Here is a 60,761-nt window from a genome sequence, read left to right on the forward strand (position 1 = left end):
TTTTTAGTTTTTTTTAATTAATATGCTTTACAAAAAAAAAATTATTTCCTTAACTTCACTTGCAACTACATTAAGGTAAGATTTTTCTTTTTTCATGATTTTTTTCACTATATTTGTTTTTTATTTTATTTTTAATTATTTTTGTTCTTAATAATTGTATAAATGTTGTTGGGAGATTTTTTTTCATATGAGATCAATTTTTAGTTGATTGATTTATAGGATTTTTAAATTTTTAGCAATTGCAACTTCATTTTTCTCATATGAATTTTTTTAGTTGAATTTATTTTTTCATTTTATTTATTTGTTGTGAATTTGTTTGGGTTGATTTTCTTATTCTTTTTTCCTAGCATTTTGAGTATATATTATAAAGTGTTGATTTATGTTAATTTAATTATTTTTTAATTTTTTAAAATGGATTTTTTAAAAATGTTTTTAAATAATTACCGATGGTATTTTTTGAGGGATAAACCAACAGAATGAAGCGGGTAATTTTGTTTTTACGCATTTGTTCCATCAGTAAATCCGTCAATAATAATATTTTTTTATTACCAATGGGTAAAAAATTACTGATGAAAGATTCATCGACGAAGCATTTTCGTCAGTGATTTTGTTGGTAAATTAATTACCGATGGAATATGTGTCTTAAGCTGACGAAAAAATTCTGTATGTAAAACTGTTAAATATTGTAATGAATCATCAAATCTCACTTCGCAATACACGTTTAAATTTGCATTCTTGCAAAGTACAAATCTTGACTTCATTTCAGAAATAAATCAAGTCACCACTTCTTAAATTAAAGAAAAAAAATCAAAGGATTGTTTACTTTTTTTTTTGTAAGAATATTTTAAATATGGATTATATGTGTGCTTGTGCTTGTAAAATTTTAGGTATTCAAAATTGTCTGCAACATACAGCAAAGTGGCTAGCTTGATCAGAATTCAGGAACAAAACCATCACTCTACAATTTGGGATTTCTTTTGTGAATGAAATGAAACACTGCGCCTTGAGTATTTTTTGGTACAAATATTGATGGAATTAATGGCTAAATCACTGCCCCTAAAAAAAATTAATTCAAGCTTATGTCATGTAATTAGATATTATACAATATTCAAACTTCATCTCCAGTCCAATTTCTTTTCATTTTGGGGCCTGTTGGTCCTTGTTCCCCGAGCACTTCATTTGGTAGACTCCTGATAAACTTGTCGAAAGCAGATTTTAGTTTTCCGGGCAATAGTTTATCTACCTTCTTGATCTCTTCCGAGATGTCGTACGTAACTTTTGGACCCCATTTCCTGAAATAGTTGAGCCATGGAGGTTCATTAATGTCTGTGCCCAGATACTCAGCTGCCACCACTAAGGAATTTGCTCCTGTATCCATGAATTTCTTGCTTTTAGCAGTATCATTCCTAATTCCTATGCCTCCACTCCCTTGTAAAACTAGACCTGGCTTGGCATACATGGCATGGCCGTGTAGGGATGAATAGGTCACAGCTTTGTTGCCATTTTGAAACTCAAGTTCTGAAGCCTTCACCCATGTTCCCCCACTGTGTTCCGAAAAATAGACACTCCATAACTCTCCATTAAAATTGCTGATCCTCAAGGTCACATGCTCCCAATCACCAACATGTTCTCCTATCTTTCCCAACGGAATATTTATAAATTCAACTTTAGCCTTTGAAGGACCATTGAAAGGGTAGAACACCCACACAGCTATATCAGTGAATGTGGCTCCGAGCATTGGCTTTATGTGTAAATAGACTTGGGAATCTTGTAGATTTCCTTTCTTTACCCTCTCTTTGGCCCCTTCGTCCAGAGGAAGATCCATCCAATAAGTATCATCGTCTGCACCACCTTGGGGAAGTTTCGAGCCATTGGATTCGATTGGCACAGGTTTGGATTCGTCCCCCTTTTTATATAGCAATGCCCCGTTTTTAAGATACCAATTCACTGAAGAAGGAAGGTATTGTTCATCAGGATGAAAATACATCCAAGGAGAATATGCCTGAAAGATCGTTTGAATTTGGTTTCGATTAGGCATACAAGATAGATTGGACACCACATTTTTCACACAAGCCAGAGAAACAGGAGCAGTGATAGTATTTTGGGCTACAAATGTCCCTACACAGACACCCATGGCTTGCGTTCCTCTATTACTAGGCAGCAGACTATAAACATTGAAACCATTTGGATCGCTCTCCTTACCAGGTCCCCATATCCACGAGTCAAACTCGCATTGGTCGGTGAGGTCAGACCTGACACAGTGGATTTTTCCAAGAGGAGGCTTCTGAGGGGAGTTGGTGACGACATGGCCTACAGCTTTGTAACCATCAGGCGGAGTAGGTAGCCAAATGTAGCCAACGCCGTCTTGCTTGATTCGCAAAGAATCGCTGCTCCAAACAAGAGTATAATCAATCGGTTGCTTCAATGCTGAGCCTGTGTCGTCTCTCCCTGCAAGAACCCATCCATGTAGCAACGTGTTGTTGGGTTGGCTGTAGGAACCAAGCATAGAGAAACCTTGTGGAAATTGTGAGGGTTCAAAGAAGGAAGCTCCGAGATTATCTGGCCCTCCTTCATGTGTGGCCCAAACTTTGTTGAAAGATGATAACAGGCACACTAGTAATCCATCTCCAAGATCAATAATTCCACTGCCAAAACCTTCACCTGTACGCATAAATAAAGGAATATATTCAACAGTACACCACAATAGGACTGCAATAGTTTACTACCAGAAAGAAGAAAGCAACCTGGTGGCCAAGATGGTAATGGAGCGGGAAGCTTGAAAGAGGCATCAATGGGCAATGTTTTCCGTTTCTTGGAGATAACATTAGGATTTACTGCAGATTGAGTGGAGGAAAGGCAGTTCCCCATAATTGCCGGCCGATCGAGTTATTCAAAGAAAGAAAGAGGTTGAGCTTGATAAGGAATACTTACGTACATTTACAAGAAGATCAAAGCCTAGACTAGAGCCATATTCTGTTTATAAGACAGCTTAAGGAACACAGATATGAATGATTGTGTTGAGGAAAACGGAAAAGACAGCAAATAAATAAAAGAAGAGAGAAGCTAAAGGCTGTAACGTGCAAGCAAGACAACGGGATATACATCCATATTTGTATGCTGTATGCTTTCAAACTTTGTTCAACTTCTCTTTCACACCAAGATTCATATATGGGTGACCCGCATTTACACAATTTCCCAAGTCTGGATGATGATTACAAGAAGATACGTAACATATGTAACATGGGCATAGCATGATTTTCTTTTTTAACTTCGTTTAGTCTTTCAAGTAAACAAATATCCCTGAGCACGCATGTATATGTGAGTCCATGCTTGGGCGGCATATCAACTTCATGCCCATCTACCGATGCGGGTAAGGACTAAAAGATCGAAAAACGGCATGCTTATTTATCTGTGTTATATAGTAGTTTTGTGAATAAAGCAGAGATATAAAGCTCAAAAGCCCCTGAATCCTAAATCTATAAAATTGCAATAACAAAAAAAGAAATATCCATAGAAGGAAACAAATACAAATATATACAGAAACGAACAAAGAAAAATCCCGACCTTCCAATTCGAATCTCTTGTTCTTGATATACAGATATATTTGTTTTTACTTCTGTTTTTGTATTTGTAATGGGATACAACCCTTCGCAACAAAAAAAACACAAGATAAAAAACAGTAAATTCATACTTTAGCTGTTATTAGTTTTGAGCCCACCATTAAAGCAAAATTAAAGCATTAGCAAAAACATTCACTTAATTTTGTGTAATACATTGAATAGTTGTAAAAGACTAGCCTAGCAAGTTGACCCAAGATTTGACTGTTTAGAGGACCAATTCAAGTGGAATAAAAAATAGAAGAAAAATATATGGTTGTCTTAGTAAAAAAGAAAAACCTAGTTGATTTGTTGACCTAATTAACCTGGCATGACCCATTCAAAACATCTCTCAATCCATTTTTATTTTGTAAAAAACAAATTAGTGAAAACATCTTTTTTGAAAAAAATAAAAATTAACTTGGGAGGATATTTTTAATTTGTGATCCGGTTAGTAACCTGAGTGCATTGAAACTAATTTTAATTAACATTTATATCTTTCCTTTTTAATTAACAAAAACTCAAAATCTCGTTCAGAAAATCATGTAACAATCATTATACATACAATCTAAATTTATTATTTATTGCTATAATACCATGACCTTTGTGCCCTTTCAAGAAAAAATTAAAGCATTATTAGGTGGGAGTAGTTGGTCTTACTTTTCGGTTGACTTATTAGTTATTAATGATTTGGCTAGAGATATATATGATTTTTTTTCTTTTTTGACTAATAAAATGACTTAATTATAATTCAGTTTAAATTTTTTTAAGCTATCAGTTGAGGGTATTTAAGTCTTTTTTATTTTTAAAATACAATGAAAGGACATCTTTGCCCTTGAAATAAAAAATTAAAATATAAGTTCAAAGGACTTTTGGTCTTTTTGCATAGGTTTTTTTTGTTATTTCCAGGCCATCATGGGTAATTTGATCTTTTTAAGTTAAATTAACTAATATTACATTTTCAGAAGTTGATAGTGTGTGGAAGGCCCATATGTCTTTTCAAGATTGTGTCAATCTTGCTTGTGGGTTTCTAGATCTTTATACTCATGGTGTTTATATTAGATGGTATTAGAATAAGATATAAAGATCCAGAAATCCTCAAACAAAATTAACACAATCTTGAAAAGCTAAAACTCAAGTTTATGATAGATAAATCTTGATCCAAAGATAACCTTATATCTAATAATTAAAGGTATTAGAAACTGAAATTGAACTTTTTGATTATAGAAAATCAAGAACCCAAAGTATACGAAAATGTTGCAAGGTCAATTAGACATTGATAATTCAAATTTGTTCTTTACCTTAGTAAAAAGAAAAACATTACTTCACGCAAAACACAATTTTATTCAAAACATCATTATTGTTAAATTTTGCAACAAAGAAAACAATATATATTCCTTCATCTAATAACCTTAATGGACCTCTTTTGACTACAAATTAAAAGACTCTAACTAAAACCTAAGATCTAAAACAAGTTCTAAACATTGATTTTAGGTTGTTATAAACTCAAACTAAAATAAATCCCTAAACTAAAATTTAAATCCCAAATCTTCCCATGGCCTTAATAGAAGATACCGTGGACATTTGGCAATGCCGGCCTTGTTTATTTCCCTACAAAAAATATTGCAGGGAAAAACTGAACTAAAGAGAAAATTTAAAGCAACGCAAGTAAGAGATACCTTATTCGAGTTCGTAAAGCTTGTAGGACTTCTTTAAAGAAGGTTTCTTGCAATGTGATCCAGTCAACGGTGAGATTGTGTTGTTCTTTTATGCTAAAATCATCCTTGTTGCCCTCATCCTGATGTTCGGTTATTGCCAGGTTAAGAGTATCAGTGCTTCATATTTGTTTTCAAGTTTGAACTACTGGAGTGTGAAAGGCAATCCGAAATGTTAATAAGAAAAATGAGTGGATTAGATCGTGGGAACTCAATGAGAAGAGCTGGCTAATTTCCCGTAAAAATAAAGCGATAAATAGCAAGTAGTGAATCTCATTGTTGAATCATCTGTGTAGAAGGTTTAATGTATCCTTATGTATTTGGTTCTGTGTTCAAAGGTGCTGTTTGGAAGGCATGACTAAGTGGGATTATTGATAATTGCAGCACATACAGGATCGTGGGCTGAAGCCTCTCCGGATTTCATGAATTGTGCAAACATGTTCTGGTGGCCGGCTGAAAGCCAGTGGGGTGGCAGGCTCGCATCAGAGCCGGGAACTGACACCTAAAGCCCTTGAATCCAAAGACCTAACAAATTCTCAAAAATGTGATTGGTGTTACAGCTACCTTATTTCCTGAGCCATTTGACCATGCTGGAGGCCTGGATGTTGGAGAGCAGACCCGGCAATGGGACTCTCAGTCAACTCCTTGACATATTTGTGAGCTCAACCTTCCCTTACATTGTGTCCCTCAATCGCACAGTGGTTTGCTGGGAAGACTTTTTATTGGATGACAACACCCTTCATTTTTTCCACCTGATAATACCATCCTACAATCATGGAACAGCGGTCCAAACAGCACAAAACTGGTTGTTTCTTCTGTTTACAGATCTATTGCGTCATCCTCAGAGTTTTATTACTTGGATTGAGGGCGTTGTGGTTTTGTTGGGAATGACAGCCAATATGATCCACCACCACCAAGCGGTGATAGTGGCAGTGGTGGATCATGGTGTGGACCTTTCAAAACATGGCAAACCATATATAACTATGACATAGCATATGGATTGACCCCGGAGGAGACCAAGTTGGTGCTCGGGGGTGAAGTGGCGTTATGGTCAGAGCAAGCACGCCCAACAGTTTTGGACACACGGAGTTTTATTACCGGTCGCACTTTCGGTTTTTCGTTCTTGTTCCTACTAGTGTATGGACCTTAAATAAGATCAAGGGGTGCTGCAGGCTTGAAATTCCAAGCCACTTTCATGGTGATTGTTAGCTTAATTTCAGAAGAGTTATGGGTAGTTCTGCTAACCATTTTGGCAATCATTATACAAAGTTACAGTAAAATCATTTTTGAAATTGTGTTATTTTTTCTTTCAAATGAATCATCCATGCTCTCTGTAACAAAGATTCGGCATTCCTTGTTTTCATGTTATAGATTGCATAATTCAATCAAGAGGGTTCAAGAATCAATAAACATAAAGGTATACATGCCCAGCTGGGGAGAAACTTATCCACATGTAAGTGCAGTATTTCAATTTTTTGACAGCATACATCTAAATTCTGACCTCACTGTGTTGTGTGTTAAGAGGAGCAGTTATATCCAATAATAACAATTGAATTGCAGTAACATTGATATACTTTTAGACAAAAGCTAGTGTCCTCTTAGCATAATTTCAATGAAATTGGAAGAGTCACAGATATAGACCTGCACTGATTCCCTTGGGGTATTTTTTGCAGGCACTGTTTCCCATCAAGAGAACATCACTATAATGTACACAAGCTGTTTTCTGTTTGCAATGTAAGTAGTCTAATCACACAAACCAATACAGAAACAAAATGGCTCATTTGACAGAAAAAGAGAGTGGTTAGTAATTTGCTTTGTAGAGATAAATCATCAATTATAATGCTTACTTGGTCCAAGACAACACTAGCTGCATCAATATTTGTTTTGGCAGTCTTTTTCCTAACCATCAACACTTGGATGAACCAAGGACCACAGACACCACCGCTTGTAGGAGAAGACATTTGTTGTTTCTTGTTCTTGTAATATAATAAATTTATAGTCTAAGGTGAACAATACAAGCAACAAAAAGCAAAGCAAATGCTCAACAGCCAAGCTACATAAACATAGACGACTGCCGAATGCACTTGCTTTACTCTCTCAGTTAATTTATTAGAAAAAAATTATAGATGGTTGAGATATCCATTCATGAGAAATGAGCGTCTTATTGTTTTTCTGCTCTATATTCTTTAACTGGGAAAAAACATATTTGATGGAACTTGCTCAAAAAAATGTTTCACTCGGGGTTTGGCATTACTTCTGTATTGAGTATTAGGTGCCGACCTGCCGATGTTATACTGCTCCAACGCATCACAAATGCAATTGGTGTCTATATCATCCTTTATTATAAGCTATAATAAGTTTTTAACTCAATATAGACTGTATTTATCGGATTGTATTAAAACATAATATAAATTATATTTTAATATCTTATTAGATAGCTTAAATTTTTAGATTGAGATGGTTTTTTACTATGGTATCGAAATTTTGATAATCACGAGTTTAAATTTTAATATTTTTATTTTTTTCTAATTAAAATTAATTAATTATATAAAATAGTATGAATCTATACAAGTTTCAAGTTTTAAATTAAATAAATATGTTAAAAAATAATATTAATTATATTTTAAAATTAACTATTAGGATTGGCCTCCGGTGGAAATTTGGTAGGAATTAGAGTAACTTGGGACAGGGGAGAAAACAGTTGAATGGTAAATCTTGCTTCAGGCAATTAGCGAAGTAGCATTCTTGCATAAGTTAAGATGGGCAGGTTCAATAGCTTGCTTGAGACTTTCTTCATGAATCCCACCTAACTTGACTTTTTTACCCTATCTTATAGGGATCATTTCCTCTTTTTAATTTCTTGCACTCATTGATAACTGAATCGTCTAAATCTTTAGAAGTTTCTAACCTTTCTTGCACTTGTGAGTATCCCTCCAGGTTCGCTATAAAACTGAAACTAGTTTCAAGGGAAGTGCTCAAGTTAGCCTTATCTCACCTACTCCTGTGCCATGAACTCTTCAAGTGTAGTGGTGGCAGCAATGGCTGCTCTAATGATGTTTCTTTTACTTGCCCCAACTTCTGATGCTGCGATTTCCTGCAGTGATGTGATCAAGGACCTGAGGCCTTGTGTGAACTACCTTTCGAGCGGCACTGGGAAACCACCTTCTGCATGCTGTGCAGGAGCCTCAGCTCTTCAATCTGCTGCATCAAGCACAGCTGATAAGAAGGCAGCTTGTGAGTGTATCAAATCAGCTTCGAAGTCATTAAATCCAAACCCCCAGTTAGCCCAGGCTCTTCCAGCTAACTGTGGAATCAACTTGCCTTACACTATTTCTCCCAGTGTTGATTGCTCCAAGTAACATATATATCAACTCTCTCACGCTTTCAACTTCCATCAATGCTTGCTTTTTTTCCTTTTACTGCAGTTTCCTGCTTTCTCTTTGATAACCAAAAGTTTTTCCTTCTGCAGGATTAGTTAGTTGAGATGGAGATGGAAATGGTCTGCTGAAGGCTTTTCGATCCGCGTGTTACTATTTTAAGTGAAATGGGAAGAGTTCTGCCTAATTTATGTATGTGTGTGTACGGGAAGCTTACCCTATTTTGTAATGTGTTGAAAGCATGCTAGTGCCTTTGCTTCTGCAAGTAAATAAAGACACCATAATTATGGTCAAGATTTGCACGCTAATCCACTCATCATCTATGCCCTTTTCTTAATATGCAAAGGAGACTTCTTCTCTTTTTTTTCTTTTCTATATTAAACTTCAATGCGATAACAATTAAGGACAGGGCCATCGTCTTCTGCATTTTCTGGGGCACGTAAAAATTACGACTACTGCAGTGGAGCTCACGTTGTTTGAATACCATATGATGTAAACAAAAACTAGCTGTGTGATTTCAATCTCAATGGGGTTTTGAGAGGGAAGATCTGAAGCTGGACACTCTGAAATGCAAGTAAGATCACGTTAAATCTATGGTTAATGGATGAATCTGATATGATAATCCTCCAAAATTTCTAATCGAGTTAATTTTATCTTTGAATGTATTTACTTCTCTAAGATTCTCAAACCAAACTACTATAATTAGTTATGTCTATTTTCTATTTTCAAAAACATGGTTGGACAAAATGATAAACAGGGACCTTGTTCTCAGGGAAATGTCCAATAGTTGTTTGGTGCTCGTCTGATTTCGGGCTTCAAAAATAAAATAAAACACTGATATAGATAGATTTCAGGCTTCCTGATTGTATCCTGGGCTAGACCCATGTGAGGCTCTTTGGGAAGGCTTCTTGAGTGATAGCATACAAAACAAGGAAATGAGACCAGATACTTGGGACGTGGCAGCAAGGGTTATCATTCATATGCTTGTTTTTTTTTTAATTCAAAACTGTTTTTTTTTCACATTATTTTTTTATTTTTTCATATTATTTTTATGTGCTGATTTTAAAAATAATTTTTTAAATATATATATATATATATATATATAATTTCAATGTATTTTCAAGATATATGTTAATTTGTATTGTGTGTATATTATATTTTTCATTCTCTTAATAAAAGAAATCAGAAAGGTATTTTTTTTCTATTGAAAACATATATCAAAGTTAGGTTTTAAAATCTTTAAACCCTTGATTTTTCTTTATTGTTGTCAACTTTTTCTTTTTAGAGTCTTTGAATCCTCAAGAAAAAAAATCAAATTATTCTCCCTTTGAAAGAGAAAGGTATTATGTTTGTGTGTGACTTTTTAGGAAAAATCAGAAAGATTCGCAATTTTCCAAGAACAAGAATTTGAAGATCCGTCTAGAGATTAGCAATAAACATAGATTTATTAGCTGTAGCTATAATTACTCTTGGTAAGGTTTTAAATATTCATGCATCTATTTATAATAGTGCATGGATAATTAATTTTGATGCTAAATTTGATTTTATATATATCTCACCTCTTAATTTATCCTCACAAAAATTTATATTTATTGTCAATGATACTTCAACCCCATAGTTCTTTTACCTTCTATTCTAATTGTTTCTAAAATCATAGGTCAAAAGAGATATTGATGTTATCATAAGTAAATATTTATCTAAATTTGATATTGGTTTTTTTATGAAAAAACCATGCTTTTTTTCTTTAAGTCTTAACTTCAAGGGGAGTATAGAAGAAAATTCAAACGCTATATTAAAATTTTGTTGATATAAATTTGAATTTCATGAATGATGATTCATAATCTAAACCAAATAATCAAAAAGAATATGAATTGAATTTGAGTGGTATGATTTTGGATTAAAATGATGATGATGAGTACCAGAAGATTTGACTTCAACTGCTTTTTTCGAGTTAGAATCTCTTGCAACTAATATACAAAACCAAGTGATTGTTGAAGATATTTCTAATTTAGTGTTCAAGTTAATCAGAAAATTATCAAATTATAATATTAGAGATATTTTTAAATCCATTTAACATTTATGAACCTAATTTATCTAGTATGGTTAAATTTCCTACAAGTGATTATATGTTTAACTATTATTTTTTAAAATTAAATTTATTACTTAACCTTAGCTAACTTGAGGTGAAAAGCAATTATGAACAAAAAAAAAAAATGAAATCTTTGTCAAAAAAAAAAAAGTGGGAACTCCTGATCCTCGATCAGGAAGGAAATCAATTGGATGTCAATGGATTTTTACACAGTAAAGTATCCTTTATTGAGGCGTTGAGATTTAGGTTTTTGATTTTCTATGTAATTAATTTTTATTTTCTATATGATTAATTTTGTAAGGTAGCTATTAATATTGTACATAAATTGTATCGAAAACACAATTGTCCAATCTAATTTATCTAGCTGAGATGGTCCCATCACATCTGCTTAGAAAACAAGTTCTAGCATCGGGCAGATTAGGAGCCATAAGCAGACCACATGCACATGTGCATCATCACTAACTTACATCAAAGCCTTAACTTCTGTCCCAGGAGTCAGGACAGCACAAGCACTCAGCTTACAGCCAGCGGTAAAGTACAGTACAGAGTCACAGTTTTTTCTAAGACTCGATCCCCGCAGCCTGGGGGCAAAATTCTGACAGCAGAAAGCAACCGAGTAAGATCAGAGCAGATGGCCTCGGTGGGTTCATTTTAAGTCTAATGGGGGTGATTCTCCATGCCCCCTAATAGCATAGCCTTGACGAGCAAGAATAATGATTGAACACCCCAAGTCTCGGCTATGAAAATGACGAGTTAATAAAGAAAGAAAAGTAAAAGCAAAAAAAAAAGCAGCAGCAGCAGCAGCATGGTTGGAAAGCTTTTTTTATATAGTATTTGAGGTCCCACAACATAGGACCTTTTCCCCATGTGAAATAGCCAAAATCCGGCACCGGCATGAATATCTTCTCCACCGGCCTTCCCCCCACAAAGACAAACCCCACAGCCCACAGGGGGCCCCTCGTGTTTGGTAAGCGTAAAGAGAGGGGATGCATGTATGGTTATGGTCCACCCGCCCATGATTTGAATTGTAGAAAAACATAGGTGTCTTTCTGTGACTGGATTCTTGAAATCAGCTTTCCTGTTCTTTCTTTACAAATGAATGAGAATCACCAAACTGTCCCCTTCTTCCTTCCAAGACGTTGACTTTGACAGAATGCTTGACATATTCCATTATCCGGCTGAATGCATATATGTATATGTGTGTGTGCGTGCAATATGAGGTCACTAAACTTCACAAGCACTTAAACGTCACTAAAGCTGTTTACAACAGACTTAATCGAACAATGCTGCTAAACTAGAACTACAAGATGACCCCTATCCCGAAACAATCAAGGTTGCGCTCATGCAATGAAACAGTACCGTGACTTTGTCCACCATCGCAACATAATGTATCTGCGGGATGATGGGAATCAAATTCTGCTTGTAGCTACTACGTATGGCTTAAGCAATTAATGAAGAGATTGTGGGGGCTTCTCTAGTGGCGCCAGGTCAGCATCCTACGTATGATGAGCAAAAAAGGTTGGCAATGGAGTGGGGGCGGGAGGTGAGGGGTGGCTGGCTGGCTGGCTGGCTGGCTGCTTCCTTTTGCTTTTGAGTTGCCACACCCTGCACTCCCTCTGCTTTTTGAATTCCTTTTCAACATTCTTTTATACTTTCAACTTCTTTAATCCAACACCCAGTGGCTCTATGACCACCCTTGATTAAAAAGACATTCCCATTCTCCTACCTAGCTAGCTACTACATTTCTTCTTCTTTTCTCTCTTTCTCTCAAAACCATTACATTTTTTCCATCTGCTTCTTTACGTCATTCCGATTCTGAAAAACATTTGATGATCGTATAAACAAGCTTTTCAATATGGTAAGCTTCCCGATCATGGGTTTTTTGTTGGTTCATTTTCCACTCTTTGATTTACTAGCAAAGTATTTGAAATGATTGATATTATGTTCTCTGTCTTGGATGATGTATCCAGGGAACCCCGGTAAACATCATAGTTGGATCGCATGTTTGGATTGAGGATCCTGAGGAAGCATGGTTGGATGGTGAAGTTACAGAAATCAAGGGCAGAGATGCCACCATTACTACCTCAAGTGGAAAAACTGTGAGGCTTCCTGTTTAACTATATCATCCAATCTCTTCCATACTAGTTCAGATCATGTAAATATGGTACTCAGAGTTTGAAACCATCTATTCTATTGAAAGGGTTTTGTACTGATATAGTAGAAAAACTAAATACCTTTGAAATCCAGGATCCAAAGGACGGCAAAAGATCCATTAGTGAGTGCATGAATGCTAACTACACCTAGTGAATATCTTGCAAGAATCTGACTCTGCTAGCGATCCAGTACATCGTGAAACTTGATTGTTTATATCATAGTAGCTAGGCATACTTAGGGGAAATGTATATTGTGGACAAACAAAAATCAATTACAAGATGGATAAATATATACTCTGTAACTTCTGCTTTGTATATTCAGGACATTGGCTGACGTTTAAATTTAAATTGCAATTTTCTTCTGAAACAATTTAGGCAACTGTTATAACACTTGCTAGCTGTTACAAATAAGAAGAAGAGGCAAAAGCTTACCTCACTCAAACAAAATACCGCTCTATCACTCATTGAATTTTCTTGACTCCATAATCGGTCAAGATTTATGCTACATTATTATGTTTGAGGTTTGTTCTTAGAGACCAGCCACCAACATATGAACTAGATAGATGAAGTTCGAAGTATTGATTGGTATTGACAAGAATTCCTTATTGATTCTTACCTCAACTCCAGATAGTTGCAGATATTTCAAGTATATATCCAAGAGACACAGAGGCGCCACCAGCAGGAGTCGATGACATGACCAAATTAGCATACCTCCATGAACCAGGAGTCTTGCATAACCTTGCTTGCCGGTTTGCACTCAATGAGATATATGTGAGTCAACATTAATTGATGCATCTGACACCACCGTAAAATAAGTGAATATAATTTAGGAATTAGTCTTGAGACTATAGAACAGATATTTATGTACAAACCAGTATACTGATGATCAGTACTGAAATAAGCAGACTTACACTGGGAACATTCTAATAGCGGTAAATCCTTTCCGAAGACTACCACATCTGTATGACGTCCACATGATGGAGCAGTACAAGGGAGCTGCATTTGGAGAGCTAAGTCCACACCTTTTTGCTGTGGCAGACACTTGTTACAGGTAATATCAACAGATCAAAAACTAAGTTTAATTAACATGCATGAGCTGAATTCAACATATCTTGTAACTAATATATTTTTAATACATACATATATATACATATATCAAGCTAATATGATAACTTCAAACATCAGAGCAATGATAAATGAACAGGGCAGCCAGTCCATCTTGGTAAGTGGAGAGAGTGGAGCTGGTAAAACAGAGACTACAAAGATGCTCATGAGATACCTCGCCTTCATGGGGGGGAGATCTGCAGGTAGTGAAGGAAGAACAGTAGAACAACAAGTTTTGGAGGTAAGTTAAAAACTATATTTGACAAAATATTGCCTTTTAGGTGATTCAACTACTGAACTAATTGAATGAAGACTTGTATTAATTTCCACTTCAGTCCAATCCAGTATTGGAAGCATTTGGGAACGCAAAAACTGTCAAAAACAACAATTCGAGGTGAAATTTAGATGCTCTATCTACGTTCTATTTCTTCTAAAACTTGCTGTTTAACTTACAAAAATTGGGTGGTCAATCAGTCGATTTGGAAAGTTTGTTGAGATACAATTTGACAAGCATGGGAAAATATCTGGAGCTGCAGTTCGTACTTATCTTCTCGAAAGATCACGTGTTTGCCAAGTCTCTGACCCAGAGAGAAACTACCATTGTTTTTACATGCTCTGTGCAGCACCACCAGAGGTGATTTCCTGACAACAGCAAGAATTCGTGGCCATTCAGGAAAAGCTATCTAACTGATGTTACCTTTCAGGATGTCAAGAAATACAAGTTAGGGGACCCGAGAACTTTCCACTATTTAAATCAAACAAACTGTTACGAAGTTGCAAATGTAGATGATGCAAGGGAGTATTTGGAGACCAGAAATGCAATGGATATTGTCGGGATCAGCCAGGATGAACAGGTTCTTACTCTTCCCATCCCTACAGGAATGGATTACTTAGCATAGAGATACATGTTCCAGATTAACAAAGGGGAGTTTTCTCTTCTGTAGGATGCTATATTCAGCATAGTAGCTGCAATCCTCCATATTGGAAACATTGACTTTGTGAAAGGGAAGGAAGCGGATTCTTCTAAACTTAAGGATGATAAATCACTCTACCATCTTCGAACAGCAGCAGAGCTACTGATGTTAGCACTCTGACTTATTTTGACCACCAAAATAAAAGATGCTGTTATAATATCTAGTGATGCCATGTCACTATCTCACAAAATGCTTTGATTTAGGTGTGATGAGAAGGCACTGGAAGACTCACTTTGTAAGCGGGTTATAGTGACTCCAGATGGTAACATTACAAAACCTCTGGACCCAGATTTAGCTGTCCTAAGTCGTGATGCCTTGGCCAAGACCGTATACTCAAAGCTGTTTGACTGGTAAGAAAATCAAACTCATTCATCTAGACCAGAAATTTATTCTAGACACTACATGCAAACAGTAGCAAAAGAACATCAATTTTATCATTTGTTCAGGATGTTTTGCAACAATGTACTTCGGCCAAATTTTGAACTTACATAATGTTTCCTTGGTGATATCAAATATGGATTCTGCTAATAGATCGGCAGGACAAAGCCGATATAATAGTTCTCTAACATCACTTCAGTTTCTCAATTGTTCATTTGGAATCATCTTGATCGATCCCAGTAAATAAGGAATTAACAAGAGAAGAGTCAATTGACTGTTGCAGGATTGTAGACAAGATCAATAGTTCAATCGGTCAAGATCCTAACGCAGCAAGCTTAATTGGAGTCCTTGATATTTATGGCTTTGAAAGCTTCAAGATCAACAGGTACATGAAACTATATATGAAGTTATCTTCGAATAAATATTTCAACAGGAATATCTCACCATGTGATGAATACTGTAGTTTTGAGCAGCTCTGTATCAACTTGACAAATGAGAAGTTACAACAGCATTTTAACCAGGTAGGGTTGAGATTCCTATGCATAGTTTTGAGTTTCAATCATCTTCATAAGTGCTTTTTTTTATGCACACATGAATCTCTATCCACAGCATGTATTCAAGATGGAGCAAGAAGAGTATACACGGGAGGAGATAAACTGGAGCTATGTAGAATTCGTAGACAACCAGGATGTTTTGGATCTAATTGAGAAGGTAAGAGTACTTCATGTCAAAGTAACATATTCTATTCATGAAATATTGACACACGGTTATTATGCCCGTGCCTGCAGAAACCGGGAGGTATTATAGCCCTTCTTGATGAAGCCTGGTATGTGATTCCCTTCTATATTGAAAAAGTTATAAATTAATCTAGCTGTGAAATTATTTACCTTCTACATGAATATTCATACCTAACACATAAAGGTGTGCATGATAGCTCAGGGAATTAAATGTCAGTTAAGTAATATTAATGGAAAGTGGAGTGGGGGAACTACATGATCGTAAGAGATTTAATAAAACTTAAAGCAAAAGGCTACAGAAATGCAAGTGAATGTTATGAAAGCAAGCAAAACATTTCTTCTGAAACTTGTTTTTCATAATAGGAGGTAATCGAAGTTACCAAAGCTAGCACCACAAAACGTCTGAATACTTATTCTAAAGAAAAAAAAGTCCAACTCCTTAAATTCTCTAGACCCGACTATACTTATCGTGAGGCAGCTGAAAGAATATAATAAAAGAAATCAAAATGGGAAAAGGAAAATAAATAAATGTTGAAATCATGGGACGTAAGAATGAGTACCTTCCTAATGCAGCATGTTTCCCAAGTCGACCCATGAGACATTTGCACAAAAGATGTACCAGACATATAAAGCTCACAAACGCTTCAGCAAGCCGAAACTTGCTCGAACAGCCTTCACAATCAATCATTATGCGGGAGATGTAAGTGATGTTTTGAATCTTATTCCTGAACACCAGCTAAAGGAACCACATATGTGGATTTCTAATCATTGAGCCATTCTGTGAGCAGGTTACATACCAAGCAGATCATTTTCTTGACAAAAATAAAGATTATGTTGTAGCAGAACATCAAGCTCTATTAGATGCTTCCAAGTGTCCTTTTGTTGCTAACCTTTTCCCTCCACTACCTGAAGAGACATCTAAGCAATCCAAGTTCCCTTCAATTGGTACCCGCTTCAAGGTAAGCTTTATCCACATAGAAGCAGCATCCTGTATGATACAGAAAATAATTCAGACCATGACTAATTCTTGGCTCAAAATTAACATCCAGCAACAATTACAAGCTTTGATGGAGACATTGAACACAACAGAACCACATTACATCAGATGTGTAAAGCCGAATACAGTACTAAAGCCTGGAATCTTTGAGAACTTCAATGTCTTGAACCAACTAAGATGTGGGGTAAGATAAATTCACTTGCTTCCTTGTCAAGGACATATATCGCTTTGATTTTCACTTTTCAGATCAGGCAAAACATGTCTGTTTCCAAACTATTTATCAAGCTGCTCTGATTTATAATGATTATTCTAATGGATTTTACAACAGGGAGTACTAGAGGCGATTAGGATAAGTTGTGCTGGTTATCCTACCAAAAGAACATTTGATGAGTTCCTTGATCGTTTTGGAATGCTGGCTCCTGATGTTCTAGATGGGTATGAATTCTTGTGCAGTTACTTTTCATTTCGCATTATGCAATTGTGGCATGGAGGTCTCAAAGTCAGGGCTAGAATGAGAGCATTGACCTGTTATTTTGAGCAGAAATTTTATCTTATCTAACAGGAGCTGACCGAAGTTTGTGATAGCTGAGTTGGAACATCTACTCAGCTGTTCCTCACTACCTATTCTCCAACACCTAAATCATCTTGAACTTCATATTGGTCCAACCATAACGTTCACTGTTTCTTCTGGGCAGATCTGACGAAAAATCAGCATGCGTTTCCATCTTGGACAGGATGGGTTTGAAGGGCTATCAGGTATGTTTAATCATGACAATAATAAAAAGGAGCCATGTTTATAAAATATGTTAACATTTTCCCCTAAATGCCTGGTTTAGATTGGGAAAACAAAGGTGTTCCTCAGAGCTGGGCAGATGGCTGAGTTAGATGCACGAAGAGCTGAAATTTTGGCTAATGCTGTCAGGCGAATCCAGAGACAAATCCGAACATATCTGGCCAGAAAAGAGTTCATCACCCTAAGAAGAGCTACAATTCATTTGCAGAAACTCTGGAGAGGTTAGCTTTCTTTTCCCAAGTAATTGCATCTTGCACTGTAAAGCATGACGGCAAACAGACCAACCGAGTGAAGTAACTTGCACTGATGAAGAGTGATTGAATAGTTTTGCATGCCATATTTGGTTAACAGAATCCTGCCATTCTAAAATAGTTGTGTGTGAGTTAGGCATCGACAACTCCATTGACCAGGAACAAGTACTTTGTTAATTTTGGAATTGCCATGATTGTTAATGAAATGTTTTCAATATCAAGATGTAATATGGTTATGGTTGTTTGGTCGAATTTCTTTATGATTTTCTACAGAAAAATCAGGTTTTATGGCCATGACTTGATCCAAACTGAAAACGAGCCAGACCACCATTTGAAGTCATGGCCTAGAAAACATAGAAGTCTGAGATGACAATACTTCTTTTGTCTTGCCTCTTGTGCAGCACAACTTGCCCGTAAGATATATGAACATATGAGGAAGGAAGCAGCTTCTATCCGTATACAAAAGAATGTCCGTGCTCATAGAGCAAGAACATTTTACACTAACTTGCAAGCATCAGCAAAAGCTATCCAAACTGGAATGCGAGCAATGGCAGCACGTAATGAATACAGATACAGAAGAAGAACCAAGGCTGCAACTGTAATTCAGGTGATGTACTATCTGGCTGGGCTACTTACATAAGTTTTAAATCATAGGGAATCAAGGAGAATGTAATTAGAAATAGATTGGAATGAAAATGATTTCTAGGAAGAGCTGGGAATTAAGAAAATATAATGTCAACATAAGAGCAAACATGAGATCGGATAAAACATAGCAAGGATGGCATTTGTTCAGGTTCAAATGAATAGAATTTTTTTTTTTTTTTGTACCACTTCATGCAAAAGAACAAGCAATTCCAGAGTGCTCAGATGAACGATTTCTGACTAATAATTTTTCCTGTCTTATCAAATCTTTAATTTTATAGACTCGATGGAGAAGATACCATTCTCTTTCTGCGTATAAGCAGCATAAGATCGCAACTCTAGCATTGCAATGTCTTTGGAGAGCAAGGACAGCTAGGAAGGAGCTTAGAAAGCTCAAGATGGTGAGTGTAACTACCTATAAGCAGTTTTAACTGCAGTTCTCTACCAATTCTTGACATTCAACAATTCTATTGCACTATAATTACAGTTGGTATTTGCACAATAGAGCTGACAAATATACTGATGCAGGCTGCAAGAGAAACTGGGGCACTAAAGGAAGCTAAGGACAAGCTAGAGAAGCGAGTTGAAGAGCTAACATGGCGACTAGAATTTGAAAAGCACTTGAGGGTATATTTTATATCAAAGTTCCAAAAAAAGTATAACTAGTAGCGCAGTAATAGTTTGATCATGCAACAAGAAAGAAATGAATTTGTTTTTTGTTTAACAAAGCACAATTAAATTTAGAAATGGACACTATTCATCAACAAATTTAAATGGCATTTCACTTACAGTGCAGGAAAATTATCACCTACATATTGAACACATCCTATATGCTTCCTTGTACATGCTGATTTGATAATCAGTTATTTAGACAGTCAGTTACTTCCCCAAAATGCCCAAGAATCTAAAGTTGTAAAGAAACTTGCTAACAATGTCCAATCTTGTTGCTAAGCTCCTCTTCGATTGGCCAAACTATGCCCATGACATTTGTGTGTGTGTGTGTGTGTGTAGCTTGATCTTGAAGAAGCTAAAGGGCAAGAAATTGCAAAACTGCAAGGTTCATTAAATGAGATGCAAGGTCAACTAGATGAAGCCCATGCCGCAATAATCCATGAAAAAGAAGCGGCAAAGTTAGCTATAGAACAAGCTCCACCGGTTATCAAAGAGGTACCAGTTGTGGATAACACCAAGCTGGAGTTACTCAAGAACCAGAATGATGAATTGGAGGTATGACACTGTTCAACCACCTAACATCCTACAGCAGCATCAGTATATTACATTATGCTACATTAATTGACAATTTTGACACAAGTTATAGCTTTATGTGAAATTGTAAATAATTAACTTGAGTCAAAATTGGTGGACCAAAAATAAAAACTCTGGAAAAGAGTGAATTGTCAAGCCTGACAACAACTTCATGCATACCAAGCACACACGAGTGCACACATAAGTCTACTGTTGCCTAGATGGATGATATAATTTATATTATGAATACATAGAATGAGCTAAGTGAGCTGAAGAAGAAGATGGAGGAATTCGAGAATAAGTGTTCTGAACTTGAGAAAGAGAGCAAAGCAAGAGCTATAGAGGCTGAAGAATCACACCTGAAAACAATGAAACTTCAAGACACCATTGAAAGGTAATTTCCATGGCTTTATTACACAGGCATTCTGTGATCTTTAGCTGGGGTTTACTAACTCTTTATGATTTTTAGATTGGAATTAAATTTGTCCAACCTCGAATCAGAGAATCAAGTTTTACGACAGCAGGCTTTGGATGCATCAACAAATGAGGATCTCTCTGAAGAATTAAAAATGTAAGACTCAGTCACATAATTAAACCTGAAAAATTGATCTATTTCACCTTCTCTACATTGTTCCCATAAAAATTAGCTAACGGAGAAAATCCATGATGAGATGCAACAGAGTACGGCTGACAGTGCCATTGATGAGTGACAAAAGAGATGTTTGCATGTGTGTGTGTGTAATGGAGGACCTGCTTCTACATGGCAGAAAATTTCTATAACACAACATCAGACAATTAAACAAATCGTGGAAAAATGGAATGTTGTAGATTATTTAGCAGAGATACCTGTAAATCTAATTTGGTACTTGAAATTGATTCGGTTTTGTATGGCCAAGTTGAACTGGGTAAGCAACATGCCAATTTACCATGAAGTTTCTAAAAAATCCTGAAGCCCAAAGATTAAACTACTCATTCTCATACAAATCTGAAAGCTTTGTACCTTTTATCCAGACTCAAGAGTAAGATTGCAGAGCTGGAGTCAGAGAATGAATTGCTTCGCAAACAACCAGCAATTGTGGAACAGGTAGCGAATCCTGAAAGGATTCTGCCTCAAGTCAAGGTGTGCTTCTCTAAAACTGTCGTTTTCCTTGGATAAAATCATCTTACAATTTTTCATTAACCTTGTTTAATGATTCAGAGTTTTGAGAATGGACATCAAACAGAAGAAGAGCCTCAAATGACAAAGGTACAGCCACCTTCCTTAAACACACATTTCCAGAAGCAAATAGATACTGCCATAAATTAACCCTAGACCTAATGATAAATTTTGTATCCAGGAATCCGGACCTCCCATCTCCCTCTTAACTACACAAAGACCCCTAACAGACAGGCAGCAGGTACCCAGCTGGATGCTGAATTCTTGCCAAACCCAGAAAATATTTCAAGAGTGTCTGTGCTTCAATTGTGTAATTGCTGAAAAGGAAATTCTATTATTTCTATTCTATGGACAGGAAAACCATGATGTACTTATCAAGTGTCTTACAGAAGATAAGCGGTTTGATGAGACCAGACCTGTTGCCGCCTGTGTTGTGTATAAATCACTTCTTCAGTGGAGATCCTTCGAAGCAGAGAAGACAACTATATTTGATAGGATTATTCACACAATTCGATCATCAATAGAGGTGGAATCCTTAACCAATGGAACTACATTATCCAGATATAAGGAAATTAAAATACTATCAGTTTTGCATCATATACTTCGTAATGTTGTGATACTGATTTTCTATATTGTGCTATTGTAGAGTCAAGACAACATCACTGATCTAGCATATTGGCTATCAACAACTTCTACCCTTTTGTATCTGCTTCAAAATACTCTTAAAGCAAGCAATACAACCAAAATATCTTCACAGCGCAACCGAACATCCCCTGCTACCTTATTTGGTAGAATGGCACTGGTAAGTGCTATCAAGTTAATTCTTTAGTAAATCTAATTCCATGACAAAATCATAATACTCGAGCATCCAATATCAGGGATTCCGTTCATCTTCAGTTGGCATGGGAATGTCAAGTGGGTACAGTGGAATGGTGGGAAAAGGAAATGATCAATCAAAAGTGGAAGCTAAGTACCCAGCACTGCTGTTTAAGCAACATCTGACTGCATACGTTGAGAAAATATATGGGCTGATCAGAGACAGTGTTAAGAAAGAGATTGGTCCATTTTTGAATTTGTGCATCCAAGTAAGCATATTGGATAAGAGTGAATTCACACAAAGTAAGAGTTGAGTCATTTAATGGCAATTTCATGTTTACTTAAATGAACAGGCTCCAAGATCCATAAGAGCTAGATCAATAAGAGGGTCATCCAAAAATATCCATTTGAGTATTGTTGCCAAACAGCAATCGTCAAATATACACTGGCAAAGCATTGTCAATAAGCTAGATCAGACCTTGGGCATAATGACAGAGAACCATGTAAGAATGAATCTTCTCTCTACTAGGTTTTCCAGACTTGAAGTATCAGTACAGAGACTGGGAAGGAAAGTATTTATCACCTAACCTTTTGAAATTTTCAGGTCCCTCCTGTGTTCACAAGGAAAATCTTTAGTCAGGTTTTCTCATTCATAAATGTACAGCTCTTTAATAGGTAAGAAGATTTTTCATTTCTATTTTTTTTTATTTCATGTGTTTAACAATGCATTCTCATATCTATGTTGATACTCAATCCAAATGGTTGATCTGGCAGCTTACTGCTTCGTCGTGAGTGCTGCTCATTTAGCAATGGAGAGTATGTAAAGGCTGGTTTGCAGGAATTGGAACAGTGGTGTCTCAAAGCATCAGATCAGGTAAGCACAAAAGGCAATCAATGTATGATTAGCAATGCAGAAAAGAAAGAAAATTACTCTAATATCTTGTTATTTATTTCACAGTTCGCAGGATCGTCATGGGATGAACTCCGACACATAAGACAAGCTGTTGGGTTTCTGGTAAACCTTTTAGAAAACCGAAAAGGCCTTTCTTTGTTTCTTGGACTTAGTTCCAGAATGGTGAATTTGATTTGAACTAATCAATGGATTGTTTTGATAATATATGCATGTAGGTTTCGCATCAAAAGGCTCAAAAATCTTCGGATGAGATCACAAATGAACTCTGCCCAGTAAGTAATTTAGTGTGTGCATAGTAAATAAAAAGAACTAAAACTATGGTATAATAAAATTTGCTAATTTAATTTTTGATAGATGTTAAGCATTCCACAAATATATCGCATTGGGACTATGTTCTTGGATGACAAATATGGAACTCAGGGATTATCTTCAGATGTAAGCAAAGCACTCTCTTTTATTTGTTTAGTAGTTAGTCGGAAGTGGGCTTGGTTAAGAAAAATTAAAAATCCTTTTTGCAGGTGATTGGCAGAATGAGAGCCCTAATGGCAGAAGATTCAATAAGCATGCCTAATAATACATTCTTACTTGATGTTGATTCAAGGTATGATAAGCACTAAGACTAGCAATGTTTCCTTTTCTTATCACTACTAATTTTCCACCAGCACTGCAAGAACAAGAAAGAAAGAAAATTAATAATGTAAATAACAATCATTTGGTTTGGTTTCAGCATACCTTTTTCAATGGAAGAGATATTTGGATCCTTGAGTGCAATCCACTTATCCAACATGGATCCTCCACCGCTACTCCGTCAAAGATCTGATTTCCATTTTTTATTGCAGGAAACACAGACAGAAACAGCCTAAGCGTGCCTTTGAGTTCATTTTTCATTTATTAATTTATTTGTTTATATACAGTTTGTTTTGCTTTGAAGGGGTGAGTGAGGTGACTGGGTGATTTCTTCTGCAGAATGTTGTTATTCTTTTGTTTGTTTACCACACTCTCATCAATTTTTGGCAAGTTAGTGTACATGGTTTTTTGTAATCACAATTGTTCCTGGACAAGGAAGAATTCTTGGCATCAAAGAAAAAGAAGATAGTGATTATTTAGTTTTCAATGTTTCTATATCTTCTTTGTTTCAGCTTGTAAGACAAAAACACCAGAAAATAATCAGCAGCCAACAAGAATCAAAGTTGCATGAATCAATTGTGACCATGTTAACATGTGACAGAGACAGTGCAAATGTCTTCTGTTGTGATTTTCTTTGCATATTCTGCTTGAAGAGTTCACAAATGAATTGGATAACCAGATTGACCACCACATTAAAAAATCAAAGCTCATTCGTCTTTAGTATCTTCTTCTTGATTGGTTTCCTCTGCTTCCAATTCATTAGCATCAATACATAATTCATCACTTAAGGTGAACTTGGTTGCATCATAATTCATCAACATCGACCCATGATGAATTGATTGCAGGAAATTGAAATAAGCATACTTGATGTCGAACTGCATATCATACCCTGCCACACATATCTGTGCGTTAGCGTTCGACAATCATGTGAATATTTTAAAAAAAAAACACAAGTACTAGATTCTTACAATAGTTTATGGCAATGGTGCATCCGTTGTCATCTGGACTCTGTCGAACATGATGAAACCACATACTTGGCCTGCATCAACTTCACAAAATTAGCCTCGATATTATAATTTGTTTATTATTCAGCAGAATAGTCCAGCCTTGCTGCATGTCCCTCTAAAACTCACCAAAAACATTCACTTGTATGAGCTGTATTTCAAAGTTAAATGCTTTTGAGCAGTGCTATGCATGCAAAATTTACATACATAGTAATGTGTGTGAAGCAAATCGAACAAGTAAATGAAAATCTTTCTTACAAGTAGAGAATCTCTCCAGCCTTGACAGTACAATGAAAGGGCTTCGGACCATTGAAATACAAAGGAAATTTGGACATCTCATTCTCCTTAGTCTCTGGAGGCGGGTAAGGATTCACGCTGCACCAAGGCACATATCTCTGTGGCTTCTCCAACTCCAATCTGAACTCTCCAGAGCCACTGGTATAAGAATATTGAGCAGCTGGATACTCTTGAATGTACATGCGATGCACGTCCGTAGGAGGAAGTAGCAAGAATTGCTTCTCCCCTGAAACAACAGCATACAGATTCTCGTAATGGTCCTTGTGGAATGAAGTCTCAGATGAATGGTTTCCGATCCACAGATTCACTGCCTCCGGAAGGCAGCCTCCCAGTGCCTCAGTAGCCCATGGGATGTGTGCATCACAGTCAGAAGCCAACACCGAATATTCCTCCCGAAAACAGTCATTCTGCTGCTGCAAGTATCCCACCACATTATTTCTTTCAGAATTCAGAACAAGATCTAGAGCGCAAGCGAAAGGAACATGCTCCACGTGAGCAGAGGCAAAGCATGTTTCTCCTTTTTTAGGGGTTTCTAGGGGAACAAGGGAATCAGCGCGGCCATCTGGGGTGAGGTGAAGGGAGACAGTGGAATCAGAAAGGGAGGAAGAAAGGTAAGAAAGGTTAGGCCAGAGGCTAAGAGCAGGCCAGTGGGAGATGGCATTGGAGACGATGCAAGGTTTGTTAGGTGATACATAGTCTCTTAGGAATTGGAGTGGGGTTGGAGCCGAGTCTAGCCGTTGTATTCTGTTTCCTAGGCTTAGCTCCCTCACATCCCCCCACAGCCCTTCTAGTACTCTTACTTGCTCCTCCATCATTCCACTTTTCTTGAGCTTCTGTATTTCTTATTATGTTCTGCCTTTCAACGGTCTTTATTATGCATGTCACTCCCACATGACAGTTACTGTCACACCCAAAAATAGTGCAAGTTTCTGGCACATAGAACAAGGTGTACGTAAAGATCACATTGGCTGCACTAAGCCTTAAACCTGGACAGATACAAAGAATTGTCCAAATAAACTCCTTGTTCACACTAACAAAATGAACATCTAAACAATTCCTTATTACAGAAACTAAAGAGTAAGACTTCATAAACAAAAGGTCTCACAACGAGGAAATGCCGGGCGTACCAGTTAGGAATATGTACAGCTGCTGCTACTAAGTAAGAAGACTTGTTCTGCTACCAAACACTATTGACCTGATAAGAGATATTGCAGAAAGGAATGGGTTTCCATGACTTGGTGAATAGCAAATACAATGTTTCGGATCACAGAAGCAACTTGCTCCAAATCACGTCACAGTCACATATAATCAAATCCATGGGTTCTTTTCATAACCTCCAGGATTTCACTAACACATTAATTAAGTTAATCGATCTTTAAACCTCACGTAATCTCCAAACCGGATAATGAATATGTTAAGGCAAACTGAAGAGCGTAGACTTGCACTCAATTTTTCCCAACAAAATTAACTCATGGAATAACCACAGCTTCTTTTTTGCCGAAATTTCATTAAATTTCCATGCAAAACAAAACAAAACTTGATGTCAAGCTATCCTCCAAAACACAAATTTATACCATGACTTGACAAGCCCATCCATCTTAAAATTAGAACAGAAGAAAAAAAATACACCTACAGTTATTATTAGCTTAAAACAAACTCTTATTAGCTTAACTAATGATAAAGGAAAGAATTAGAAGTAGCATGGCTGTAGCATGAGCCAGAAGCAGCTGAACTAAGGGAAAGAAAGCTTGCCTTTGCGTTATTGTACTGGGTTTTTGTTTCAGAAGCCAGACAAATAAAGAAAAGCTCTTTCCTAATTAAGTCGGGGTTTTTGAGAAACAGGGAGGTGCAGACTTCGCAGTATAGGAGAAACTAGAGAGAAAGACCTGCTTCTCTTCTGCTTCCTAAAACAACGTAATACTAGAGAAGAAAGACACACGTCGCTGCTGTTAAAGCGCCAAGGGCTTTTAAGTTTTAACAATGGGCTCGGCCCTTACATTGTCAAAGAAAATATTATATAATTTATATATCTAGTTGACAGCCTAATTAACAAATTGATCACCTTCCCTGCCCTGCTCTGCTCCTCTACTCTCCTCTCTTAACAAGCAGCAGCACTAGGCAGCAAAAAATCTAGTCTTGGACATGCCAGGCACCATACATTTTCATAACACACAAATCCAGGTCTGCATGTAGCTGCAAATTCTCAAGTCTGAATGAATGATTCATGTGTTGGGGGAAACATAGAAAGAACAAAAAACATTGAAGAACAATATCAAGAGAAGCAGATTCACTGCTCTCCAATACCAAATACGCTCCCCCACCCACCCACCACCACCACCACCCCCACCACCCCCGTATCTCTGTTTAACAAGATTGAAGTTTTTCTCAGAATTCATTTTACATGGTCGACTGTTAGAAAAGGCTAAAAACACGTCAGGGGTGTTGTTTTTAGGCATCAAAAGGAACCAAAAACCAGTCAACAATGTTTCTCTGTTTATATTTGACTAACAACAACTCTAAGCTAGTGTTACTAGTTCATGCCATACATTGACTTGATCATATGATCATTTTCTGTGAGAGTGAGAGAACCAGGTTCAAAACCCAGGATCCCCCACCCCCAAATCCTAAAGATATTTTTTAAAAGAATCTCTCAATGATGATACTCCACAACACAATAGTTAGTCTCAAATGTTTTCTTCAAGTCGCCGGAGCTTCCTCGACCAGAGAATGTTTTTCAAGGATTGCCAGAGTCTCTTCCTTAGCGCTGAAAATACAAGAAAAAAGTAGCATAGTTACTACAGCATCACAAAAAAAATAAAGGAAGATGAAAGTAAAAGGACCATCTGCATCCACATTACAAGGCTTCATGATCGAAGGGGACAAACAAAGTTTGACAGGAGAATTTCTTTTTCAGATAATTCTAGTTTGGCGTCTGCAGTCACTGCCAACATGCACACCCAAAAAGGTATGAAAGAAATTTTCTATGAGCAACATTTCAACATGGATTCAATTAAATCTTCATAAATCCAAATCTAGCTCAGACAATGGTCTATGATCAACTCGGTTGTCATATAAAAATCCACAAATCAAAACTGATAAATGCAAATTGCTGGTTTCATGTTTCTTTACAGCAAAAAATGAGCCATCTATGGGACTGAAATATATGCCAATATTGAAATTGTAAGTCCAGGGCAAATGTCTTAAGGGTTCATCTGATTTTATAAATCATCTCAATTCAAAGGCTTAGTGTACCTTCACAGCATTGCAACTATCAACTACGCACATAATGGCAATTTTCTTTGAAATTTTGACCTGAACAGCTTATAACAATCTATGATTTCTCTTCAATTTTTTATTCATTTACACAATGAAAGCTAATTGAAATTTACCTTCCAGGTCTAAGAATCTTGTACTTTCCTGGCCTGGTGAGGTCCACAATTGTTGATCCTGCACGATTGGATGGAAGAACACCACCGTCATAAACATATGCACAACGGTTCCAGAGGTTCTCAAAATCCTTGATGCAAAGGCTACTGGGCTGCCCACTAAGGTTTGCACTTGTAAGGGCAACTGCTTTTCCCAAACCACGAGCAACTACCCTGATGAAGTTACAATCTGGTACACGGACTCCCACACTATCCAATCCTGGGTTCAAGGATTTCTCAAGTGCGCTCGACTCCCCTGGAAAATACCCAGTCATATACTTTTAAAGCATGAAGACTTGAGACACTAAAAGTTAACATACCAAGAAATTATAACATAGATACAAGGAAGATCATCAGTTTGCATGATTATTTAGTTAGTTATGAAACAAAACCTAATCCTAAAATACAACAATTTTTTTTCCTGTTCCACATGTAAGAAGACATGACTACAGACCTCGCCTCAATATAACAGTCACAGGCCCTGGAAGTAGAGAATCAAGTAAGCCATGAGGCAGATATTCAGTGACCGCAAAGTGTTGTATTTGTGACACATCCCCAACACAGATTGCAAGAGGACTTGTATGCTTACGTCCTTTCATTTCATAAATTCTATTGACTGCTTCCAAAGAACTGCCATAAGAGAAAACAGCAAATTATCAAATATGAAATGGTGATTGCAGGGGAAAAAAATTAAGACTTGCCCAAATATTGTGAAACGTGCAAAGTGAAGGAGACCATGAAAAATATACATAGATATCCTTACATGTAAGCATCATCACTCCCTTTAAAACTGGGAAAGAAGTGTACTCAAAAGTAACAGAAAGAAAAACTGCAATAGATGCCTTGCTTAACAGTGATCTAGAATATGATACCAAGCTCCATCAGAGTTCAATAAGAGGCGTCTATTGACAGGAAAATCTAGGTTCAGTCATTGCTGACAGCTCGACCATTTTATCTTATTAAACAATCAAACATGACACTGGGCACAACCATGAGAGCAATAAAGGGAAGGCAAGCTTAGACAGGTCCGATTTAAAAAATCTGCAGAAGCAATTAGCTACAAACCCATCAACTATTTCTTAGCAAATCCTCCTTCCTTCTCAAAATCTTGTTTACTTTCTAGATTATGTGTTTGTTTTTTTTAGAATAGCATGCCCAGATTCCCTTCTTTCATGCTGTCATATTTTTTGAAGTTCAATTCTTCGGGTCCCGTGCACAATGAAACAGGAAAAAGAAAATAACACTTAATTTTTCTTGGACATTTCAGTATCAAGAAATCATAATTTAGAGGAATTAAACACAAATAGTAAAACGAAATGAATCAAAATTGTCATACCAAGCATCACAAGCAAATCCATACAGTGTATCTGTGGGTACTGCAATCACCTTCCCAGCTTTGAGAGCTTCAATTGCTTCTTGCGCATAAACTTCCGTGGCAGGCCGAACCACCTCCAACTTATTTTGAACATCAACATGACAATTCTCCATGCTCGAACTCATTTTCTTTGAAAACCCCAGCCCCAGCCCCAGCCCTAAATGCCTTTTATGTGTTAAAAATGGCACAAACCCCAACTTTGGGACACCTGGATATAAAGAGAAAATCAGTAGAAAAGGGAGTTTCTTAAGTGAAATTGATAGATAAATGGCTCAGATAGATGAGCGATGCTTCTGAACGTGGCGTGGCGTAAACAAAAAGCAATAGTTCAACCTTTACTTATGCTTCATTTTCTTAGCAACTAATAAAACAGTTATATAATAACTTACAGATCCTTTATAGACAAAAGAAAAGAAGAAGCATCCATGTGTGTGTGTGTGTGTGTGTGTGTGTGTCGAGAAAAGGAAGGAGGGGGACTGACGATTGTGATTATAGAGCACCTCGGAGGAGGGGAAGACCAGCTGTGGCAATCTGACTGCAATTCTTTCAGGAATGTTCATGCCAATCCACTTTTTCAAATAAAGTCTGCAAGTTCCCTTCTCTTAACACTCACTAGCTTTCCTAAAGCCAATACACATAGTTGTCTACTCTAGACCTCAAAAGCAACGAGAGGACAGCAAGATTTCAATTTAGCACAAAAAATATTTGGGATTACTAGAATATCACAACCCAAAATCATTAAAATGGTAAGATAATAGTAATAAAAGAAACATATTTTACAAGAGGAAAAAAAATGTGAAGGGGGAAAAAAATGTCCACGGCCACAGGTGGGCAACGAGGGACATATAGATTGTTTGTTTATGCCTATGCAGCTTTTTAAACCGTGATTGAAATGAAGATTATAAAAAAGAAAAAAAAATTGTTTTTTTATTCTAATTAAAGTTTTAACTACAACATCACCACCTTAAAATTACCAGTATTCAATAAAATCCATGTGAGTGATGCTAAAGAAACATGGAGCACAGACACTGTTCATGAATCCAAAATATAAACTCCATCCCTCCCCCTCAAGTTATTCATTCAAGAAAATCTAGAAATTAAAATAAAAAAGGCTAAACTGGGATTCTTACAAAACACCATTAGCCAACAACCCTCCTACCCAAGTTATTCATTCAAGCAAACAGTCATGCAAGCCAATATTTTCACATACATGAAATGATAATAATAAATTTTACCTGCCTTTAGACCACCGACTGGAACGATAAGGGCTTGAGATGCAAGATCAACTCGATCCCTCCCTCCAACTTCCCAAGACTAAACCCTATTACTCAAAAGTCAAAAGTCAAAACCCCTTCAAGACTCTGTCTTTCTCTCCCGAAGTATACGGCGCAGGTTGGGTCGGGTTTTCTTTTCCCACCAGTTTAGAAAGCCCAGGAAACAATATGAGCCCATTGTTCCTAAAGATCGACTAGCATTGCTGGTCTGTGGATCCTTTTAAAATGCAAGACAAGGAAGATCTGGTTTCAGTGAGTTTCCATGGGAGAGGAGATGAGGTGCTTTAGTTTTTCAAAGAGGAGGAAGGCAAGGCAACTGTATCCTTTCTTGATCCTGATGACAAACCCGCTTCTGGGTTTGGTGTGTCTGGAGATCATAGCCCCAGATCCTCTGAACTTTATGGTATTGTAGCCTCCATTACAGCCGTTGCTGCTACTTTCATTTTCTTGGATTCAACATTTTCGGCCTCATTTTTAATTGCAACCAGTGGCCCTATGGCATTGCTTTAGCTGCTCCTCTTTTGCATTGAGAAAATCAGAAGATGAGTAAGCCTAGTTGTAAGTTGGATTCTGCTTTTTACTGGGGGGATTGGTTGTGCCAACCTATGCCATGGAGTACTTACTTGACAGTAGTGTTAGCTCTGCTATTTTACGTTGGTCTCAACTCCATGTCCTCTCCTCCCTCAACTTCCTTAGAATACAATTTTTGGTAAGCCAAAAATGTTATATGGTGTTGTACTCTGTATGTTCTTTCTCCAGATGAATTCAGTAGGGAACCTTCAACTTGCATTCCTTCGAGGGAGGGATATGAGCTGCCCATTGAACCCATATTTGATATTGGCATCAATAAAATCAATGACTTCATTATTATTATTATATTTACTGATGGAGAATGACAGATACACCTATAGAAATGGCTCTTCTGCCAAATTTGCAGCTTGGAAGGAATTTGTTATGAAGCTTAAAAGTTGCTGCTAACATGTGCATCTTCATGTCTTTGGATTTGAACATAAAATTATAATTTCTTACTCCTGTCTTGAAATGACCTTGACTAGCAAGAACAAGGACACTCGATGTTGAAACTCAAAGGCAATGGACTTCCTTCCACTCGTGCAGATATTTGAACTTCAATCTTGACGGCTTTCAAAACCTCACAAATTAAAGTCTCTTCAAAGCTGGTTCTGGTCGCGGATAACATAAGTGAGCCGTTGAACATAATCATATCGAAGAGTCGCGTTCACTTGCGTCCGAGGATAGGAATGTTGAATATTTGATATACACACCTCTACCTCCCCCGGGTTCCTTCTGGGCAATTTCTAGGTAACGTATTAGGCGAGTTAACTGAATTAATCTGATTTTTTTATTTTATAAAAAAGTAAAATGACGTTATTTTAAAATAAAATAATGGGTTTGAGTTGTCAAACCATTTTTTAGATGATGTCAAATCACTCCCTCTTTTATTTATTGAAACATTAAATCTTAATATCTTGGATTAAGAAAGTATTTGGTATTGTAATAATAATTATTTTTAAAAATATTTTTTTGTTTTGAAATATTTTAAATAATATTTTTATTTTTAAAATTTATTTTGACATTAAAATATCAAAATATACAAAAACACTTCTAAAAATTACAAAAACACCCAAATCACATGGGTGTGCATCGTCTTAAATTCTAAATCTTAAACTAAATATTGTTTATGTATTCTTAAGTATATAGATAAATTATGTATATGATAATTCATGCTTGAGTATTGTATTTAAATTTTAAATTTTACAATATGAATAATTTGTTAATTATTAAAGTGATTAGATCCTTAAAACAAATGAGTTTCAAGTTATATATCTTCTTAATCACCAATAAATTTAAATACTTATAAATATAAAAATAGTTGTTTATTTATGGGTAAATAAAAATTCATTGTTATAAAACATTTTAGAATATTAGTTATTTTCAAGAACATGTTTTCAGAGCTTCGTTGCAGCTATGCCTTATTTCATGGAGAGAGGACTCCATCATCTTGAATTTTAATTTGAAAAAATTAAATGGATTGTTAAAAACAAGAAATTAAGGTGGTTCAGCTTGGTGGCCTACTCCATCAACATAAAAGCTACAAAACGATATTATATCTCAATTGTATTTTCTGATAATTATAAAAATCCATATTTATCTATGTAGAAAACTCATTATAAATGAAAATTTTCATGTTGTTCAAACTATAACTAGTAACATATCAATAAATTTAAAAAACCAATCATGTTGATAAATTAAATAAAAACAATTACTTTCTTACCAATCACTTTCCTGAACAATCAAATTTAATATAATTATAATAGTGAAGGATGTAACTCAACTAATCAAATTCTGGATTTGCTCCTTAATAGTAACTAGTTCGAGTCTCATAAATCTCGGGATCACTGAAGGCTTGCATGGTTGTTAACTTCAGGGTCCGTGAGTTTAGTCGAGGTATACACAAGATGATCCGAACATTTACTTTCATCTAAAAAAATTTAATATAATTATGATGAGTTGTCTTTTTAAGTCCTTAATTTGTAACTTTATTGGGGCACGTTACTGTATTTATTTAATGGTCAATGTATTATTAATAAGAGAGTATTAAAATAAACCTTTTGAGCTATAAAAATAATGGACTAAAAATAGATTTTGAGTTTGATTATAAAGTTTTTGTCCATGACTTTAAAGTGATTTAATTATCTCTTCATATCAAATTTATTTTATTTTATATTACTGAATTGCATAAACAGAAATTCTCTGCAATTAAGTAAACTAATTAAGATGATCAGTACCCTATTATTAAGTGTACGAAAACACTTAATCCTTGCCAAAATAATAATTACATTAATTTGATTTTTTTAAATAACTGTTTTCATTAATTTTCGTATTAATATATAGTTGTTCAAGATATAGAATTAGACATAGTTGATGTTTTTTTTTTAACGTAAAGACATGGAACGATGATATGAAATATTAATTAATTAATGATCTAGGGTATAACTTATACGTGCCTCTAATTGCAGCTCAAGCATCGTAAAATTTCTTTATTTATAATGGGTGATTCATGTGAACAGGGAAATATATCGATTAGGTTTATTATAAATTAAATTATTTAATTCTTTGAATTCCTCTAACAAATCCGAAGATTAAGTATTTTTTATTTATAAAAGTATTAAAATAATATTTTTTTTATTTTTTAAAGATTAATTTTAAAATATCAAAAAATATTAATTTTTAAAAAATTAAAAATATTTTTAAATATAAAAATAAACAGAGTTTAAATGAAAAATTAACATAACAAAACTATTAATGGATAAATGAGAAAGAGGGTGACGGATATTCGTACACTTACGTGATTGTTTTTATGTTTTAGACATGAATTCTAAGATCTTTGGTTAAAAAAAAAATCAATTATATAGAATATTTTAACATTTCATCCACGAGTAGAAAATTTGTTTTCTTTCTCAAGTAATATTTTATCGACTACATATTAATTCATGCTCGATTGATTGATTTGAGGTTATCTAAAAACAGTATTTGACATGTACCGACACAAGGAGATATTGACTTTTCTTACGAGAACCTGCACTTTCTAGTCCAGCCTCCGTAAAACTGGACTGATTTTTCGGCTGATTTTTGTTTAATTGTTGTTTATTTTTATGTTTTAAAAATATTTAAAAAAAATTAAAATTTTTTATTTAAAATTAATTTTTTTTAATATTTTTAGATCATTTTGATATGTTATATTTAAAATAATTTTTAAAAAATAAAAAAATATTATTCTGATATATTTTTAAATGAAAATATTTTAAAAAACAACCATAATAACATTTTCAAACAGGCTTTAAGAATGCAGCAAGCTCTAAAAGCCATTATTATAGTCTTCGGCTAATCCTGAATAAATAGTAATTATTATTTTTTTAAATATTTTTTAATTAGAAAAGTATTAAAAAATATATATTTTTTTATTTTTTAAAATTTATTTTTAATATCAGCATATCAAAAGAATTCAAAACACTAAAAAAAAACTAATTTAAAACAAAAAAAATTAAATTTTAATTAAAAAAACATGTTGAAACACACTCTAGCACGATGTCTTCGAATCCTCACATGTCAAACCACCCCATTCATACCTTCATAGCGTGCAGTAAAAATCTTTTTGGTGTTGTGATAACATTTATTTTTTAAATTGTTTTTTATTTAAAAATTTGAAAGAAAAAAAATTAATTTATTTTTAATGTAAATATATAAAAACAATCTAAAATCATCAAAATAACTTAATTTGAAGCTGGAAACAAATTTAAATTTAAATTTTTTTAAAAATACTTTTGGAATGTAAAATAATCTCTAAGTTTTGTGCATAGCCTGCACTGCAATACCACTGTGACGCCCTCACAACCCGCCCCTCTCGAGCCAACAGTGCATTTTTGGTTTAACCCCTGGTCAATTGTGCCTCGAATTTCCTCGGGTCAAAAGCACCCCGTTTTGATCCCTGGCCTAGGGTGTGCGGCAAGTCTGGAATCATGAATTTTTTATCCATGAAGAAACATAAAGGCAATCACATGGAAATTTCGTACGGGGAATAAATAAAATTAAAAGACTAACCCATGACTCTGGTTGATTTACTTACCATCAAAGGAAAATTCAAAAACTGTGCCAGGAAGCGTTAATATCATGTTTGTTAAAATTTTAATATTAATTTTGAAAAGTATTGTTTATTTATTTTAAATTAATATATTTTATGTTTTGGATTATTTTGATTGGTAAATATAAAAATATTTTTTTAAAAAAATATTTTTTTAATAAATTTTTAATTAAAAAATATTTTAAAATAAAAAATAATCAGCGATACCAAACACCGCTGTAAGTTTCTCGCATAATTATACCAGTTGCGGCACGCCACGTTTGGAAAAGTGACCCAACAATACATCTACATATCGGGAACTTTAATAGGCCCGTCAACTTCGCTTTTGAGACGTGGCAGTATTCAATTGGATGGCCACATAGTGGGATCTGGTTGCTTCCGAACCTAATAAAACACAAATAGTAACTATTCTTTTAGTCCTTCTATTCTTGATTAGGTTATAACTTAGTTCTTCGTACGTTCAGACATACGATTTTTCGCTGAATAATTTCTTTTCGAGAAAATTAAAATATTGTTTTATTTATAAATATATTAAAATAATATAAAAATATCAAAAAATTTTAATTTTTTATAAAAAAAAATTTAAAATACCAAAACAAGCAACTTTTAAGAATTTAAAATCAGGAATATGACTGAACTTTTACTTCATTCTAATTCTATTGAGTTTGGAAATGGTGAAGTAATATTTTTTTTATTAAATTAAATTTAGAGTGGGTTTAGTGATTCCCTTAAAAACTAAGAGGCTATTTAAAAATAAAATAATACTTAATTTTTATATAAAACCAGAGCAAAAATTAAAATTAAAATTAAAACATCATATTTAAATGTATGGTTTCTGCATTAAAAAAATAATGAAGAAACTAGTTTTTCATAAGAATATATTTTAGAAGTTCTCCACTATTTTTCTTAATAAGTTTTTTGCTATCTTTCAAATAAAATAAAAATGATGTGAATAATAAAATCTCTTCTATATATAAGTACTTTTTTTAGCAAGGTAAAATTTTATTTTTTTATATTTTTTTATAATTTCCAATATCATAAATTTAATTATCATTGTCAATCTAATATAAAGACTTTTCTTGAGTTAATAATATAAAATATTTATTATAATTTTTAAATACTAAGATGGTTATTATAAATTTTAATTTTAATTTTTTATGAAAACAATTTTCATCTTGAAGTATTTATTTTATTTATTTATTAGTAGAAAAATTTATCTTTGTTCTCAACAAATAAACATATTTTTTATTTTTTTAGTAGAAATAAAAAGGAAAAAAGATTTTTTCTATTAATGAACATACCCAACATTTTTTTTTACCTTGCAATATAATAGTTAATATGCTATGGAAAAATAAATACAAAATACATGTAAACATTAAATTTCATCATGACTGTAATACATAGTTGAATATGAAAATTGAAAGGAAAACTTGACAATAGATTTATTTTAAAAAATCAAAACTTCAAAAAATGTACTTGATGAGAAATCAAACACGGCACGTTTGGTTCAGCTTACTTACAAAACGAGGAAATGGAAATAAGACAATGGTCAACAGGGATTAAATTATAGTGTTTCAAATGAAAATGACTAAGATATAATTAACTTTAAAATATAGGGATTAAAAATAAATTTAATAATACACAAAAGATAGTCAGATAGGTTATTAAAAGAGAAGAAAAGGAGTGGGGGGGAGAGAGAGAGAGAGGTCTAAGCAATTGAATCGCTCTCTTCTTTACATGCTCACAGTCGCAGATCTAAATATTCAGTAGTAATTCTGATTTTGTAACCCTAAATAAATACCACGAATACAACTAGAGATTCAGAGACATATCAGTACTGGTAGCGGCCGCCGAGTCTCTCTTCCCGGTAAGTGTCCGACCACCTTTCTCAATTCTAGTTTAAGATCATCATTGAAATGATTTTCATCTTCTGTTTTTTAAAATTATTTGATTTTGGATCCGTTATTTTCTTTTTTTTTTGTTTTAGCTTTGGCGAAGTTAGCTAAAAAGAAATGGAAATGTTTGTATCCGTCAGTTTTAATTTCACTTACCTATTTCTTATACTACTTTGATTTTCTGTTCTTGTTCTCTCAATTTTCCTAGTGATTGATTGTCAATTTCAGGTCGAAGGGCGGGACGGATTGAATTTCACTAAGATTTAGTTTGTAATTGATCTTTCTCGATGGGTAAAGGAGGGGAGGACTATGGGGAAAGGGATCAAAATGGTATCGAGTCGCAAAACCAGGGTGATATTTTCCCTGCATGGGCTAAGGAGGTTAAGGAATGTGAGGAGAAGTATGGAGTCAACCGTGAATTTGGGTTATCGAGTGCGGATGTTGAGGAGAGGCTAAAGATCTATGGTTACAATGAATTAGAGAAACATGAGGGTGTTTCGATTTTTAAACTGATATTGGATCAGTTCAATGACACGCTAGTTAGGATTTTGTTAGCTGCTGCTATTGTATCCTTTGTCTTGGCTTGGTATGATGGTGAGGAAGGAGGGGAGATGGAGATTACTGCCTTCGTGGAGCCGTTGGTGATTTTCTTGATCTTGATTGTCAATGGCATTGTTGGGATTTGGCAGGAAAGTAATGCAGAGAAAGCATTGGAGGCTTTAAAGGAAATCCAATCAGAGCATGCCACTGTTATAAGAGACCGAAAGAAGTTCTCCAGCTTGCCTGCAAAGGAGCTAGTTCCAGGGGATATTGTGGAGCTGCGAGTGGGTGATAAGGTGCCTGCAGATATGCGGGTTTTGAATTTGATTAGCTCCACACTTAGGGTTGAGCAAGGGTCTTTGACAGGAGAGAGCGAGGCAGTGAGTAAAACTGCTAAGCCTGTTGCAGAAAGTACGGATATTCAAGGGAAAAAATGTATGGTTTTTGCAGGAACAACAGTAGTGAATGGTAACTGTATATGCTTAGTTACAGAGACAGGAATGAATACTGAGATTGGGAAGGTGCATTCCCAGATTCATGAAGCCGCGCAGAATGAGGAAGATACCCCATTGAAGAAGAAATTGAACGAGTTCGGAGAAGTTCTAACAATGTTAATTGGAATTATTTGTGTGTTGGTTTGGCTTATTAATGTGAAGTACTTCCTCACTTGGGAATATGTTGATGGCTGGCCAAAGAATTTTAAATTCTCATTTGAGAAGTGCACGTATTACTTTGAGATTGCTGTTGCGTTGGCGGTGGCTGCTATACCAGAAGGGTTGCCAGCAGTAATCACTACATGTTTGGCACTTGGAACTCGAAAGATGGCTCAAAAGAATGCACTTGTTAGAAAGTTGCCTAGTGTTGAGACTCTTGGTTGCACAACAGTCATTTGTTCTGATAAAACTGGTACTCTAACTACCAATCAGATGGCTGTATCTAAGCTTGTTGCTATGGGTTCTAGGGCTGGCACTCTCCGATCCTTCAATGTGGAAGGGACAACCTATAGTCCTTTTGATGGAAAAATAGAAGATTGGCCCGTGGGTCGAATGGATTCTAACCTTCAGATGATTGCTAAGATTGCTGCTGTTTGCAATGATGCTGGTGTAGAGCAATCTGGGAATCATTATGTTGCTGGTGGAATGCCTACAGAGGCTGCATTAAAGGTAAAATGACCATCAAAAACTGGATTTTTTTTGTCAATTATTATAGCATTGTGAACATAGTTTACATAAGGTAGTGCCAACAAGGCACGAACAGCACCAATTTGTGATTGAGTTTTGATGCTGTCCCTGTAGTCTCTCTCTCTCTCTCTCTAATTGTGTGTGCGTTCATGCTTTTGTATGCATTATTTGTCAAGTGTATTTTCTTGCTACTGTATATGTGGATTATTAGTATGATTTGAGGCTGAGGCTTGTTTGTCTGGGAAAGATATGGGGTTGCCTTGTGATTATATGGCACAAGGACTCAGATAGTATGCAAGGTTTATGGGATACAGATTTCTTACTGGCTTTTTTTTGCTCTTTCCCATGCTAGGTTATGGTTGAAAAAATGGGATTTCCTGGAGGGCTTAACAAGGAATCATCTTCAGTTCATGAGGATGTTCTAGGTATAATACAGTATCTTGTTCTATTTCTCTTCTCTATTTTTTTAGTAGCTCTAACATTTATTTTTTGGTCTATTTTGGTCCTATATTCTTGTGCCATGTAAGCTTGCTGCCGATTATGGAATACGATGGAGCAGCGGATTGCAACCCTTGAGTTTGATCGTGATAGAAAATCCATGGGGGTTATTGTGAATTCTAGCTCTGGCAAAAAATCACTGCTAGTGAAGGTTCATTCTTCCCTCTTGCTGTCTTGTAGGTTCAGCTTTTTTGCAGTTAAATTGTCTGTTCTTTTACAGCTAATATCAACTGTGGCTGGTATTGTGTATCATGCACTGGAAAAAAAGAAGATGATCACCAGTCATGCCTAGCCCATGAATATGCATAAAAAGTTGGTATTGAGTCTGAATATCATAGAGATTATTTAAAGCAGATTCATGATTTGTTTCTCCTTCTAAAAGACAGGCTAAAATGCAAGTCACCCTGCATACACCCTACGTAGGACACTAATGTATATGGTTCATCAAACAGTCACATCAAGTTGTATCATCCATTAGCATGAACCTAATTTCTAATCCTTATCTTAATAGAGTGCAGGAAAATTTATTTTGTTACAAAAATCAACATGTGGTCTGGTCTTTTACCTTTTGTTTTGGTCAGATTATACAAAATAGTCACAGGGATTTTGGTGTGTTTGCACCTTGTTTCTCCTATTTTCAAAATGACACGTATCTTGTGACACTAAGCATCCAGTGAAACTGTTAGTCAAAGGGTGAACAACCACATTATCATATAGATAAAGTTTACCCTACAAAACCGTATTACTCTCTCACAGACATATGGCAGTCATCATTCTCAACTACACCTGTTTGGCTCACCAACTGATTTCCATGCAGCATTCTCTCTTTTCCAAAGAATTTCCTTAAGCCTTGAAATTTAGGTCATGAAGTTTGTTCCATAACAATTTGTTTTAGACAATCATGTCATTGATGGACTTGATTCAAACAGGCACCTAGAATACCTTATGTTATGGTTTAATAAGTAGATTGGAAAAAAAATGGTAATATATATATCCAAAAGGTGGTGAGACTTCTAACATGCTCCCCCCCTCCCCAGTCTCCTTCTTCTCCTGCAGGCCATACTCATCGATAACGTCTTCAACCTGTTTTTCTATTTTTACTTCCATCTATGCTTCTCAATTTTATTTTTAAGTTCACTTTAATTTATTGTTCTTTTCTTTATGGGATTCTTTTCTCTCGGTAGTGATTGACGCTTTTCAATGGAGGTTGAAACCCTTCAATCAATCTTGCAGATCTAAAATTTTAATTTATTTTGCTTTTTAGTTGACCATGTTATAATCCATGAATGAACCTAGGTTAAATGGACCTTAAAAATAATTACAATACAAATGTACTTGTGAGAGTGAAAATAAGTAATTAGAAATTGGGTTTTTTATTACTTGGGTAAGATGTTCTGCAAAATTTGCCAATTGGATGCTTTGAAAGACGAGGAACAAACATGATCAACGGGTACTTGTGGAACTTTTTGTCCTTTAATTGAAAATTGCTCATTAGAAGTGTGTTGTTGGACATCTACTGTAAGAACCAAAAGTAAACTATATTTTCTTTTAATCTTTTTTCATTGTTCTTTTTTCTCAGTGTAACATTCTAAGTGAATAAATAATTGAATTTATCTAGCTATCTGCGTAGTTTTATTTGTTGTTTTCTTTCCCACTGGAAAATCATTACCCACAACATTTGGTCTGGGGTGAATATCTTGGGTTCGTAAAATTTTCTAGAAGGCTATGTCCTGCTGCTTTTGGACTTTCTGGTTGAGGTTTGACTTGGATGACTGCAAGTTTTTTTAAGCTTCTGTGTCTTCTTTTTTCATTTCAGTTTGTCATGTATAGGTCTTGAGGTTAATGCTCTGCTCAAATGTTGCAGGGTGCGGTAGAAAACTTATTGGATAGAAGCACATCTATTCAGTTGCTTGATGGCTCTGTTGTAGCATTGGATCAGTGTTCGAAGGATCTTATCTTACAAAACCTTCGTGAAATGTCAACAAGTGCATTACGTTGTCTAGGTTTTGCATACAAAGAGGACCTTTCAGAGTTTAGAACCTACAGTGGCGATGAAGATCACCCAGCTCATCAGCTTTTACTTGATCTGCATAATTACTCTTCAATTGAGAGCAATCTCACTTTTGTTGGCTTAGCTGGGCTCAGGGTGAGTTTCTCCAGCAATCTTCTGTTTTCTGGTCTGTTTTCTTGCTTTCTCAACCATAATTAAAATTCATTATTTGATCCCAAATTGTGAAAGGATCCTCCTCGGAAAGAAGTTCGTCAAGCCATTGAGGACTGCAAAGCAGCTGGAATCCGTGTCATGGTCATTACAGGAGACAACAAGAATACAGCTGAAGCAATTTGTCATGAAATAGGTGTCTTTGGACCTTATGATGATATCAGTTCTAAAAGCTTGACTGGCAGAGAGTTTATGGGCCTTCGTGATAAAAAAACTCATTTAAGACAAAGTGGAGGGTTGTTGTTCTCCAGGGCTGAACCAAGGCATAAGCAAGAAATCGTGAGGTTGCTTAAGGAGGATGGTGAAGTTGTTGCTATGACTGGAGATGGAGTAAATGATGCACCTGCCTTAAAGTTGGCTGATATTGGCATAGCAATGGGCATTGCTGGGACAGAGGTCAGTTTATGGTAATTTGGTGGATATAAATTATGTGGACTTTATGCAGTTAATGGACATCTCTGTGGATCTAATTGTATGCGAAAGTGTATTGGCCAGTTTCTTATGCTTTAAATAGATCTCATGGTTTGTTCTCTTTGTTGTTTGCTTTGCAAGTGTATAATTATATATCATGTAGCTAGGGCATTTTAGTCAACTTAACTAGTCCATGCCGCTCTGAACTGCATTTTGTTTACTTACATTTTCTGCACCATTTTTTTATTAAAAATTTTCATACCAAATACTCATTTTCAGGTTGCCAAGGAAGCCTCTGACATGGTGTTAGCAGATGATAATTTTAGCACTATTGTTGTTGCTGTTGGTGAAGGCAGGTCCATTTACAACAACATGAAGGCTTTTATCAGGTTCGATATATTCTGTTTAGTCAATTTTACATCCAGTGTGGTCTATAAGATAATTTCATATATTGGTGGACTGGAGCACAATTGACACAGGACAGTTCAAGGGCTGTTCTGGTACTGCTTTTATGGGCCGAGAATGGTTTTTTGAGGGGTTTTAGGTTAAGTTTTGATGGTTAAATATCGGGTTTTGTTTGCTGGAAATTATCGATAGACGTAACCGGATTTCTAGGAGACTTTGAAGGATGAAAACCTAATCCCTTGTACCTGGGGTGCATATGCGTCTCACCCAAGTGAGATTTTATCAAACTATCGCAAAGCATATATCTGGAAAATTTTAAACATAAACTCATTCCTTATTGAAAGATTCCAGACCTTTTGTGTAGAGTTCCTAATACTCCAAATTCATATATAAGAAGCACTACTATTTCTATGTAAACCCACTAAATTAAGGACTAGTAAGACACTGAAACATAAAATTAAGAAGGGTATCCCATCAATTTGATCTGACAAAATAACAAGTGATTGTTGATATTCGCTCAGGAACGTACACTTCAAAATTTATAGAGAGGGTTTCATGAATTCTGTTTGTCTTCACCCGGTTAGTCCTAACAAATAGTTAGCTTCTGGCAAACAAACCAGTAGTATGTCTGTGATCAGTAGAAATAATTGATCCTGGTGGATCTAACATTGGTTGTTATGCATGTGATGGAGCTTTGACTCCTCACACTTGAAATGAGATTCATTAGCATGCTAGAATTTCAAGTGTTAAGGGATGAAGTGTTAAGGCCTAAGGGTGCAAAAAAAAAAATAATGGTTGAAGGGTGAAGTGTTAAGGATGTTTGGTAGGTATGTTAAAAATGATGTGTTATAGTGGGGATAAATTTCCAATCAAAGTTTAAATTAATAATATGATTAATAATAATAATAAATAATGTGTGTTAATGGGACCCAATGGACATAAAGGACATGCCAGAGAAAAAGAGACATCAATCATGATTTTGAAAAAATAAATTGGCACACCCCCCCAACCCCTTAGTGGGTTAACACTTGCCCCTTCTTGGGGTTAGATGTTAACTAATACCTCAACAACACCCCCCCCCCCCCCCCTAAAAGTACCAAAAATATTGCATAGCTCCTTATGTTGTCTTTGGAGATGTGTGGGATAAATGGGAATGCAGTAATCTTGACCCTGACGAGTCAAGTGCAACTGTAGAAAAATTGTCCCTGTGCTTCTTAGGTTCTGTGCACTCTTGCTGCTGACTAGTTTTGTCAATTCCTGAATAGGACACCTTTTTATACAAAAACTGCTTACTGTCGTTTTCATCAAGTACTGAACCATCTTTCTTGCTCTTGGTTCATCTTGAGAATTTTGGGTTTTAACTGTAGTGATGCTTGAGCTCTCAGATTGATATGCACCAGATGGGATCTTTGTTAAGCAGTGTTTTTGTTTCTTCGGCTGGCAATCCACCTAATAGGATACAGCTTTTTTGTGTATATGCTGTTAGAGTAATCGACAAAATGATAATTTGTAGAGAACTTTTATATTGTATTCTTTTGTGCATTTAGAAACTAAAAACCATGTTGCATAATATCTTTTGTTGCATGAAGAATTTGTGTTTTAACTGTACTAATGCTTGAGTTATCGAATTGATATGCCCTGACAACATGGGAACTTGGTTCAACCAGTGCCCATGTTGCCTGTATTGGTGATCCGCCAAATAGGATACAGATTTTATGTGCATGTGCTGGGAGTCATGTGCGCAGATTATGATGTGTGCCTGTGCTATGTGCATACATGTCAAATAAACATCTTTTTGTATGAATTGATAATCTGAGATTTGTGTATTCATTATGTCAAAAGTTTGCATCATTATTAACTTGTACCTGTCATACAACCTTAAAATCTCTTGCAATGAAAATACTAGATAAACTTGATCTTCATTAACGGTCTTCCTCCTATTTTGAGATTGCATGTTTATTCAGTTCGAAACAACTTTCTTTTTTAACTACCTCAAAGTAACCTTTTTTTTCCTTTCCCATTTTCTCCCTTGAATCATATTTATTACAGGTACATGATCTCCTCAAATATTGGTGAGGTTGCCTCTATATTTTTGACTGCTGCTTTGGGTATTCCAGAAGGAATGATCCCTGTTCAGCTTCTCTGGGTTAATCTGGTCACTGATGGACCCCCAGCAACGGCGTTAGGATTCAACCCGCCAGACGGAGATGTAATGAAAAAGCCTCCTAGAAAGAGTGACGACTCCTTAATTAGTGCTTGGATTTTATTCCGCTACCTGGTAGGGGGAAACGGTTTTTACCTCAAATCAGATAACTTGTTTTTTCTCCCCAATCAGAAAACTTTCCTTGTTAACCTTAATGTGTCCTTGATGTAGGTGATTGGATTCTATGTTGGGATTGCAACAGTTGGTGTATTTATCATATGGTACACACGTCACACATTCATGGGTATTGACCTCAGTGGAGATGGCCATAGTCTTGTCACCTACTCTCAGCTCGCTAACTGGGGTCACTGTGAATCTTGGAAGAATTTTTCTGCATCACCATTCACAGCTGGGTCTCAAGTGTTCAACTTCAATGCGAATCCATGTGAATACTTGCGATCTGGAAAAATCAAGGCTTCAACGCTCTCCCTTACCGTATTGGTTGCCATTGAGATGTTCAATTCCCTCAATGCCCTATCTGAGGACTGCAGCCTCGTGAGAATGCCTCCATGGGTCAATCCATGGCTCCTTCTAGCCATGTCTCTTTCATTTGGCCTGCACTTTCTGATCCTCTATGTACCTTTCCTAGCACAGGTATTTGGGATTGTTCCGCTCAGCCTGAATGAATGGCTCTTGGTACTGGCCGTGGCCCTCCCGGTTATTCTAATTGACGAGGTTCTCAAGTTTGTCGGGAGATTGACAAGTGGGTGGCGACATTCTGGTTCAAGAAGACCTTCAAAATCCAAGCCAGAGTGAGCACTAAATAAAGGATTGTGGTTGGACTCCTAATCCTGGTCCATTGCCTTTAACCCTCCACTTTTCAATATGACAAGGGCTGTTATGGAGTATGGACCTCGAAGACTACATTAGATTTCGATTAGACAGAATTGTATTAAGTACTCTGCTTAAAACATAGGATTTTTCTGGGATTCTACAGTGGCCCAAATTTCCCCTTTTTCGCTCTCCAAAATTGAGCTTGCAGATCTTTCATTTTCGTAGGCCGAAGAAGCAGCCAGAAGGGTGGTGTGCCTGGCTATATTAATTAGCAAGTGAAATGTTATGTTATGGAGTTCAGAACAATTAAAAAAAAAAAAGAGGAGTCAAATGTGTTCCATGGCAACATTGATAGAAACGAACGAGCATTTATTACATCACATTTTGTCAGATCACCTTCTACAAAAATTGGAGTTTCAAGCCACCAATCAAGGTGTTGATATGTCTGTTACTTATCGTTGTCTATTTTTTCTTTTTGTTTCTGTCAATGATAATTCCTGGATATGGCTTACAATTGTTAGTTTTTTAAAAACTCCAGGGAATGCTAAGCCAGGAGTAAACAACAATAATAAAAAGTAAACCTTCTAAACCTAAATAAATAAATAAAAATAATGAAACTCAATCTCTAAATAAATAAGCTTTAAAAAAAAAGTAAACATAATAATCCGGACAAACCTTCTAAACTTGGATTAATTTTTCTAAGACTCTCAATTCGTGAAATTTTAGATTGGAACTTAATCAAGAAGTTCAATTCTAAATCAATTTAATGTTGAAGAGTGAAATAAAAAAATCAATTTAAAATAATTGTCAAAGTAAAAAAATTAGCAATAAAAAAATAAGGACCAAGTTTGATAGGAAAAAAAAACTTAAGGAAGATGAAATTGTAAAAAAATATTAATTTAAAAAATTATCCCAAACAAAACAAATAGTAATCAAAAGAATGATGATCAAATTTGAAAAATAAAAAAAATTGAAGGTGGATGAAATTGAAAAAGAAATTTAATTTTATAAATTTTTCAAATAAAATAAATAGTAATAAAAATAATAGAGGCTAAATCCGAAGAAATAACAAATTGAAGGGTTGTTTTGAAATTTTAAAGGGATAAGCAAGAAATCAAGGAGAAGAGAAAAAAAAAATAAAGAAAGGCATGCATCGTTCAAATGACACAAGGGTTGCACATGCATATGTCAACTTTTTTTAAAATAATATTGGTGTATGTTAAATTACAAAATCACCCCTAAACCAACCTATAATAACAAAAAAAAACTAAGTAAAAATACAAAAATACCCTTGAACATAAGTTGTAAAAGACTCAACCTTTCAAGGCCTGTAAGTCATTGTATTATTCTTAAAAAAATAAAAATACTGAAACACTCTTGAAGATAAACTTTAAATAATGTTGAATTCAAGGGCATACTCTTCATTTTAATATGCATTATAAAATAAAATAAAAACACTAATTGCCCTCTTTAAATTTGACAATGACCAATACACCATTGGGAAATATCAAAATATCACAAATAACTAGTTATTTAGTTTTGTTTTGTAAGGGCAAAATAAGATTTTTGTTGTGGATTGCTAAATTAAACCACACGGTTTTTAGATTTTGTTAATACTAATTATATGTATTCATAAACAATTTACAAAAACAATAAAACTATACTATTGGCCCACGTTAAGCCGTGGATCGGAGCAAATTTTTTTTTTGTAAAGGCATTGATAATGTGTTTAAAAAATATGTTTTAACCATGAATTGAACGATATTTTTTATCTAACATTGAGATGGAAACACATTAGATCTACCTGGGTTAACCTGAGCTGACATGCGAAAGTGATAGGGATAATCTTGGAAAAAACAAATTGGAAAGCTCAATCTCCAATTAACTTAATAGTGAAAAATGAAAGTGGTAAAAAAGAACACTTAACTAAAAAAAACCAAATGAATTCAAGTCAACTAAGCAAACTCGCGATATAAATAATGCACGTCATCGGATTCAATAAATTTTTTATTCAAAATATTATTTCTCATTTAATTATACAACAACAAAATGCATGAGAATTGTTTTATGATTTTTTTAAAGGAAAAATATCTTGATATAGATCATTGATAACAAATAGTGAATTTTTTTTTAGTTTTGAGCTAAAAAATAAAATAAATTATCGATAATAAAAGGAAAATTGTATTTTTTTTCAAATCAGAAACAAAAAAAGCATTAAATAAAAAAACAAGTAAATAATAGCTCGGATGCTACGGATTAACTGATTAAACTCGCAATTCTGTTTATGAACTCAATTGAATTCAATGATATCTTTTATCATTTTTTTACACAAATACAAAATAGAAAAATTTTAAAAAATAAAAAAAAAAGTCCAGGGACGTTGTCTAGTAGCCCAACATGCATGGGCATAAAAAAAAACCAGCCCAATTCATGTGTCTTGACCTAGTTTTATTCTCAAGATAATTTATTGAAGTGGCATCCTCCATTCTTCTTTTTTTTTTCAAAGAAGACAATACACAACACATCATCTGCTTTTTTTGCAAAATTTAGTGATTAGAGTCGATGAAAAAATGGGCCTTAAATTGTTTTGGGCTAAAAAGTTTATTTTTTTTATTCAAAATACTTTAAAAAACACTCAAAATATCATAATAATTCTATCCATGGCATAAAAAAAATCCAAAATGAGCTAAATAATAAAAAAATATATTCTTATGGTCAGGTTCATCTCCTCGGGCAAGGAAAAAAAACACCTAGGTGAAACTTCTCTCATAAAATAGAACTCATTGACAATGGTTTCAACTATTTTGGTGGCTGTAATCATCGTCAATGATAACTTTCTCTCTCTATATAGAAATTCTATAGTCCTCTGTCTATCTCTTCTCACAACAAAAGAGTGAAAAATAAGAGAAATAAACTATGATGCTAAAACTGAATTTTTAACAACTAAAAGGAAAAATCACCTATAAATAAAAAAAGAAGGGGATCAAAATAATTTTTTGTGAGTGAAATTCAAAGTCATCACCTATTTTACCTACCCTTTTTATTTTGGTACTTTATCTTTCAATCCAATTCTCTTTTTTTTAAAATACAATTGGGCGCTAATTTATGTTCAAAATGGCTCGATTGTACAAAAAAAAACTCGATGACCAAATTAAAAATTTAGAAAAAAAAATACACTATTACAATCTATAATGATATTTTAGAGGGTGAATAGTGTATCTTCCACCCTAAGAGTCTATTTGGTATTGTGGTAATAGTTGTTTTTTAAAGTATATTTTAATTGGAAATATATTAAAATAATATATATTTTTTTAAAATCTATTTTTGATACTAACACATCAAAATAATCTGAAAAACAAAAAAAATAATTTAAAATAAAAAAATAATTATTTTAAAAATACAAAAATAAACAGGCTATAAAAACACAACTCCCTAGTTTTTTTTTTTTAAAAAAAAATATAAGGCTAGGCAAACCTCGATCAACTTCACATCCATCCCAAACAAAACGACGTTGGATTTTTATCCGATTTATTTTGACCCTGGTCGTATCAGGTTCTTACGTGATCCAAGAGGGTGGGGTCATCCCTACTTTTAACCGATTCTAACAACGAAAAGAAAGGAGAGCCGCATTGATATCTGGGAAAGAATTGATAAAAATCGAAAGAATTAGGACTCAATTGATAATCGAGTAATACATCTAGAGTTAAGGTTCCAAACCGCTTATCAAAACCCTAAAACCCGTAAAACCCAAATCATTTGAGAGTGAAAGGGCAGAATATGGGGGGATTCTTCGACCTCAACATACCCCAAGACACCACGAAAACTACACGCATAAAACTTGTTGTGAAAGCAATGGAGCTAGGATACAGTGGCATCGCATACAACCGGAGCATCAAAGGTATCATGTCTGATCACGACCGTTGCTCAATCCCACTCTTGTCCCTTTCCTCTTTACTCGATGTAGCTCCTGCCCTTGCCTTCTCCGTTAATCTCCACCGTGACCTCCTCGGAATCCCACGCTCCTCCCCTTTCCGTCAGTACACGCGCTTGACTGTCTCTGTTGATACTCCTTCTCAGGCTCAGGTGCTTAACTCTGGGAATCCTGTTTTGAAGACTTACGATTTTGTTGCTGTCAAGCCTCTGAGTCAAACTGCTTTTGATCACGCCTGTCTTAAATCCGAGGTTTGTATTATTATTATTGCTGCTGCTTTTCCTTTTTATTTTTTTTGCTGTTCACAAAGTAAAATTGAAAATTGCTCCTGGGTTTTGTATTTAATATTGATTTTATTTTATTTAGGTGGATATGATTGCCATTGATTTCTCTGTGAAGCTACCGTTCCGGTTGAAGCTACCTATGGTTAAAGCGGCAATAGAGGTTTGTTGTTCAGTTGCTTTCTCATTTCATTTTTAATTTCTTTCCTTTTGTTGGTGGTTTTGGCTAATGGTTTTTTTTTTCCTTTTGGTATTGATAATCAGCGTGGAGTTTATTTCGAAATTACTTATTCTGATCTTATTGCTGATATTCAAGTGAGGAGACAAATGATACCCAATGCGAAGGTGAGTTTTGGGATAGTTTAATGCTGCGTGATAAAGTTTAGTGATAAGTGAAATCAAATTTATATATATATATATATATATATAAAGAAATATAAGAGTCCGTCACATTTCTTGTTTTTGAATGACATGCGATTCATGACTCTGATGAGGTGATTTTCCACACATGCAATATCAGAAAAAGTGATCACTGAAATACGCGTGGGAACACACACTTTGAATTTTACAGATAGGGTTTCATGGGTTTAGCCATCAGCCTGCACCATGTATACATATCATGGAAACTGTTGGCGCCTTGTTGGTCCTTGCAAATTGTTCAAGGACTATCTGCATTTTGGCCAATAGTCCAAAGGGGTTGGCACATTTTACCCTTTGGATAGTGATCCACTAATTGGATCTAGCTCTTTTATGCATGTGCTGTTAGTCATGTGAGCATATTCTGCTGTGCACCTATTCATTGTGCTTTCATTTGTCATTTGTTAAAAAATCATCTTTTTGTATGAGTTGACAATCCGAACTTTGGTTTTTTTCATGCATATGTATACACATATAATTAGCAATTAAATAATGGCTAACTTTACAAATTATTGAGGAAAAATGACTCCTAAGAAAGTCAGTTTGTATTAATTAATCGTGTTTTGGCATTGATTTCCCAAAATGCTTTTGGTTGAAGCTTTTGTATTACAGTATCTTAAATAATGTTTGGCCAGTATAGGTTCCTTGAATCATGTTTTGAGTTTTGTATTAGCCTCCATAACTCATTGAATGGTGCTGCAAAACAGTTGCTAAAGGACCTGCTGCATAAGAAATATAAAGACTCAATCTTGAATCTCATGTTATTACAGGATTGAGTTTGCATCGGAGAAAATGTGTAAATAACTAGTGTTTTAGAATATATAGTGTCTTAGCTAGACATCATTTACAATTGTCAATCTTGTCAACTTGAAGCATCCAAGCTCCAGTTCTATTGCCAAGTTCATTTTATTGCTGGATCTTCTACTCATCTGGAAGCAAAAGCATTGCTTTATTGATTTTTGAAATTCTATGTGGATTGAGGCCTTTTCAAATTAAAACATTGTTTGGGACTGTGGTGTCCATTGGGATCCCTACTCCCACCAAAATAGAGCCTAACAAATTGGAAAAAAAAAACAAATAGTTGTGATTCTCATGTGATTCATCCTGCAACTATCAATATGAAAGTTTACGCATGTTTTGACAAATCATCTGAGCTGTACTCTTTCTGGACTTTCAGTTACTAGTGGATTGGACTCGTGGAAAGAATCTCATTTTCACAAGTGCTGCTTCTTCTGTGAATGATTTTAGAGGGCCCTACGATGTTGCTAATTTGTCATCTTTGTTTGGTCTTTCAATGGAACGAGCTAAAACAGCTATTTCAAAAAATTGTAGGTATGAAATCATGCAAAAAGCTTAATTGCAGTAGCACATTTATGGTGAGCTAATGTTTGTTATGTGCACTGTTTTCAAAATGTTTTGTAGGAGTCTGATAGCAAATGCTTTAAGGAAAAAACACTTTTACAAAGAAGCTATCAGAATCGAACCAATATCATCTGATGAAATATCTGACACAAAGGAACTTATTTCTGTGAACTGGCTGAAATGGGATCCAATCTCCAGTGGTGGAGGGGATTTACAACTGGGTGATATAGAAAAGTCTTTTTCTGCCACCACTAGAGTATCCACAACTGCAAAAGCAATTGATTTTTCTGAGGTTTTAAACGGCATGGCATCAAATGGTGCAAGTTTTTCAACTACTATTCCGGCAATTGAGACGCCAGTTGCAATTAGTGGAGTATCTGAAAAGCCTGGTGAATTTGATTTTCTTCTTGAAACTGATCAGGCTTCATCAGACAATACTTCAGTGAAGAACCAAACTTCGAGCAATGAAAATTCTCAAGAAATGAATTTACCAAATGGTGATACGAGGGCTTTCACCAAGTTCGAGGGAAGTAGAAGCCATGTGAGTACCATCAATGAAGAATCCAAGAATTCAAATGTATCAGATGTTATACTTCCTTCAATAGTGGATGAAAGGCATGATATGCAATCACAAAAATGCATCCCTAGTTGTGAAATAAACGCTGTGTTATCTAATGCGAGTGTGATGAATCTGACATCTGCCACGAACATTAATAATACTACTTGTGTTTCTAATGCTAAAATAGATACTTCATGTGAGAATGCTAATTTTCTTGCTCCTCTGATTGAGAACCCCTCAAGTTCGAAAGGTCCTGATGTAGTTTTATGTCCACAAGATGTTTCTTTGAATGAAGATTTAATGGAGATGGATGTTAAAGATCAAGAAGATATTCCAGTGACTGAAAAAGTTTCAAGCAGTGATCAGCTAGGAGAGTCTCAAAGTGATTTGATTACTATTGTAGATAATATCCCTCTTCTTGCCACTGATGACACAAAAGTTGAAAACGTCCCTTTGGTTGCCAATAACCTGGAAGTTATGATGGATGAAGATGATACATATGTGACCAATAATGTTATGGGTAGAGCACAACTTGAGGAATCTGGGGATGAACCAATTGCACCTGTGGATCATATTCCACTTTCTGTAACCTCTGATGGCATGATTGTTAAAGATGTCCCTTCAGTTGCAAGTAGTGAGAACCTGGAAAAGCTAGCTGTGGAGGGGCAAGAGCATGTAGATGCTGATTCTAGATGTATTCTTGTCGTGGACGATGATTTGAAAGTTAAAGATAACTCTCCTGCTGAAACTTGTATGTCTCTGGAGGAAGTGGGAATGACAAGGCAAATGCATGAAGAAGCTAATGTTGAAAGTAAACATACAGCATTGGTTACATTTCAATCAGGTATCCTTTCAATTAGTTTTAGGAGTCAGATGCTATAATGACATTAATCAAGCTTTATTTTCTTTGATGATTATTCTGGATTTCCTCTTCTTTTTTTTTTAATTTAATTTTGATTATCATGAAATGGAGGCAACAAGTTCATTGGTTTTGTTAAGCGATTCTGTTCTGACAACTGCTTTTATTTTGGCATCATCTAATTCTAATTTCAGTGTCCTGATTCATTTTCTTTTGAGGATGTTCTGCCATATCTATCTGTTAATAATCTTTGCTTTCTTCATATCACGGTGGTGATTGGGAACCAGAATAAATGGCAGACAATTCTCATTACAAAACTTGACTTCTGCTTAGATATACCTGACTGCTTCTTTATTTAATTGTCTTCTTAATGCCTCAAAAAAGGGAATAAGGTCTTTCGAGCTATTTCACTCCTCCTCCTGCCTTGTGTGTGTGTGTGTGTTTCATTGATGAACAATTTCATGTTTTGTGAATGCAGGGAAATTTAAAGCAAAGCGGAGGACATCCCATCAACATCCTTCATTTCCTCTGAAGCGTTTGTTGAATCCCATGGCTTTCAAGAGAACTAAAAAATTTAAGCGGAAGGTGTGACCGGAACTTTATTTACCTTTGTTTCCTTTGATTAGCTGGAGCAGGATAAAATGTAAAAAAGATGAGAGATTTTGGTTATGAGGTGGAGAAATTTTGTTTTTAGATCTTACAGATGTTCCACTATCTTTAAAATTTTGGCCTAGACACTTTGATTATGAATCTTGACAAATTCACTTGTAAAAGGTGAATTTGTTAAAAAGTCCCTATTATTTATTTATTTATAATGCTATCACATAGCTTCTTGCTTGTTTATTTACTAGACAGCTTGCACGCTCCCTTTCAAATATCCCTTTAATCTTATCTAATTGGACCATAAAAGGATTTCATAAAAAAAAATCGAGAATAAAAAAAAAAGAATGACAGAAAATAAAAAACTGGGGAAGTGCTTTATTATTTACATGAATCATGAAGCAATACGAGAAATCGCCGTTCTTTAGGTTTATATATATATATATATATATATATATATATATATATATATATATATATATCACAATCACAATTGGAGGCTTCTCCATAGAAATAAAAAGAGCGTTGACTGTTGAGTGGGGGGGCGCGGGTCTCACCAGTCACCGCACTTTCTCCAAGAACTGGGTTTCTAAAAGGCTTTACCATAGAGCATTCGGTGCTAACGATGGAGTCATCACTAGAACTAGAAGCAGTGAACTTTGGAAAATCTATAATTATACCTAGCGTTCAAGAGATGGCCAAGGAGTCTATGACCAAGATCCCACCTCGGTATGAACAACCTGATCAAGATCCTCCAATTATCTCAACCGATGCGTCACTACTACTTTCGTCGATCCCTGTTATCGATCTTGAAAGATTGGCTATTGAAGATTCCATGGATTCTGAGCTGGACATCTTGCACTCTGCTTGCAGAGAGTGGGGTTTCTTCCAGGTGTGAATGAGCCTTTCTTTCATGTTATTTTTACATTATATTTAGACCTGTGGCACCAATGCTAATTGTCGTCGATGATATATTATAAACAGGTTGTGAACCACAGAGTCAGCAGTACATTGCTGGAAGAATTCAAGATGCAGGTCGAGAATTTCTTCAAACTTCCGTACGAAGACAAGAAGAAGCTGTGGCAGAAACCAGATAATCACGAGGGATTTGGGCAGCTCTTTGTGGTATCAGAGGAGCAGAAGCTAGACTGGTCAGATATGTTCTATGTAACAACCCTTCCTCTTTATCTTAGAATGAATGACCTTTTTGACAAGCTCCCTCCAAACCTCAGGTATCTCTCTTTCATCCTCTCTTTCTTCTTGGAGTCAAAATCCACTCTGAAATGCACAAACATAAAAGCAGACACTTCACAGTTTGGTTTATTTCATTAACTAGGAGTCTAGGTGAAGCTATAACACATGAGATTGAGGCTAGAGTTTAAGAAATTAATAAATCTGTGTACTAGCAATTTTTTTCATTTCAATTGAAATTATCATTTTTTAAATGCAGAGAGACTCTAGAAACTTACTGTTCAGAAGTTAAAAAGCTAGCCAGTGAAATTTTGGGTCATATGGCAAAAGGTTTAAAGATGGATGCTGAGGAAATGAAAGAGCTATTCAGTGATGGAGTTCAATCGATTAGAATGAATTACTATCCACCATGTCCTGAGCCAGATAAGGCTATTGGGTTCAGTCCCCATTCTGATGCTGATGCTTTAACAATTCTCTTTCAGCTCAGTGATACTGAAGGACTAGAAATTAGAAAGGAAGGGAGATGGATTCCTGTTAAACCACTTCCAAATGCTTTTGTTGTCAATGTTGGTGACATTACAGAGGTACTGTTTTTTCGCTTTGCTCAGTGTAGCACCACAGTCTACAAGCTGCTTGATTGGATTGTACATGAATAAATATGTTATTTCACTCAAAATTGTATGGGAAGCAAGCCTCTAATGTATGGGAAAAGATAAATAAGTCGATGTTATTTCACTCAAAATTGCAGAAAATACTCTTGGCTAACATGTTTTTTCTTTGTATAGAATGATAAATTTAAAGGAGAAATTGGTTATTCACTGTTATGTCTGCATTATCAGAAAAGTTGATCTCTGATGTTGCCATTGTCTGATTGAATAATGTTCCACTTGATTTTGGATATCTTAAAAGATAAATTCTTAGAAGAATCCGAATTGGTAAGATCACAATTCATGCATTTAGCTGCCCACTGTTTCCATCATGCGAGATGCTCCTTTTTCATTCATAGGGACCGTAGAATTAGACCCCAACTTCTCAGAAGCATTGAAGGCGATGTGAGATGTGAACAATATGCCTGAAGAAGAATGTGAATTGCTTTCTAATTTGACATTAAAATATTTGTTGATTTTCCATCAGAACCTCAAAAGGGTAACAACATCCAATAAGATCACCTGGGCCATGTATAACTTTTAATGACTTTAACAGTAAACATGAAACTGGCATGCCTTAACATAAGATTGTTGCTGTTCATGTTTTCTCTGCAGATAATTAGCAATGGTGTTTATAGGAGCGTTGAGCATAGGGCAAAAGTGAATTCAGCAAAGGAGAGACTCTCTGTTGCTACATTCTACAGTTCCAACCTTGACTCTGTCTTAGGCCCTGCTCCCAGTCTTCTTGGCGAGCATAATCCTGCAATCTTCCGGAGCGTCCCTACAGAGAAGTACTTCAAGGACTTTTTTTCTCAAAAATTGAATGGCAAGTCATACCTTGAATGCTTGAGAATAGCAGATGGATAAGACAACACTGCTGTGCACCCATAAAAGTAAAGAGAGTTGAATTTATTAAGCTACTTATGTACAGAACTACTAATTATCCATGCCATGGATTGTTAGGTTCTATATTTGAAGACCAGCTTTAAGCAACTTAAATGCGATGGATTGAAAATCCAGCATTGTTATCCTATATAAAGGGTGTTTAAACGAAGCTACATTCCTTGGATCTGTGAAGTATCTCTGCTGGGAGGCAATTGAAGAAGTTGAAGAGGAGCTGCAAATATTACTAATTCACGCCGCCAGACCACCTAGAACCCAAGCTGCAAACATTGCAAGCACAAACCACCTCATTATGTGATTTACCTGTTCAAGCCCTTTTCTAATTGATGATTTGTTGACTTAAGCCTATGTCCACGCTTTGTAATTGCCCGGCACGCTGGCTGGTTAAAGATTAGACGCTCGCTGCCTCTGCAGCATGTTTGTATCACTTGGTCTCTGGAATTTAGCAGTCGTACAAGTTTTCCCGTATTTAGCTTTCTCTGTTCCCAGCAAATCTGAGAGCTATGTGCCCATTTAGTAACTCGAGATCCATGTCCCAACAATTTCTATGTCATCTGCATATGCTAGTCCACTCAATAGAAGCGTGTCTGCATCATTCTTTCCCAGACAACAGAATGAGAATTCATCATCGGCAAGATGAACAAAAGCTTGAGGCATTTATCATTAATAAATCATTTATTGTTGGTCAATAAAAACACGTAATAGCATACGAGAAATATAGAGCATAAAAGCATCATCCCTGACGAGCTTCCTTAGGAAATTGTAGAGGTGATGTGGCTTCTTGACAGTCATCATACTTTCTGGGTCTTCTTTAAAAAACTTGGTAAAATCTGTACAAGTCTTTGTATTTAATAGATTTTTCTTTAACTTAAATTAATTATTCATTTTAAGAAAATTAGAAGAGAAAAGTCTAAGAACTCAGGATTCGATCTGAAGAGCTTTATAGAGTAAACACTATTTAGAAATAGTAAATATTATTTGTGAATAGTAAATAAAACTATACTAACTAAATGATAAGAGAGAAAGAGAAGCTTGATTGCGCCACAGCCCAACCCAACTTCTTTTTTCTCTTTTTTTTTCCTTTCTGTACTATCAGCGAAATCAGTGCAATACATTTTGGTTCTCAGTGTTTTACAAATAATGTCATATCCAAGATTCATGCGGGTCGATCAAGCTGCTTTCTTTCAAAAGTTACCAGTGAGAACCAAACTGTAGTTATTCGAAATAAGTTTTTGTTTCTGATAACATTTTAATTGCACATGAGATCATGCATCATCTTGAAAATAAGCGTAGACATGTTCTTTAGACTTGATACGAGTAAAGCTTTTGATAGGGTTCTAACTTCTACGATCTGGTTTTCAAGAACAAGAACTGGTCGGTACTGGCAAAAGCTCAGGCCCAGCACCAGGAGATTATATTTTGGTGGCAATTAATATATAGCATGTTAACTCCTGCGGTCTCCATCTAGCATAACCCCGGTGTAAGGACTATGGACACCACTTATCTCCACATTAATATGATATTGTCCACTTTAGACCTAAGCCCTTATAGATTAGCTCTTGGACTATACCCAAAAAGCCTCATACCAATGGAGATATTTGTCAATCCTTATATACCCATGATCCTCCCCATTTCTAGCCAATGTGGGACTTTGGTCGTATACCCAACAATCCTCCCCTCGAACAAAGGACTACCGAGCCTCCCCTCAAACCGATCATTCATCCGTCCACTCTTAACCAACCAGGATTCTTCATTCTCTACTTCACCGTGTTGGGGTCAGGACACGTCCATGAAGCATCCGGAGAGCACTACCTGACTTGAAAGTTTGCTCTTTCTAGGTCAACTCCTCTTCACCGTATTGGGATCAGAACACATCCATGAAGTATCTGGAGCACACTGCCTATCCAATAGAGTTGATCCATGGATTACATCGTGATTGGGGGCCCACCACCTTTTGTTCGGCATTCCGAGGATTCATCTATCATGGCTAACTCCGGAGCCTGGCTCTGATACCACTTGTAAGGACTATGGACACCACTTATCTCCATATTAGTATGATATTGTTCATTTTGGGCCTAAGCCCTCATGGATTTGCTCTTAGGCTATACCCAAAAGGCCTCATACCAATGAAGATATTTGTTCATTCTTATATACCCATGATCCTCTCTATTTCTAGCCAATGTGGGACTTTAGTTGTATACTCAACACCTGGCCGGTAAGGTTCAAGCAAGATAAACTTCAATGGAGCATCCCCGATATATATCTGGCAGTGTTGGCCTCTTAACTAGAGATTCCACAGGTGCTTTATTGACTGCTAAATGCATCTTTTATCCCCACGCTTCTTACCCTACCATGATAGGAGATGATGATTTCTTAGATTGCGATTACTGTTATCATGGTCTGGTCTGGAAGTGTGTTTATAATTGTTTTTTAAAATATTTTTTATTTAAAAAGTTTTTAAAATAATATTTTTTTTATTTTTTAAAAAATATTTTAATATTAATGCATTAAAAAAAATAAAAAAATAAAAGTATATATATTAATTTAAAAAAAATTCAAAATTTTTAACCTCGGTTACCTTCACTTAAGCACGATTTGGGAGCGCCATTGGACTGCACCTTTCCAAATCATATTCTCGAAGAAGTTTAGAGTTATTTATTTTTTATTTGTAATGTATTTGAAATTAAATATATAAAAATATTATTTAAATATATTTTCTAAATAAAAATCAATTTTAAAAATTTTTACATCACAATCATTAACAAGTAACAACCATTTGGTAACAACCCTACTTCCTAAAAAATAAGATGCAGTAAAAGCATGCTTTCTCAACTTTTAATTTCTTTAGTTCTTTTAATAATGCTGCTTGTTTGGTTAGAACTCAACCTATAATTGCTCATGATCAAGCCTCTTGTTCATTGTCACTCTCATGACCTCTCTCTCTATATATATATATTACCAGATTCAAGGCTTGTAGAAGAATCCATGTTAAAAAAATTAAAAATTATTAAAAATATTAATTTAAAATAAAACAAACTCAAGATTTTTTAAAAACACAGCTAAGTCGCAAAATCAAATATTTTAATACAGAAAAAAGCTATGCTAGTGTTTTCTTCATGATTATTATTATGAAGAAGAACCTAAACTTAACAAGTTGAACAAGATTTTGGCTTAAAATTTAGGTGACAACTTTCCATTTAGAGGAAATGAAATTAAATGAGAAGTAGAATACACGGGGAGGTTTTATGTTTGTTACGGTTGTTTTTTTAAGTGTATTTTTATTAGAAATGTATTAAAATAATATTTTTTTTATTTTTTAAAAATATTTTTAATATCAGTACATTAAAATAATCTGAAAACACTAAAAAAATAATTTAAAACAAAAAATAAAAAAAATTAATTTTTTTCAAAAACGTTTTTAAAACGTAAAACCAAACAGAGTTAAATATCAACTAGATATTACAATTAAATCCTTAATTTCTAGATTTATATCATTATCATCACTTTATTATTAGTAGTATTAATATCGAAGACTTTTTGAAGAAAAAATTTTAATGTTAATGGAGCTATAACTCATTATAGTTCAAATTAGTGTTAGGATTTGAAATATTATTAAATATTACACGCTTCTAGTTTATTTGACAACACAATATGGTTTGTTATTTAATTTATAGATTGTGGGTCTTTTTCTTTAAATTTAATGAAAATTGTGTTCTGTAAAATCCTAAAAACTTTTTTTGAAATATATTTGCAAAACAAAAAAGAATCAGACCTATGATAAATAATTTTCTTTTTAATTTTTTAATATGCTGTAACATAAAATTATTTTAACATATTTTAATATAAAATTATTATTTTTATTAGATTATATTAAATTAATTTTTATTAAAACTAGGTTTCAGACTATGCCTTTTTCCGGAGTCTTGTCCAAAAACAAATTGGTTAAAAATTAATTTTTTTATTATTTAAAATTAATTTTTTTATATTTTTAAATTATTTTAATGTGTTGATGTCAAAATAAATTTTAAAAAATTATTATTTTAATATATTTTTTAATAAAAAAATATTTTAAAAAATAATTATTGAAATATCAACCCGTCGGGTCTCTTTAGAATTTAAAGGAGTAATTTATCTGGAAAGCAGAAGATCCTGTAATCGTGCCAACTGTACGCATCAGAGCAGAGGGAGGCTCCAAGTGGGGCCCAGGTTTCAACTCATCAACGAAAAAAAAATCGCTTATACTAATAATAAAGTACACTTGTAGTTTAAAGTAGTATTTGTTTAT

At 35.0% G+C, this 60,761-nt stretch overlaps 8 protein-coding genes across 13 annotated transcripts; 5 read left to right on the forward strand and 3 right to left on the reverse strand.

Moving 5' to 3' along the window:
* Positions 1-937: 937 nt before the first annotated feature.
* On the reverse strand, positions 938-3,040 carry LOC133679829 (hypothetical protein At1g04090-like). Its single transcript, XM_062102534.1, has 2 exons — positions 2,745-3,040; positions 938-2,661 (listed from the first exon to the last, which is right to left on the reverse strand). Exons 1-2 carry the CDS (start codon positions 2,866-2,868, stop codon positions 1,109-1,111), a joined length of 1,677 nt encoding a protein of 558 aa, XP_061958518.1. The 5' UTR covers positions 2,869-3,040; the 3' UTR covers positions 938-1,108.
* Positions 3,041-8,219: 5,179 nt separating this feature from the next.
* LOC133679143 (non-specific lipid-transfer protein 8) lies at positions 8,220-8,996 on the forward strand. The gene is made up of 2 exons (XM_062101649.1): positions 8,220-8,666; positions 8,781-8,996. Exons 1-2 carry the CDS (start codon positions 8,320-8,322, stop codon positions 8,788-8,790), a joined length of 357 nt encoding a protein of 118 aa, XP_061957633.1. The 5' UTR covers positions 8,220-8,319; the 3' UTR covers positions 8,791-8,996.
* Positions 8,997-12,360: 3,364 nt separating this feature from the next.
* On the forward strand, positions 12,361-24,050 carry LOC133679179 (myosin-12). Its single transcript, XM_062101694.1, has 40 exons — positions 12,361-12,635; positions 12,748-12,876; positions 13,558-13,701; positions 13,836-13,981; positions 14,116-14,275; positions 14,370-14,428; positions 14,509-14,668; positions 14,739-14,888; positions 14,979-15,115; positions 15,212-15,358; positions 15,670-15,771; positions 15,850-15,907; positions 15,996-16,097; positions 16,175-16,212; positions 16,697-16,823; positions 16,912-17,082; positions 17,173-17,304; positions 17,449-17,555; positions 17,816-17,876; positions 17,957-18,134; positions 18,566-18,771; positions 19,088-19,207; positions 19,335-19,433; positions 19,818-20,033; positions 20,306-20,445; positions 20,521-20,622; positions 21,063-21,171; positions 21,250-21,297; positions 21,389-21,448; positions 21,563-21,733; positions 21,854-22,009; positions 22,086-22,292; positions 22,377-22,526; positions 22,628-22,698; positions 22,798-22,897; positions 22,982-23,038; positions 23,152-23,208; positions 23,291-23,371; positions 23,455-23,537; positions 23,664-24,050. Exons 1-40 carry the CDS (start codon positions 12,633-12,635, stop codon positions 23,797-23,799), a joined length of 4,680 nt encoding a protein of 1,559 aa, XP_061957678.1. The 5' UTR covers positions 12,361-12,632; the 3' UTR covers positions 23,800-24,050.
* Positions 24,051-24,123: 73 nt separating this feature from the next.
* LOC133679180 (lysine-specific demethylase JMJ32-like) lies at positions 24,124-27,157 on the reverse strand. Of its 2 annotated transcripts, XM_062101695.1 has the most exons (4): positions 25,992-27,155; positions 24,826-25,850; positions 24,532-24,602; positions 24,124-24,452 (listed from the first exon to the last, which is right to left on the reverse strand). In XM_062101695.1, exons 2-4 carry the CDS (start codon positions 25,677-25,679, stop codon positions 24,271-24,273), a joined length of 1,107 nt encoding a protein of 368 aa, XP_061957679.1. In that variant the 5' UTR covers positions 25,680-25,850; positions 25,992-27,155; the 3' UTR covers positions 24,124-24,270. The 2 variants fall into 2 exon arrangements, with proteins under 2 accessions (XP_061957679.1, XP_061957680.1); XM_062101696.1 differs by lacking the exon at positions 24,124-24,452 and having other exon boundaries at positions 24,549-24,685; positions 25,992-27,157.
* Positions 27,158-27,276: 119 nt separating this feature from the next.
* LOC133679181 (uncharacterized) lies at positions 27,277-31,735 on the reverse strand. Of its 5 annotated transcripts, none has more exons than XM_062101699.1 (6): positions 30,900-31,735; positions 30,146-30,308; positions 29,626-29,872; positions 28,744-28,919; positions 28,254-28,545; positions 27,277-27,628 (listed from the first exon to the last, which is right to left on the reverse strand). In XM_062101699.1, the coding sequence occupies exons 2-6, from the start codon at positions 30,222-30,224 to the stop codon at positions 27,562-27,564; spliced, it is 861 nt and encodes a 286-aa protein (XP_061957683.1). In that variant the 5' UTR covers positions 30,225-30,308; positions 30,900-31,735; the 3' UTR covers positions 27,277-27,561. The 5 variants fall into 5 exon arrangements, with proteins under 5 accessions (XP_061957683.1, XP_061957682.1, XP_061957685.1 ...); XM_062101698.1 differs by having other exon boundaries at positions 30,146-30,313; XM_062101701.1 differs by lacking the exon at positions 30,146-30,308 and having other exon boundaries at positions 30,900-31,454.
* Positions 31,736-37,281: 5,546 nt separating this feature from the next.
* Positions 37,282-46,116, forward strand: LOC133680076 (calcium-transporting ATPase 4, endoplasmic reticulum-type-like). Its single transcript, XM_062102891.1, has 9 exons — positions 37,282-37,465; positions 37,722-39,196; positions 39,567-39,639; positions 39,742-39,863; positions 41,577-41,858; positions 41,952-42,329; positions 42,624-42,733; positions 44,799-45,027; positions 45,124-46,116. The coding sequence occupies exons 2-9, from the start codon at positions 37,781-37,783 to the stop codon at positions 45,706-45,708; spliced, it is 3,195 nt and encodes a 1,064-aa protein (XP_061958875.1). The 5' UTR covers positions 37,282-37,465; positions 37,722-37,780; the 3' UTR covers positions 45,709-46,116.
* A 3,171-nt stretch (positions 46,117-49,287) lies between these two features.
* On the forward strand, positions 49,288-53,982 carry LOC133679243 (uncharacterized). The gene is made up of 6 exons (XM_062101784.1): positions 49,288-49,908; positions 50,024-50,101; positions 50,203-50,283; positions 51,533-51,687; positions 51,778-53,120; positions 53,614-53,982. Exons 1-6 carry the CDS (start codon positions 49,504-49,506, stop codon positions 53,724-53,726), a joined length of 2,175 nt encoding a protein of 724 aa, XP_061957768.1. The 5' UTR covers positions 49,288-49,503; the 3' UTR covers positions 53,727-53,982.
* A 240-nt stretch (positions 53,983-54,222) lies between these two features.
* LOC133679571 (protein SRG1-like) lies at positions 54,223-56,944 on the forward strand. The gene is made up of 4 exons (XM_062102208.1): positions 54,223-54,627; positions 54,720-54,967; positions 55,186-55,510; positions 56,189-56,944. Exons 1-4 carry the CDS (start codon positions 54,361-54,363, stop codon positions 56,438-56,440), a joined length of 1,092 nt encoding a protein of 363 aa, XP_061958192.1. The 5' UTR covers positions 54,223-54,360; the 3' UTR covers positions 56,441-56,944.
* The last annotated feature ends 3,817 nt before the right edge of the window (positions 56,945-60,761 follow it).

The sequence above is a fragment of the Populus nigra genome, chromosome 19, assembly GCF_951802175.1.
Source record: "Populus nigra chromosome 19, ddPopNigr1.1, whole genome shotgun sequence".
NCBI lineage: Eukaryota > Viridiplantae > Streptophyta > Magnoliopsida > Malpighiales > Salicaceae > Populus > Populus nigra.

What these genes read in the sequence shown, in the direction of transcription:
- LOC133679829 (XM_062102534.1), bottom strand. Translation starts at nt 2,868, where the DNA reads ATGGGGAACTGCCTTTCCTCCACTCAATCTGCAGTAAATCCTAATGTT. An exon ending in ATTACCATCTTGGCCACCAG is followed by an intron (nt 2,662 to 2,744) that starts GTTGCTTTCTTC and finishes TTATGCGTACAG; the next exon opens with GTGAAGGTTTTGGCAGTGGA.
- LOC133679143 (XM_062101649.1), top strand. Translation starts at nt 8,320, where the DNA reads ATGAACTCTTCAAGTGTAGTGGTGGCAGCAATGGCTGCTCTAATGATG.
- LOC133679179 (XM_062101694.1), top strand. An exon ending in CAATTGGTACCCGCTTCAAG is followed by an intron (nt 17,083 to 17,172) that starts GTAAGCTTTATC and finishes ATTAACATCCAG; the next exon opens with CAACAATTACAAGCTTTGAT. An exon ending in ACCAGAATGATGAATTGGAG is followed by an intron (nt 20,034 to 20,305) that starts GTATGACACTGT and finishes ATGAATACATAG; the next exon opens with AATGAGCTAAGTGAGCTGAA.
- LOC133679180 (XM_062101695.1), bottom strand. Translation starts at nt 25,679, where the DNA reads ATGATGGAGGAGCAAGTAAGAGTACTAGAAGGGCTGTGGGGGGATGTG. An exon ending in GCTGGAGAGATTCTCTACTT is followed by an intron (nt 24,603 to 24,825) that starts GTAAGAAAGATT and finishes AAGTTGATGCAG; the next exon opens with GCCAAGTATGTGGTTTCATC. An exon ending in CACCATTGCCATAAACTATT is followed by an intron (nt 24,453 to 24,531) that starts GTAAGAATCTAG and finishes TATGTGTGGCAG; the next exon opens with GGTATGATATGCAGTTCGAC.
- LOC133679181 (XM_062101699.1), bottom strand. Translation starts at nt 30,224, where the DNA reads ATGAACATTCCTGAAAGAATTGCAGTCAGATTGCCACAGCTGGTCTTC. An exon ending in GGTGCTCTATAATCACAATC is followed by an intron (nt 29,873 to 30,145) that starts GTCAGTCCCCCT and finishes CTTTATATCCAG; the next exon opens with GTGTCCCAAAGTTGGGGTTT. An exon ending in GGATTTGCTTGTGATGCTTG is followed by an intron (nt 28,920 to 29,625) that starts GTATGACAATTT and finishes CTCTTATGGCAG; the next exon opens with TTCTTTGGAAGCAGTCAATA.
- LOC133680076 (XM_062102891.1), top strand. Translation starts at nt 37,781, where the DNA reads ATGGGTAAAGGAGGGGAGGACTATGGGGAAAGGGATCAAAATGGTATC. An exon ending in TTGGCTTAGCTGGGCTCAGG is followed by an intron (nt 41,859 to 41,951) that starts GTGAGTTTCTCC and finishes AAATTGTGAAAG; the next exon opens with GATCCTCCTCGGAAAGAAGT. An exon ending in TGGGCATTGCTGGGACAGAG is followed by an intron (nt 42,330 to 42,623) that starts GTCAGTTTATGG and finishes ACTCATTTTCAG; the next exon opens with GTTGCCAAGGAAGCCTCTGA.
- LOC133679243 (XM_062101784.1), top strand. Translation starts at nt 49,504, where the DNA reads ATGGGGGGATTCTTCGACCTCAACATACCCCAAGACACCACGAAAACT. An exon ending in ACGCCTGTCTTAAATCCGAG is followed by an intron (nt 49,909 to 50,023) that starts GTTTGTATTATT and finishes TATTTTATTTAG; the next exon opens with GTGGATATGATTGCCATTGA. An exon ending in AAATGATACCCAATGCGAAG is followed by an intron (nt 50,284 to 51,532) that starts GTGAGTTTTGGG and finishes CTGGACTTTCAG; the next exon opens with TTACTAGTGGATTGGACTCG.
- LOC133679571 (XM_062102208.1), top strand. Translation starts at nt 54,361, where the DNA reads ATGGAGTCATCACTAGAACTAGAAGCAGTGAACTTTGGAAAATCTATA. An exon ending in AAGCTCCCTCCAAACCTCAG is followed by an intron (nt 54,968 to 55,185) that starts GTATCTCTCTTT and finishes TTTTAAATGCAG; the next exon opens with AGAGACTCTAGAAACTTACT. An exon ending in ATGTTGGTGACATTACAGAG is followed by an intron (nt 55,511 to 56,188) that starts GTACTGTTTTTT and finishes TTTTCTCTGCAG; the next exon opens with ATAATTAGCAATGGTGTTTA.